The following is a 70,925-nucleotide window of genomic DNA, read 5'->3' as shown; positions in this document are numbered from 1 at the left end:
GAGTGATGTCTCAGTTAAGATGTCAGCTCAAGCCACAGTGAGCAGAATTAAGTGACAGCAGTTAAAAGGTGTCTGTCTGCATCCTGTGTGCAGGATCTCCATCATCACTACCAGCAGAAGGGATATATTTGATATAGCTGTAATGGATTTTATGTGAGTACATGAAAACAATAATCTAAGTGCAAATTCTGCCTTGTTTTTCAGAGTGTTTCATTCCATGTTTCAGGCCATGTGCACTGTACTTGACAATGCTCTGACTCTCAGTTTCAGGATTCAGATTTTCTCCTAAGCAGATTCTTGGGGCAGATGTAATGAACATTTTTACAGCGTTCATGGGGCAGAGGGGAGGAGGGCAGACAGGCCTTTATCTGAAGCTTTCCCAGCAGAGTTAGAGCACGGACAGCATCTGTTTTGGTGCTGTGAGGCTGACATCCTCTCCCAGCAGACTTGGCAGCGAGAGGAAGGACCACATGTCCAAAAAAATCTGGGGGGCCCAAACGGCTGCGGACAAAAGTACGGCAAAGAATTTAAACATCAGTGAGCGGAGTGATGCTGGAGGGCCGGCGGGGAGCGATTAGCACAGTGCTCTGGAATGCGGCGTTTCAATAGCGCTCCAGAAGGCTCTGCAGCCCCATTGACTTCTGCAGCGTCAGGAGAGAGCCCCGGCGCTGGGGTGGGGATGGGGACGTGCAGGGCTGTGTGTGCAGCATCCCAGGGCTCACCCCTCCCCTCCTCCTGCCCAGGCGGGTTTCCTTCTCTCCACAGCACTCAGGTGCACACAAGGTGCGCTGCCAGAGCCCCCCTGGCAGTCTGCACCAGAGTCAGCTGTTTGTTTGCCCCAGGGCAATGCGCTAAAAGCCACCTGTGGCCATGATCCAGCTGTTGCCAGCTGTGCAGTGGGGAGGGGTTTGCATGGGGTTTTTTTTCTCACGTTGGTCACGTTGTGGTTTTATTCCACTGGTTTTGGTGTCTTTGGGAATGCACCCAGCGGAACTAAACATTTGTCTGTGGTCGCATTCACTTGTTTAGTTTTGTTTTGTTTCAATTTTCCTTCCCCCCCCCACTTCCCACCTTTGAATTTCTAGGTATATAAATCCCAGTGTGGAATGAATTAAAAATAAAGCTGGATGGAAGGTCTGGCTGATGTGAACACATATTTTTTTTAGTTGAGGTGGGAGAAGAATGCACTCATTCAAGCCCTCATGTAGGGCAGGGAATTCCCTGGCTTTTGTCTAAATATGGCATGCGAGAGAGCGGAGCACAGGCAATGCAATGCTTCACTGGGTATTGTTTAAAAGGGAGCTTGGCACCGGCCAGCAAGTAGGATTCTTGTGAAAACATGGCACAAGGAGTTGTTTGACAGATTCTGACATAGCAAAGTCTTTACAAGAGGCAAAAAAAAAAAAAAAAAAAAAAAAAATAAAAAAAAAAAAAAAAAAAAAAAAACACAAAGAGAGAGAGAAGAAGGAAAAGAGAGAAACTGCAGAGTGCACAAAGCCAAAAGCATATTGTCTGCCTAGGAAGATTGCAGAATAAAAGATGCTTAGCACTGAGTCATACCCTGCATGCTCTGTGGGCCTGATCCTATCAGTGATCCATGGCACTGAGTTAAAAACCCACTCCTAAATGGTTGCCTCTTTCATCCAGGAGAGGATATGAAGAACATTGAGAGCTGGGGAAGAGGCTGCCATGGCTTGAACTCACCGGCCAGAGTCTCCATCCCAGACTTGCCAGGTTGGATGGACCCATCCTCTGCCACCCAGTGTTCCACCCTGCAGGCAGTGGCATTTCACCAGCAGATCTTTGGACGCAACACTCATTCCCAAGAAATCCTGTGGTCTGTGTAGGTGTCTCCTTTTTGCAAAACTTATGCTGAGTTGTGGTTTGAATCCCTGTTGCAGCAGCAGTCCCTGCCTGGAAGGAAATCCTTCTCCCTCTGCCTCTGCTGCATCTGGAGACCTTGTGAGAGCCTTGGAGCACAAAGGCCTTTGGACATCTCAGCAATGGAGAATTTTGTCTCCAAAATTCTTGGTCTGTTTTTGAAATGTGGCCATTATGTGAATGTGTTTTGAGGGAGGGAAAACTTATCTAGAACTCAACGCTTCTGGACTTCTCAGATGAGGACACGTCATTTGATGTTTCCACTACTGACAACAGCTACTGAACAGTCTGTGGAGCTCATACAGAGGAGGACTTGGCTCAGCCTTCCCTAAATTTGCCTTGAATGCAACATCCATGCTTGATCATAGCTGGAGCTTCCTCTCATCAAAGGTAAGTCTTCCTCTGGTTGGTCGTTTGGCTGGTGGCTTGCAATGTAAACTGGAATGATAGGAGTAGTCTGTAATTAACAAACACCCTCAGGCAGTTTTGTTGTTCCTGAAATGCAAGGCCTGAATTGTCCTGCTGCCATAGGCTTGGTTTGGTGAGTGCTTTAACTGCTCTGCATTTGTACTTGTGTAAGTGAAAGCTGCTCCCTAGGAGTGGCCTGGTGTGGATCAGAAACCAGGAGTGCAGATCCACTCCTGTGGGCATCTTCCAGTGAAACCAAAGGTCAATCCATCACATGTGTTGCCCATGAGATGTACTCCATGGCAAAGCAACAGAGCCCAGGAGTTTCTGTGTCATCTTAACAAAGCTCAGAGGAGAGCAAAGGCACGGGAGCATTCCCCCACTCTTTTTTGAGCATTTCAACTGATGTTGTTAATTGTAGCAGAGCTGCTGTAAATATTTCAGAAAGCAAATATTTGGTGTCCCCATCCAGCAGAAAATAAGTAGAGGAACCAAGCACCTGCCACTCACTTGGTCACCTCAACAAACCCAGGCTGGGGCTGAGGATCAATAGCAACGTCACTGGGCTTTTGTGGTGAGTTCTCTCTGAACAAGAGCTGTGCTGGGAGAGCAAACAACACCTGGAGGAGATGGGCATGGGCTGAAAGGGAGCAGGGATGGTGGGCAGAGGCTGTTTGGGCTCCAGGGTGGGGCTCTGGCATGAGCAGGAGGAGGATGCCTCCATCAGCCCCTGGTAATGTGGGAGGTGAGTGGGTGCCCTGCCCTGGCTGGATGGGCAGCATCTCCTCTGTGCCTGCCAGGAGAAAAAAACCTTCAGGGGAACTGTCCCCATCCCCTCCTGCTCTTGGCTGGGCTGTTATCACACCTCACAACAAATAACAGGGCTGTCACTGGGCACTGTTTGTGTGGCAGAGGCAGCAGATGTGGCACACCTCTGCCCAAGCTGAATTCCCTGAGGAAACCAGAGTCCCTTTGCCCTAACTGGGAAGCAGGAGGAGGATGGTGTGTTACTCTGGCTGGGCCTAAATAGCCAGTGTCCAAGTGATCTACATTTGGGTGCTGTGTTTTATTTTTCTTATTTTGTTGTTGTTTTTAGCCTTCTAAAAACAAACTCCAGATTTGTCAGCTGGAAGTGATCTCATTGCATTATGGATTCGCTTTCCTGGGAAACTAAACTCCTAAACTCTTCTGGTGTAATGATGGGAAAGTCTCACCTTCCCTTTTTTAATATTCCTTTAACCAAGGTTCTATTGAAATTAGCTTGGCAGGGCAACAACTCAGAAAAAAAGACACAAAAGAAAACCCTTTGTTACAATTAGGTTTTTTATTCTGTTTATTTTCTTACCCATCTCATAATTCTGGGGAGGTGGCAAGTCATTTTTGAATCATTATTGACACAAATCCAAATATATGGAGAAGGATACATTTTACTAATACAGGAGTCTGTTTGTCCCACTGCCAGCAAAAAAAAAAAAAATAGAGGCAAACCCCAATAATTAATTATTGCACTGTCTTTTGTAGTTTTCTTTGAACTGCAACACTGTCTACTCACTCCTACTCCTTTTTTTCTTCCTCTTACAAATTCTTTGCACAAGTGGAAGCCCAGCTCAGCGAACCCAGTGCAGTATCACTGTACTCAAGTGAGGATGGGCTTGGCTCCTCTTCAAAGGGAGCTTTTATCGAGTGTTTAGTGTGATGTGACAAAGCAGGGAAGTGTGCCATGGATGTGGTGCTTCCAAATCCCCTCCTTCTACCTTGATTAAACTCGAGGGCAATTAGCCTTGCAGGGTGAAGAGCGCTGCCAATGTGCATCTTGTTTACAGCTGTGCTCATTTTTTTAGCTTTTTTTTTTTTTTTTTTTTTTTTCCCATTTTGCACTAGGACAAAACTCTTGTGCTTTATGCCACGGATAAAATCCATTTTAAATAGCAAGTTTCTCATGTTTTGCCATGGGATTCAGTGTGCTTCAGGCTGGCACAGTTGCTCACATGTGCAAAGTGATGCCCAGGCCCCAAGAGACCTGCAAGGTCTCACTGTCAGTGCAGGGAAGATTTGGATGGGGCCAATAGAAACTAAAAAAGATTTATTATGGGACTATTTTATTGTGCTGGGGACAAGAATTTACTGTCTGGTGTGAGTGGGCTTTAGATGCTGCTGTAAATTCCAGATGAAAATTTCACAGCATTTTCCATCTCATTTTGCCCTATTATATTTTTTGAGTTTCGTTTTCATTTCTAGATTCTGCTTTATTCTGAATTCTGATAAATTTAGAAAGCCTTATTTTAAAAAACAAACAAACAATTTGGGTAAACATTTATATTTTACCAATTTCCCAATTGCTTACAGCAGTCACTTTAAAATATGGCTGCATCTAACTAATTTTACTTGAAAATATCGTGTTTCTTTTTCTATCTCTCTGGGGTTTTTTTGTTTTGTTTTTCTTTTCTTTCATTCACAGGAAACAGACTAGATTTCAGAGAAACCTTAACAGGAAAAACGCACATCAGAACTCAGAGACACTTCTGTGTTTGGTTTTGAATCTGTCAGTTTTAAGTGGAGAAAAAAAAATGTTGTGAATTTTCTAGTTCAGAGTTCTTTTCAAAGTTCAGAGACTTTGTAGTTTTGTGGTTTGAACGCAGTGAGAACAGGAGCTTTTCTGCCTGGTCATCTCTGCCTCCACCCTGTGTTTCACCCATCCATCACTCTGTGCCCTGGCAGCCTGCTGGCTTCCTCCTTTTTTTCTCTGGATAATCTTCTTCCCTCTTTTATTTATTTTTTTTTTTTTTTAATTAAAATGACATGAAAGTCAGTTTGGGTTGATTATGACACGATGCTGAACTTTCCTTTGCTGAGGACTCTCTGATTGCCTCTGAAGCCATGGGTGGACAGTGGTGGGACACCAGACCCAGCTCCTCGTTGCTGTGATTCCAGGACTGCTGTGGGATTCCACCTGGCACGTTCCTGGGAGGGTTGGCCCTGCAGGCAGAGCCAGGGTGAGGCTCCCACAGGCTGTTCCCATTCCTGCCCAGCACGGCTGCAGCAGCCCTCCTGTTCTCTGCTGTGCTGGAATATCAGCCAGAGCCTCAGCTCTGTTGTCTCAGGCTGCAAGGGGTGATTTTTAATCCCTCTATTCAGAGTGTTTTGAGGAACAGGAGGAGAAGCATACGGCATATGCTCACCTCGCCTCCCAGGAGGGGTGGGGGAGTGTCCCAGCAGCTGCTGGGGTGGTCCTTGTCCTTCTGTCCTTGTCCTTCTGTCCTTCCACAGCCACATCCTAAAGGTGTGCTCAGGGTGCCTGGGCATCACCCCATGAGCAGGTGAGCTCCATGAGCAGCTGGTGTCCCTTCCTCCCCTCTGCAGCCACCAGGGGTGTGGACAAGGGTGTCACAGGGCAGAGGGACCAGAGGAAGGTCTCCATCCTCTCCTGGATTTCCTTCAGCTGGATCAGCTCCATAGCAGGGCTGGGAGCACCTCAAAGGCACAGGTTCTCCCTTCACAGTCACAGTGGGGCTTTCAGGGTATGGGTGGCTTGGGTGCTTGGAAGTTTGATGGATTGACTCATGTTTGAGCAAAGCAGGTCTCTGGTGAGATCTGGATGCAGCTTTGGCCTCAAAGCACACGAGATATCTGCAGCAGTAGAGCATGGGGAGCAGGCTGAATGCTGAGCTCCTGCATCCTCCACCTCCCCATAGAGCCACCAATTCTCCAGCACATCCATCCCTGGTGTCCTGTCACATATTGCCTGACCCTCGTGCTGACCCAGCTGCAGCCAACAGGAGCACTGGCATAACTGGCACCTCTTCTTGTCCCTTCACTTGTCCCCTCCTGTGTCCCCTCCTGCCCACCCTGCTCTCGCTGCCTCGCCTGCTCTGGGCACCATCTGCTGAGTTTGGGGCTGTCTCATCTCACCAACTGTCGTTTGTCCTGGCTGTGGGGGAAATGTGCTCACATTTTGCATCAAAGGACCCCTCAACCCCTCTCTTTGTGGACCAGCCGGGCTGTCGGAGAGGAGCCAAGCAGTTGGCACTCAGTAAGCAACGAGCATTAATAAAAGCATTACAGGGAGGTTAAAGCCTCATTAAAGTACTGCTAACGAACCGTCTGCCTTCCAGAAGTACGAGATTTCAGCTAACACTTCCTCCTTCTAATTTTATGTATATTTAAATCTTTCTGGGCAGGCAATATTCATTTCTGCAGGCTGCTACAGCAAAAAAACAAAGCCCATTTCAGAGGAGCTGCTCTGGAAGTGCCTTTGGGTGCTGTCTCCAGTCCTGCAGGGTGCAGAATCTCTGGGCAGCCCTTCTATGTGGTCATGGCAGTGTCCTGGAGCTCACTGGACATAAACTCCAGTTTTACGGATGCACAGCATCACTGGGAGGTGTGGGATGGAGACAAGCTCTGGGCACATCACTGTCCCCAGCTCCCAGCCCTGCCCCTGCTGCTGGCACCCTTTGCCAGGTGTATTTGGGGGGACAGAGACCCCACAGCTTGTCTAGGGGAGTCTCAGTGCCCCAAGGTCTACAAGCAGCACCAGAGCTTTGCTGCTGGAGATCTCAGGGATGGGGACTGATGGAGGCTCGGCCAAACTCCCCCCAGGAGCCAGCAGGGATTTGTACAGGAGGGGCTTTGCCCTGGGTGTCCCCCAGCAGGCTCAGGGCCGGCTCCAGGTGCTGCTCCTGGCTCCCCCCGCTCCCCCCAGGCTGCTGCAGACACCCGACTGCCCGCGCCGCCCATTGTAAAGCAAATGAATTCTCCCCCCGGCCCGCCGGGGAATAGCCGCGCTCTCGGGGAGGTTTGGCAGCGGGCAGGGAGGAAAGCAGCTGCTCCGAGACTCTCACGGCCCCTTTTTATTTCGTTTGCCTGGTTTTAGCAGCGTGCGAGGGGCACGCCGGGCACATCTCGCTGGCCGGGATGCTGAGGCTGCCCTGGGTGAGCTCACAGCCTCTCCTCCTCTCACCTCCAAACAGGTTTTTATTCTCCTGCTCCCTTTGAAGCAAACCCAGCGGTTTCCAAACGGACAGTGCTTGATGGATGAATCCATCTCTTTTACCTTACAGGCTGTTTGCGACAATAAATGCCATTTTCTTGAATGGAAACAACCAGTCCAAATGGTTTCTTGCCTCCTGTCTGGAGGGTCTGCCCTGGGGAGAGGAGTTTCATCAGAGTAAACTCACTGTTACACTGCTGCTTTGTGTTGTAGAGGCTCAGAGCTCGATGCAGCTGCAGGTTTGTGCTAAAGATGTTCCCTCACTGCTTCTCGAATTTTGTGGGGTTGCACTGACACTCTTGGGTGTCCTGCCTGGGGCTGGCAGTGTCTCAGGCTGGGGGACAACCACAGCCTGGGGGAGTTAATGACTCACTGCAAAATTTCCTCTCCTTTCAGGCATTACAGCACAGGTTTTCCTCTCTCAGAGGCCTCAGCTCTGCAGACAGGCACTACCCTCACTGCAGGGAAATTAGTGGGATGTCTTGGGGCAAAGGTAAAACTAAAGTACATCAGTAAATGTTTGCAGGATCAGGACCTTATTCAGGCATAAATCAGGTAGCTCCAGCCAACAATAGAATTACCTAAGTATAAAATCCCATGTAAGCCAGTAAGATCAGCTCCAAACCTGCTATGAATTTGCTTTTTGTTTCCATGCCAAGAATATATCACTTCTAACTGCTGCAATCAGGGCTGGTCCTTTCAGGGTTTTTTTAAGTGCTTTTGGGCACGTTTATTTCCCATCCCAGCAGATCCACACCAAGCCTGACCCCCCTTTCCCTGGGGCATGTCCCAGCCTGCTTCGCCCACAATAAATCCTCGCTATCACAGAATATTTTTTTTTCTTTCCTGGCTGTTTTTCTGTTTTTGTTACTGCATTCGGTAAACAAAGGGACAGCAGTGACGATCCAAACCCATTCGTTTTTATTTGTCTGGGAACAGAGTCAACTATTTGTTGGTCTTTTGTTGCTGTTTTTTGTTCTCTTTTTAGCCAGTGACCGTTGAAACGGCTACTGGTACCTGTGGGGAGCACGTACTGGGTTTGTCACCTGGGTGGATTTGTCACTGGATTTGTGACACTGGGTCAGGGAGGGGACACTGAGGAGGACAAGGAGCTGCTGGGGGAAGGTACCAGGTCAAATCAAAGGTCCAGGACACAGCAGTCCTTTCTGTCCCTCCCAAACAATAGGAGAACAGCCTGCAGCATTTTCCTGGTGGTTGTCCCTGCCTCAGTTTCCCCAGTTCTCAGTGCACTGTTTGGAGATGGTGCCCCAAGATGACGAGTCTGGTGGTGCTTGCACCTCCCATCCCAGTTCTTGGGAATGAGCTTCTCAAAACACTTGAGAGAAGGAAGGCAGGGAGGGATGGGAGAGAGAGAAGAAAGCTGGAGGCTCTTTCAGCCTGAGGATGAACTTCTTCTGGCCTCTTCTCTGGGGTCTGTCCAGCAGTGAAGGCAGCTCAGGCAGCTCCCAGGCTGGTGTCCTCTTAGACACCAAGAGAAGCATCCTGGCTCCCACTGCCATCCCCACCTGTCCCTCCAACACACAACAGGGCTCTCCAAAATCTCAGGCAGAGCTTCCCCTTCCACATTCCACTGGGACACAGCAGCCCCTGGGACAGCAGTGCCAGGAGCAGGAATGCATTTTCCATGCTTTGGGCACCGGCGTGGGCTGGGGACACCCTGGTGCCATCAGAGCCATTTGTCACCTCAGGCCACTCTGGAACAGGGTGGGGAGGGCTGCTCTGCTGCCTCTGCCAGGCATAACTCCTGTGCTGCAAACCAAATCCTGCAGAGGAACATCCCCGGGAGCCATATGGTGTCTCTGAGGCTTTGATGGGGTTGAACAAAACCCAAAGCAGCCCAGCAGGTTGGACTGTGAGCCGTGGTGAGCCTGGGGGACCTGTCCTGCCCTGCTCAGGGCTGCCAGCGTGGGTGTTCAGGAGTGTGTTGGCTCCTCCTGCCAGTGCCCAGTGGAGCTGCTGGGACTGGGTGGGTTTGCATGTACAGGAGGGTGGTTTTGTGGCCAGGTGAGACAAGTGGAGAGAGCAGCATCTCAGAGCAGCATCTCAAACACCAGTCAGACAGGAGGTGGGTCAGAGGAGTCTGGGGACGTGTGTGTCTGCTCTGAGTCTGTGCCTGGAAAGCCACGATTCAAACTGTTCTCAGGGCTGAGGGCAGCACAGCCAAGCCACCATGGATTGCTGGAGGAAGCCCTGAGCTCTGCTCCTTCTGAGGGGGATAAAAGTGCTGCAGCACACAACAGGAGGGGTACACATGGTTCTGGCTTCATAAAGTCCACCCAAACAAGTCTCAAACCCACAGAGGGAAGAAAAATGGCTCAGGAGAATTTCTCTGGGATTTTTACCTTGCACCTCACTTTGTCATGCTCTGAGTTTGTTGCAGAAAGGCACAGCCCAGGTTGGTTGAATCTCAAAACATACATTAAAGATTTGTTGCCTGGTCTCCAGGAGCTGTGGGCAGCATTTCTCATGCTGGAAAACAGGCTGGAGGAGGGATGTGTGCCCTCCACCTGGAGCTGTGGAGGCTGCAGTGACTCACTGATATCAGGAGGCTGCCCAAAAAGGACTTGTGGATGTTTAATGTTGTTTAATGTTGCAAAGGCTTCTGGAGGTTTGCTCTATAATTACAAATATGTAAAAAAAAAAAAAAAAAAAAAAAAAAAAAAGGGAGATTTCAGAGTTACTCTAAATGAAAAAGGGAGGGATGATTGTTTCTGACTGGTCATGGATTAATTTTTTAATTGTGTACCCACAATGTGTTGTCACGCAAGAAAAACAAGAAAAATCTAACCCTGACCAAAACTCATTTCAAAATGAGTAACTGCAACATTTTTTTCAGTCATTGTCTAAGAAGGCTGTTGCAGGACTGCTAGGACTTCCCTTCTTCCCAGAATGATATTCTGGTATAATTAATGGAGCATTTGGACTCCGATAGCATTTGCTTCCATCCAGTTTCTCATGAAAACCCTCCTGATGCCTCTCAGATCTTCACGAAGGTATGTAAGCTTTACTCCCCCACTTTCTCCCTCCCAGAAGGACAATGGGAACTGGAAAATTCCTCCAATTTCTTGGCAGAGAGGCTGGGGTGATGGGGTTCTGCACAAAGCAGGTCTGGCCATGGACTCTGGCAGCAGTTTTATCTTCTTGCTGGGCTGGAAATGGTGACCTCAGCCATTGCAGCAGGTGTTCTCTGGAACACTCTGTGAGGAAAATCAGTTTAAATAGCAATAGCACAATTTATCCATCTGAACTAGCAAAGCGTTAATCTGTCTCAGGAGTGAAACAAAAATTCTGTGAAACTTTCAGGGTTTTGCTTGGTTTTTCTGCCCCCAGACAGGCTCTCAGAGCTGTGCCTTGTGCTTGTCCATCCCTGCCTGCAGAACACCCAGCACAGGGAGGCCATTTCTGCTGATAAAGGGAAAGTCAGTGTTTGTCCCTGCTGTCAACAGGTTTTAGCTTGGAGAGAAACCTCCACTAATCAGCTGCTTTGTGGCATTTTTACAGCAAGATAAAAGACGCCTGGAATTATTTTTTGGTCACCAAGCAAATGTTCTACTGGTGAAATGTTACAGAGGTTGTTTAGAGCCTTGATTGACAAAAGTGCCAAAAATTTACAACTGCCATCCCATCCCCAGATTCACGGCTGAGATGGGAGAAGGAAATTATGGAGATGATGGAAGCTGTAGATAGAAGGAGATGGAGTCACCTCGTGCAAGAGCTGCAGAGGTAACCCGGGGTTGAAATGTGGGGAGAAGCTCATTTGTTATGCAAATGTCTGCTTGAGCCTGGCGTAGACAGTGGAAAGCTCGAATTATTTTAAGCAGAGGACAAAAGTTCTCTCCATCCCCCTATCATCTTGGATCCTTGAAAAAACAAAACAAAACAGAAACCTCTGTGTGAACCATCTGACAATGATCAGCAACTTGGCTTTTCTGGCAAGAGCTGGGTGTGCACAGGCACATGGAAATAAAACAGTTAAGGGAAAGAAAATCATATTGGAAGGAGCCAGGCTTTATGTTGTCTTGATGACAGCATGAAGTGATCATCCTCCAGCCTTATCTCTTGGAGCTGCAGGGCTGGGGGCTCTCCCTGGGTCACACACAGAGGAGCTTCCTTGCTGCCTATTTTGTTGTGGCTCAGCCTGGGCTCTCTGGGCAAGGAGAGGAGTGAGGGTGGCTGTTTTGGATGCAGGAAGTCCTTTCAGGCCCAAAGTTTGATCTGGCCCATGCAGGGCAGGCACCCGTGCATGGCAGTGACCTTCCTGCACCGGCCGGTGGCTGGAGCTCCCCGGCCACCCGCCCGCAGCTTTGCATGAGCAGATGTGCATTTCACGCTGCTGAGAAAACTCTGTCAGTATTTACATAGCGTCCAGGGGCACCGAGGGGACAAAGCTGAGCCTTTCCCACTTGGGCAGCGATGCCATGCTGCCATTTCCATGGGGAGAGCCCAACCTGTGCCACATGCCATGGGCTGTGTAAGGCAGTAGTGCTGCCTGTACTCTGCCCACAGGCAGATGTGGTAAAACCCTGTTTTCCAGACAAGTTGCATCTCTCCAGAGTGGTTTTCCTCTGAGCTGAGCCCTCCCCTGTCCTCAGCATCCTTATGCCCCGGAGAAGGCCCAGTGGGGTGCTGCACTCTGCTCTACAGAGGGCTGGTTAAAGCTGGGGGTGAATCAGCTTTTTAAATGGGGCTCCATACAAGCCCTTGATGTGCACCAGAAAGATTCCTGTGGGTGTTGGGAAAGATGCATCCATGGGTTCTACAGCCCTGTGGTCAAACGGCGGGGAGTAGCCTTTCTGGCACAATTTGGCCCCTGCTGAAGGAACCTCCCTTTTTCCATGCCATCCATGTCACACAGGGTCACCTCCAATGATTCCTGCAGGGGCGTTCCTCACATCCCTGTCCCAAACACATCAGGGCTGTGAGCTGTGCTGCATCGCTGCTCCCCAAAGCACGTGGGTCCCTGGGGCTTTGCTGGTGTCTCTGAGGGAGGGCAGTGAGGCCATGGAGGCTGGGGAAAACCCTTAGCAAGTCTAAACAACCCCCCAAAAGCCCCATCCAGCCTGCAGAATCGAGTTCAAGTCACCATGGGCTCTGCTGGCTCCTCAGCTAAGGTCCTCTTGCACCCCAGGACCCCATCAGCACAGGTGACATCCCTTTGAGCTCAAGGCACAGCTGATGTGCCACAACAGCCTGTGCTGTGACTGGCTGAGACTGGAAATGACACTGAGCTGGGGAGGTTCATGAGCCCCTCCCAGGCACAAGGCAGAAAAAATGGAATGATTTTCCTTGTCATGGCTAGGAGACGCTGGCAGGACTTCCCCAGTAACCCCAACATGCCTCTGCAGGGCCACCTGCCCCCAGCCAGGTGTCAGCCAGGTGCAGTGGAAGGAGCTGTGGCTTGTGGTACAGTAACACCTGGACCACGTTTTCCCCTCTGCATAAAATGATTTGTTTCCTTACAGCCATGTCTGCACTGCAAAGTCTCCACTGTCATTCTTCAGTTGCTCTCATGGGCATTTTTGAAATGGTTTGAAAAATCTGTGTGGGCATCACAGTGTTTGTTTTCTCTGATGACTATTTTTAATCTTGTTTTTCATTAAAAAAAAATAAATCAGGATAGATATGAATTGAAGCTGCGCCTTTAAATATGATGTGATATTGGCTGCCCAAAACTAAACACAAAATAAGGGAGAGTTGGAGCATGTGTCTAAAAGCTGGGAAAGGCTAAAGCTTTGAATGCCACTCGCTTGGCAGCACTGTGAGAGCAGAGCCCAGGAACCACGGCCAGGGCACAGTGCTGGCCAGCTGGCACCAGAAGGGTTAAAGAAGCAGGTTCACCCTGCAAGGAGAGAGCTGGAAGTGGCCTTTCCAGGAGGAGATGCTGTCACCCCACTCTTCCCCTTGGCACCCAGCCTGAGAGAGCCACCAGAGCACCCCTGAAAGGCTCATGGCAGCCCAGCCGACAGCAGCCCTGGGCAGCACAAAGGCAGCAAAGGGATGCTTCACTTCTGTGCCCCGCTGGTTTCCAGTGCTGCAGAGGAGCTGTGCAGGGAGCTGCACCCTCCCCCAGCTCCCTGGCCCGTCCTGGGGCTCTCTGCTTTTGTTCCTGAGCTGGGGACTTGGCCAAGTGGTGTTTGGCTGGAGCCAAAGGCTCTGAGAGGCCGAGAGGGCACGGTGCTTCCTGCAGCAAGCCAAGGATGGGATGGGGGCCCTACAGCGGGGCCTGGGGGAGTGGGGCACCCTGAAAACAGAGGCTGAGTCTTGCCCTGCAGTGCTGGCAGTGCCATGTCACACTCAGTGCCATGTCATGTTCAGTCCCACACTGCCTGGAGACCATGATGAGACCACGATGCTCCAGGACAGGAGCAGCTCCTGAGTTGTACTTCAGGGATGTATTTCAGCCAGCCTTCCTGCAGGGATGTTCCTGGCTGAAGCCAGGGAGGGAGAGCGGCAGCATGTGGGAAATGCAGTGGCACGGACCCTGATGGATGTCATGGTGAGCTATTTTAAGATTTTATCTCGCTAGCCTCTGACAAATATGTGCTATGGAGCAGAGCTTATCATGTGCAATTTGGCACACGGGGCCAGTGAAGGGACAGTGGAGCTGATCCCTGGAGCTGGGGGAAGGTGACATGGAGCCAGTGGAACAGCAGTGGTGGGTGCTGCTGGTGCAGACGTGAGTGTGTGCCACAGGAAATGGGCATGGGCAGGGTCCAACCCAGCCAGCAAAAACCAGGTATCTGAGCCAAAATCCCAGCCCAGGTCTGAATCAGGGGAGTGCCAGCTTTGCTGTGCTCCTGGCTTCCTGGTGTCACCCAGAACATGAGGATGGACTTCAGCTGGGACCTTCCCACCTCCAGTTTCTAAACTTTGGATCTTCCTAAATGGGGTTGATCGGTCAGATGAATGATGCTGCCTCCCCTAGCCGCCTTTCCCCATGGCTGTGCCCCAGGAGCTCAAGGCATTCAGAGCAGAGGAGGTGAGTGGGTCAGGGTGTGAGCTCTTGGGTTGCCACCACCACCCGCTCCTGCTGGCTCCCCTGGCAGGGGTGAGGGGGTGCTGGGCTGGGCAACTGCAGACAAACCCTGCGAGGTGAGGAGGTGCAGCCCTGCAAACACCCAAACTGACAGCAGCACCCTGCACTGCTGGGAGCCAGGGGCTCTGGGAGTTATCACCCTCGCCCTTTTGGCTGCTGGGGCTGGAGATTAGGGAGCTACTCCTTATCAGCTCCCAGTCCTGCCCCTGTGGGGCTCCTTTTTCAGTTTTACTCACTGGGGAAATGAGTAAGCCTGTTGTAACCACCATGCTGGGACCTGTGAGGCAGCGGGGTGGAGTGGAGGTTTTTAAAGCACCTCTGCACAGTGACCTGCAGCAGCCAGGACACACTGCAGACACCCAGCAGAGCTGGGACTGGGCTGAAGCTCAGGGCCCTGCACATCCAGGGCTCACTGTGTCTGATGAGGATGGGGAGAGTTAATTTTGTGTGTGTGCAAAGGAGAGAGGGGAAATCCAAGGTCTTCACATGCCCACAATCTCCAGTGTCTCACTTGCACACAGACGCCCACACCTGCCCCCAAAACAATTGCCTGTGCATAAAACTCTTGGCCCTGCCTCTGAACTTGGGCCCAGCTCCCGTGTGTGTGTGTGTGTGTGTGTGTATCCATCCATCCATCCACCCATCCATCCATCCATCCATCCACCCACCCATCAATCCATCCATCCATCCATGTCTCACCCCTGCCTCCTCAGGGACCTCTACACAGCGACCATTTCCAGCAGTTTATTCGACAGCTACAAGAAAATATTCCTGCACTCTCCAGCTCCACGAGGCACATGCCCTGGACAGTGCCAATGGAATAAACATTTGGATTTAATTTATTATCTTTCCTGCAGCCTCTGTCTCTGCTGGCAGCTGCAGAGGGGCCGGGGCTGCTCCCTGCCTGTGGGACAGGGGCCGGGGCAGCCTGGCAGCCTTTACACAACTCCATGGGATATTTTTATTTTTTTTCCATTCAAGCCTGTGCAGAGTTCCTGGCAGGACTGGAGCTTTCGTCCAGATTGCAGATGCCCAAAATATCTGTATTCTGGGCTGAGCAGACTGAGGCTGAAGTGCCCGAGGTTGGCTGATTGAAGAGGATATAGGGGAATGTAGAAAGACAGGCAGACAGACAGGCAGACAGAGGAAAAGTCCCTGAGCATGTATGGCAAAAGGATGAGGGATGCTCCTGGGGACTGTCCCAGCTCCAGAAATGGTTTTCATACCAGCATGAGAGATTTTAACTGCTTTTCCCAGTCTGCTGAAGCCGGAGCTCAATCCAGGACATGGTTTTGCCCCAGATTAACTTGTGCTACCAGCCATTAAATTTGGTTGCATTGATGTTATGTTGTGCTTCTCATTTTAAATGATCTTCTAAACTGTGGTTCACCTGGCATCTTCAGGAGCCAGGATTTGTGAAATAAATGTAAAAATGTCAGTTGAAATAAGGTGTTTATATGTATTCTTTCACATACACACATGAATGCACACAGCTACTGATAAAAACCATGAGTTTGTTCCTACATACGTGTTTCTAATCAGATTTATTATGTATATAATAGAAATGGTTTTCTACATATAAAATTCATTGGAAACAGGAAACCAAATGAGTTTACCTTACTAAAGTGGCATGAAGTAAAGAGCAGTGTACACTGTTGAAAAGAATGCAGGATATGGTTTTTGGAGGGCTTTTCTTCCCCTGAGGGCTCATTCTACCATGTTTATGTCTAAAACCTGCTAATTTTAAAGCCAGCTCACAGGAGACTAATGGCATGACTTACTGATTTCATTTCACTTTTGTTTTGCAAAGCTCAGGGTTTGTTTAAGGTGCTCACATGTCAGCAGCTCATGCAAACACACCAGTGGATGCTACAGGGGACCACAAACAGCCCTGGGTGTCTGCACACACTGACCCCTCCTGTTTATCCATGGGCAGGAGCCACTCCATTGAAATGAGTCTCATTTTAAAAGATCTTTTCAGTGTTAAACATGTAATAAGATGCTCAGTGCTACTTTCAAACCAAGACATGTTCCTGGCTGATTTACAAAAGGCCGCAGTCTCCATTTTTATGTGGGCAAATGCTTTTAAAAATTGGCTCCTGGGATTTTGGGTGCTCATTGATTCATCCTCTGACAAACCTCCATCTCTGACCTTTCCATTACCAACTTTTCCATCTCCAACTGCTTCATCATCATCCTGAGCATGGGCACACAGCTAATAAATCTGAGTCTTTAATTGCCCTCCCACACTGTGTGGCTTTATCTGTCATCATTCCTGTCTCTGTGCCTTGTTGCATCTCTCTGCTCCCAGGTTTGTGCTGCTGGAGTCAGCAAAAGGATAAAACTGTTATTTAGGTTTGGGTTTAGGTACAAATCCCTGCAGTAACACACTCCATGGCTGCATGACCCCATACGACGTGTCTGACATGGCTGAGCTGGCTCTGCCTGGGGGAGGTACAAACCCTCTGCTCTTATCTCATGCAAGGTCCCATTTTTTTGATTCTTTATGCAGCTGAAACTAGGTAAAAAAATTGTGTAGGGAAATTAAAAAAACCCACAAACCCACCATAAATTCTCTTGCTAAAGACATCAGTAAGGGCAGAGGGTCCTGCTGGCCCAGTGGTGCCAGGACCACTAGGGTGGAAAGCCTCAAGTCTCAAGAACACTCAATGCCTCTGCTACCCAAAGGGAGATTTATTTATTCCCCCAAATTTATCCCCCTGTGGAAGTTTCCCACAGCCCTCCAGGAGTGGGTGCAGCAGTATCAGCAGGCTCAGGTCTATCAGGCTGAGCAGAAGCTTTTCCAGGAACTATCTAGTGAAACGCGTGACGGTGCCCGGCCGAAGTTAGATACGTGACAGGCATTCACCAGGTCCCCGGCCAGTCAGTTGACTTTGCTATTCAAACTATTTTAGTGATGGTTTTTAATCCCAGGCTTAAGTTTTTTTCTTTTTTTTCTATTTTTCTTTTTTTTCTCTCTCTCTCTTCTTTTTTTACTCTCTGAACAAGGGAATCTCTACGCTGGCAGGATTCAGAGAGGCACAAAGGAGGGGAAAAACAAGCTTCAGCCAGAAGAGAGAAAAAAAAAAAAAAAAAAAAGGATGCTGTTAGCATTCCCTGTATTTGAGGGGGTAAAAACATTTTGCTGTCAACTCTGTTTTAAAGGGTAAGTGCCTACAGCAGCCCAGTTACTATGCAAATAAATCCTGTGCTCAGCCTCTCCCTCTCAGTGCAGAGTTTTGGTGCTGGGGCTTGTTAGCCAGGGGAGCTGGGCTGTGGGGCCTGACAGTGCCCACCATGTCCCCAGTGCTCCCAGTCCCATCCTGGGGATGGCCACTGGCTGGGGGTGTCACTGCAAAGCTCTGGACCTTGACAGGAGCCCGTGGGGGTGCCCAAGTGTCCCCCAGATAATGTGGGACAGAGGGGGGAGCACAGCAGAAGTGTGGGCTGGGTACTCCCTGCTTCTTATCATAAGCAGATTGGGGCAGCTGCTGGCACCAGAGCTCTTGGCTGTGCCTCTGTGACAGGGGGGACACCCCAGGGAGAGGGAGTGCCTGGAAAGGACAGAAATCTCACCCAAGACATCCCCTTTCATGGCAGGCAAGTGGGGAAGGTCTGGCAGCAGCCACCCTGGGGTACAGGGCTGTCTCTCAGTCACTACTGCCAGGTGGGAAGGGAGGTGATGTCAGGACACGATGCCAGACTGGCTGGGCTCATCCAGATGATGACCAGCACCCCAGCACTGGTATTTATGGTGACACTTCCCCATCACAGCAGAGGGGCGGCACACACACAGCCCACACAAGCCAAACCTTCCCCTGACAGCCCCAGTGTGATGGTTTCCCATAAAAAAGATTTGAATTTGTCATGCAAATGACTGGGCATGTGGGCACAGCTGCTGAGAGGTGGCCTGGGCTGGGACAGCTGCCAGCATGGCCACAGGGATATGCCCAGGACAAGGTCTGGCCCCCAAAAGCTGGTCCCACCCCTGGAACCTGCCAAGCAGATGGTGCTGCCAGGGCAGTGCTGCCAAAACCACCCAGCCTTTGCTGCTCCTCCTGGTCCCTGTGGCTCACTGAAGCTTTTAAAACAAGCATTGTGACCCTCCTGCTCGTCCCCTCCCTTGGATTCTGTCTGGCTGCAGCAGAGCTGAGCTGCCCAGGATGAGCTTTCCTTGTGCTGGGACAATATAAGGAGGTGGAAGAGAATGCTCCATCAAGCAATACACTTTAAAAACAAAATTAAAAAATATACTTTTAAGCAATTTCAAAATTATTTAAGCACTTGCCCTGTATCACCCTGATCAGTTGGGAGCCAGGCAGCCACTGCTGCCTCTCACAGGGAGCCTCTCACTCCCACCCCACTGCTCACACTCTGCAGTTCATCTCTTGCCCTTCTAACACTGCAATCCTTTGAGCTTTTCCCCCTTTTCCAGCCCAGCACAGGACAGGGAAGTGCTCGGGCTCCTTTCTGGAGGCTCCCAGCCCCACCTGGCAGCACAGCCCTGCTCCCACCGGGAAGGAGGATGGCAGGCAGGGTTCATTATTCTGCCCACAATTTCACGGCTGGGTTTTCACAAACAGGAAGGCAGCAGGTTGTTGGGCTGTATTTTTGACGTGGCTGCTTCTCGAAAATGAGCCCAGAGCAAAACTGAGCGGGATCCAGGGATGGCGCTCGGTGCTGGGAGCACCCTCATTTCCTGGCGGTTTGGGCCACCTCTGAGGAAATCAGACAGCTAAATGGAAAATCATCACTCTGTTCACTTCGGGGCACACTCCACACATGGGTTTTTTTCAGCAACAAACCGATTTTCAGCAGCTTTGTTGTCCCCACTGAGGGGGGAGATGTGGGTCCTCAGCAAAGACAAAACCAGTTCAGCAGTGCCAGGCCCCACTCACTGCCTGGGGACGGGCACCTCAATGTGGCTGGGCTGGTGCTCCCAGCACCCCCACCCAAAAATCCTCCCCTCCCTTCTCCTCAGAAAGGAGTCCTGACAGGGAGAAAGAAGAATTGCTGAATAATCTCCAGCCCCGATAGCACTTCAAAGGCAGGGCCCGGGCCAGGCCGCGCTGGATGCGGCGCTCGGCTCTTTACTCCTTTGGCAGCCCCACGGCGTATCCAGAAAGTAATTACTTAAAAAGGAAATAAATGTCACCCACATGGCTGTAAGCAAAACCTCGGGCAGGATGAACAGAGCCCCTCCAGGATCTGCATTCTCACGCAACGCATGCAAAGCAGGAGAGAGAGTTGTTTCCATTCATCGAGATGGGCTGTTTACTCTGAGGGCCACTGGTGACATTAGACATGCCCACCGTGGGTATTTAAACTCCCCAGGGCAGCCACGGTGCTGAACTGCCTCTACTTTCATCCTACGGCATCCTCTTCTTCCCCCAGGATGGCTTTAGGCATCACCACCTGAACCAGCAGCAGATGCTGGTGCCAAAAATGTGGCCCTTCCTGGCACCAGGCCTTGCATGACCTCTATGGAGATGAACCAGATAACTGGCGTGATCAAACAGAGGAATTTTATTTACTTTTACGGCTTGATTATTGAAGTTTGTAACTGTCAAAACCTGAACAACCAAAGCAAGTTGGTTGGGGGAAGTCAGATGCAGCGCCAGAGCAGCAAATGAGGTTCAAGGCTGAGAGTGTCTCTGCTGCTGGCACCTGCCTGGTTCTGCTGGATCTGAGACAATCCTCAGTAAATCCCCTTAACCAGGACAGGGCTCTGGCAGATCACTCTCCATTTCAGAGAAATTAAATGTTAGAAAAATAAACCCCCAACTTACTTTAAGCAAGTACCAGGAGGAAAATGACGACCCGAAAACTCTGGCATGAGATCTGCCCCTACTGCCACTGGAGCTGCACCAGGATGGCAACACCTCCCACCCTCTGCTCCACAGTGTGAGGAGGCACTTGGTACCAGCCCACAGTGAGCTCAGAAACCCTGAGGTGCCTCAGGGACACGCAGAGCAAGGGCAGCATGTGGGACATGCTGCAGGATGGTGGCATCACCCAATTCCTGCCAGGGTCAGAGCAGGACACATTCCTGTGTCCCACAGATCACACTCCCAGCCCACCCCGGCACAGTCAAGGGTGAAGCCCAGCATGGCCAGACCAGTCGGGCTGGGAAATACTCCCTAAGGCACTGCAGCCAAGCAAACATGGTACCGTACAGCACTGAATAATTTTAAAAGTTAAAATAGTTTATTGCTGTCTTTGTAGAAATGCACTTACATCGCCTGTTCTCTTCCTTTATTTGGCTGTTGGATTACAGGCATAAAAAGGTTACATTTACCCATTTGTTCAGTGACATAACACCTTTATCTCTATTGCTCCACTCATGATATTCTCCTAAACCTTGCTGGCCAACAGCCCCAAATCTCTTTTACATAAATACTGTAAATGTCTCCATAGGTTGCAGCATTGTAACAAAAGATCTACCAAAGTAGACAAAGTGTTCAGTATTCTTGGTTGGTTTTTTGCATTTAAAAATATACCTAAATTTGAGATAATCTTAACAGAGTAACAATTACAATAAGAAAATAGTACAGTGCGTTGACTAAAGGAATATTCCGCTCTCCTTCAAGCCAATATTCCCTTTTGCATGTTGAAGTGATTCAGCAATTACTTAAGAACTTTTACCTACATACAATAATTTAGTAAAATGAGAATTAAACAAGGCAGATACTTACTACTATTCTTCTGTCTGCAATTCACAGCTCATGCGAATAAAATCGCAATAAATATTAAAAAATAGTTTTTTCTTTTGCTTTTTTTTTTTTCTGTAAGGCATCTCTGAGTATTACAAAGTTTTTGTACAACCAAAAAATAAGATTGCTTTTTTATTCCATGTTCTCCAAGTACCTCTGTACCTCACCAGTAAATAAGAGGATTGTAGGCTGGATGAGGAAGGAAGGAGGGGGGTAGAAAAGAAGACCACAGGTGATGGAAGCAGACCGCGATGTGTGCAAGAATCTGTCGTTTTTCCTGTGAAACATTTCAGCCGCTTTTAGAACATCTTCAAGACAGTATCTGTCCAGCTTGAAGAAAAAAAAAAAAAAAAAAGGAGGGGAGGGGGGGAACCTTACCAGAAGTCCACTTTTCATAAGCACAATCAAGACTGCAAGGATCCAGGGTTCGCCCTCAACACTATAAATAGCTTAGGCATCAATATGCACCTACATAAGGATGGGGGGGCAGAATAAAGGGACGGGGTGATTTTTTCTTTCTTTTATTAGTTTTTTTTTGTCGTTCCGCCGTCCTAGCCTCATCCTTGCAAGGCCAGAGATTGTCCTGTGAGGGTTGGGGCCCCTCACTGCATGCGGTCGGGCTGCAGCTGCTGGGGCTGGTACTGCACGAAGGCGGTGGCGGGTGCCGCGGGGTTGCTGGCGGTGATGGGCGGCTGCACTGTGCCCGTGTAGCCGTAGCCCACGAAGCCGGCGGCGGGGGAGGCAGCGTAGGGGTACTGGTCGTAGGCAGCTGTGGTGTACTGGGAGTAGGCTTGGCTGGCGGCGGTGTAGTCAATGTAGGGAGACGTGATGGACTGCACGGGGGTAGGGATCACCACGCTGGGCTGGATGATGGCTTGGGGGTAAACATAGTGAGGTGTTAGCCTGTGGAGGAAAAAAGGAGAGGAGTCAGGGGTTACTCCTGGCTTGCACATCCCCCTCTTCTCCCGTGCCAAATTTCATGTGCATCAGCCATGGAAAAATGGTGCTGCCCAGCAGTGCTGCCCTCGAGTGAGAGGTGCTCCCCGGGGTGGGGATGAAAAGCAAACACTCCTAGACCTGAAGGTGGGAGAAATGCCAAGTGAAGCATGAGCTGCTACTAATACACACACCCTGGTCCCCACGGCTTGTATCTCCCACTATCCAGGCTGCCAGTCACCAAAACAAGCTCCCTGGAGGGCCATGACACAGCCCCTGGCTCACCTCATTTCCTTGGCCCCCACATATCCAGCCTTTCTGCCTCCTATATTCTCCATCCACTCTTGGGTGGAGGGTCCTGAGGACCCACAGGCCCCGTGGGGCACCTCCTGGCACCAGGGACAACATGTCACTCTCCAATTGTCCCACCAGGAATGACCACAGCCCGAGGCCGTCCAGCCTGGCCGGGTGTTATCAGTTACTACACACTTACACCATGTTTCCACAACACTGGATGTTTAGGGAATGCTACAGGGTGTTTGTTGTAAAACAAGAGATATTAACGCTGCTTTCTTCCCCCCAGTAACACTGCCCAGTAGCTGGCAGGGCAGTGACACTCCTGTGTCCATGAGCTGTCACATCTGCCCCTGGCATCTCTGCTGCCCTTTCCACGAGGGTCCAAAAGTGTTGCTTCTCCCAGGCTTGCCCCTGCCCTGAGGTAGCTGTGCTGCTGAGAGGAACTTAACAATGTCACAGTCAATTAAAGTCCATAGATGGAAAAGATCCTGGAGGTGATTAATGCAGGAGTGCCTACTAATTTGCTAGAAACTGCTAATGAGGAGGAAAGGGGGGAAAAAAGGCATCAAAATGAAAGGGCTGTATTTTCCAAAGGGCCCACATCAAGTCAGGTCTCAAACAAGGGCAAAAACTGTGCAGACCTCAAGGTTTAGATACATTCACACAAACTGCCATGGGCCAGGCAAAAATGGGAATTTGCATGTGGAGTGAAGAGCGTGGCAGAGGGTCACCAAAAAGGGCACCCTGGGGAGACAGTCCCTTTGGCCACTGCTTACTGCACCACATAAGGCCACAGAATGAAGTAAAGCCATCCCCTGAAAGCTTGTGCCACCCTGTCTCCAAACCCAGCCCATTCTGGCCAATAAAAAAAATCCCCAAAGCAAAACTCTGCAGAGAGATTATGCAGATTCAAATATTTTGGGGATTTTTGTGTGGATGTGTGTGACAGCACATTTTCAAACACAACCACTTTTAAAAGCCTCCCACAGGCTCTTCACAAGGCACAGGGCTGTGCATGGCTTCTTTCATTCCACCTGTACATCTTAAATCTCAGCCACCACCTGCAGCGTGCTGGGGTCCACCTGGGGCTGCCTCTCCTACCCACCACTCACAGGGCTGTTCCCACTTGATTTACAACCAGCACTGGATGGTTTAATCTGCTCTTCAGGCAGGAGAAAGGCTTCTCACAAACAAGGGCTCATCTGAACCGAGTTTTCTCTCCTTTTCCCACTCCCATATGTGGTTTGTTTTTGCCTGAGACAATCTGCATGACAAGAGAATGACTGCTCTCCTCTCCCCACACAGCAACCCTGCCTCTGAAATCAGTCCTTCCATAAGCCCAGGGAGGATGGATGATGGTGAGCAGCACCTCAACCTTTGATTTGAGTGCAAAACCTTCTTCTAAGGCCACCAGACACCCCTGGACAGCAAGAGGGACCTCACAGTCCTTCAGTCCATAAACACACCATACCCAGCATCACCCTGTGGGTAACAAGAATGAGATGAGGCAGCAGAAATTCATTGAATCCCTTTCCCTTTTTGTTCAGCTCTGATCTAAACTGAGGCCAGCACAGCTGAATCAGAGCTGGAGCTTAGGCACCAGCTCAGCCCAAGGGTACTTCATGTCACACACTCACACCGGGCAGTGGCAGCCACCTCCTCTTGGAGGAGCAGAGCTGAGTCCCACACAGAGGTTCCTCATGCCTGTCACTGGGGGATTTTCTCTTTCATTTGGTTTTAAGTAACTCAGAGGCGCAATGCTGCTCTCTGGGCCTGCCAAGGTCTGGGGAAAAGCTCTGCAGAGGCACCCCCAGGCATACCTCTGACCCTTGGGTATGACATGAGCAGGCTCTGTCCATCCTTATTGCTCTGTCAGATCAACAGCTCAGCCAACATCCTTCATCCCAGACTGGGGATGGATGCTCTGGCTGCTCCTCACTTCTCCCTGCATGTCACACCCTGCCACTAGGCTTCCTGGTACTCAAGGACCCATCAAAGTTAAAATCACTTCACAAATGCAACAAAAAAATGCACAATCCACTAAAAACCATCCAGTGACAGGAGCAGAGGAAGGGCCTACACTTTTCCTGTCCACAGACATTTCACCTATGCTAACCAAAAGACCAGGACAGCCCGAGAGACTCCCAGCAATCCAGCCTGAGCATCACCGTGTCTGAGCAGCTCCTCCATGTCCCCTGCTGCCACCAAACTGTTCCCCAGAGCTGGCACAGCCCAGGTGGGGGACGTGGTGCCATCAGGTTGAGTGGACATTCCCAGCTCATCCCAAGAAACTCTACATTGTTGGCTTTGCTTTCATGCACAGAGCTCCTTCATCGCAGTTCCACAGTGGGTTCAGAGACAGCAAATCTACAACATCTTCCACTGCATTTTTCCTTCAGCAAGGAAAAAATCCAGCTTTTCAGTGCTACTTGGAATAAAAAGCACCATTAGCTTGGAAGGCCCATTTCCAGAAATCCATCCCACCAGCCCAGTGCACACACAAGCACACATCACTCACAATAGCTGGCTCCAAACTAAAAAATCCCACTCAGCAACTCCAGGATCTGCTTCTAAAGGGAACGTAAATGTAAAAGGGAAGGTTCTTTTGGTCTGTAGGATTTCAATACTTCAGCTAGAAATTTCAACCAAGATATTATGAAGTTTGGTCTTTCTAAATTAGGTGGACAGATGGCAATTCATCAATCAAAACAAAACACACAACCCAAAGTAAGGTCACTTTGATGACTTGCAGCTACAAACAAAACAAACCAGTGCAGTAGGATGAAGTTCTCTGCTGGCTACATTTAGCATCCACAGAAAATCTTAAAATATTTCCCCCTCTTCTATTATTTCTGAAGAGGAACTTTCAGGAGATAATAAATTAAAAAAAAAAAAAAAAAAAAAAAAAGCAAGCTGTTCTGGAGTTCTCTTTCTAGAACTCAACAAACTCTAATCTGAATTTCTACAGGATGAGTCACATCTGTGTTTTAAGATGCCTTTCCCTTCCTCCCTCCCTGCAGTTTTCCTCCAACCCCCATGATGGGCCCTGCCAGCCAGAAGAGAACTTCACCAAAAAACACACAAGGTGTGATTATAAAACACCAACCAAGTGATCAGCCGTGGCCACCACACACCAAAGTCACCCTGCGAACAGCAGATGGATGAGATGCCGCTGGCACAACACTGACCCACGGGCAAAGGCCACCAACACAAGGAGCGTGGTCAAACCTAAGCCTGGAGGCAACAGTGGCACAGGAGGGACAGCAGGAGGGACAGCAGAGACTTGGCAGGGCCCTCGTGGTGCCAGCCCACGCTCCTGACCATGTGGCACCACGCCACACTGCCCAGAATTGAACCAGAACAAAAGAGATGGTTACAGAGTCACTGGCAGAGGGGACACAGGCTCTGTCCTGCTTTGGCTGAGGGACAGAACAAAAGGGGCCCCGTTTTGGTGCAGGTCTGGGTAGAGATGTTCAAACATGTCAAGGGAGGCACCCATGGCTCCAGGCAGATGAAAAAGTCCCTTTCAAAACCTGCCCTCACCTTGGTCTCCTCAGCACAGCAGCAGGGCAGGGCTGGCTGGGGGGCAACCAGGAAAAAGGGACAAGTCAGGAGGAAATGTGTCCCACACCTCTCCCCCAAACACTGAGGAAGAGGAACAAGCTCTCATCAGCAGCTCTCCCAGCAGAGCTCATCTCAGAGACACTTCATATATTTGACTGTTTTGTATCAGATTTACACCTAAAATGTGCTTTAGCTGCATCCTCTCAGCTCTCTGTCATCCTGCAGGACTTCCTACACATGAGCCATGTGCTGTTCCTGCAAACTGCTCCTGCAAGCTGCACGAGTTTGGGAGAGCAACAGGGTGGGAGTTCCTGACCCCCTCGATCTCTGCCAGCCCTGCTGGGAGCTGGTTTTATCAGTTCTGAAGAGGTGGAGACAGCTGCACCCCTCTGTCAGGAGGGACACGGCATCACACAAGCATTTGGGAAACAAGGAGGGGCACAGGGCAATTGGCAGCCTCACAGAGATCAGCACACAAATGCCACCACCACGACCAGCCTTTTATTCCTTGAAGAATAAAAGAAACAGAGCCCTTTGTGTCTGCCAGTGAAGGCACAAATTCTGGCATTTGACCCCAGGAATTTGGCCTCCATTTCCACTAGAGCTGACCCATTGGCTGCCACAGGGACACCCACACTGCCACAGCACGTGATGGATGGCAGGAGGTGCTGGGGGTGCTGCAGAACCAGCTGAGCACAGCCCCTGGTGACGTGGCACCTCCAGCCACTGTCAGCACAGCAGATCCAAAGGTGAATTTTGAAGTGGGCTCCTGAGTTTAAAGCTGCTCTGGGAAGCACTGCCCACACTTGCACTGGCAGTGCCACAGCACCACCGCAGAGCTGGAGATGCAGGCAACACATCCTGGTGGAATTCACACTCCAAGGAATGGTTCCTGAGGGACACTCCCAAGCCAGCAAGCACTCACCTCGAGGAGACACTCAGTAAACGTGTGTGGAGTGCAGGCAGGGTTGGCCACAGGTATCATACGGGCCCCAGCCACGATGACAGGCTGTGGAAATGTGAGAAATTCAGGTGCTGTTCTCAATCCAGGCATGAGGAGGAGGCTGGAGGATGGCCGGAGGGTCCCTGCCTGCCCACCAGGACTCTCACTCCAGGAGGAGATCACAGTTTATGCACTAACACTTGGGTGCATATCAGGACATTGGCTGTGCCCTGATCACTCCGTGACCCCTCACCATCCACTGACAGGGCTGGACTTCAACCACAACATGACAAACCTCCAACTCCTGAAATGTCCCTACTAAAGCTGATTTAAACATGCACTGAAATGTCAACAGCTTCTGCCTCATCAGCCAGCTATCCCAGCCAGCTCAAAGTCACACAAGGATGAACTCTGCAGCTCCATGGGATTTATCATCACCTGCTGCAATACGACACAAACACAAAATAGCAAAGCAATCAACACAATTTTTGCTCCTCATGTAACTAATTTGCTTGTCTGTCTTCTCCTCATCCTCCTCTGTTCCTCTGAGAAGATTTACACAGCAGCCTGTGCAAACAGGTACAGGACTGAGTTCTCTGCCTCCCTGCTGGGAGCAGATGTCACCACACCAGTGGCAATCACCAAGGCATGATGTGCCACAACAGACTGTCCCAGACTGCAGTCAGTGGGAAAAAAAAAAAAAAAAAAAAAAAAAAAAAAAAAAAAAAAAAAAAAGACTGCAGAACCAAAGATGGGAGTACATCAGTACATCTCACAGAGATCTAATCCTTTTTCTCAGCTCAACCAAGAGTTTCAGATCAACATGCTGAGCTCCACCATGACTTATAGCCTGGTTCAATAGCTTTATCCTCTGCATCTTGCTTCCCCCACACCCAAAGGAAGAAGGAAAAAAAAAAAACCACCCCATGATCCCAAACAAAGGCATGCTGGGCCAGACCAAAAATAGTTTTGGAGAGAAGCAGGCTGAAAAACACTCAGGTAGCAGGAGATAACATCTGCCTGAAACAAGAGCCATCTGGCACCAAGGAAAAAGCCACATGGAAGTTTATCCGCAACCAGTCAGCTCTCCAGTGAAGGAAAAGCCCCTCCTCTTTCCAGTTATCAGCACAGCCAAACCAGAAACCAACTGACAGAAGAAACAGGGCCTGTTTCACACCAGTGCATGACAGGAACCTGAATCCTTCAACATCCTCGTGAGGAACCTGGTAGGATGGCAGGAAAAACCAGGGTCTCCAACGAATTAACCCAGTAAGCCCCAGAATTCTGCCTTTGTCTGAACTCTCCAATTTTCTTCTGCAATTTAGAGAAAAATCAATGGCAGAAACATCTCTAAAGTCTTGTGAAGTACCTGACAAGTTCTGGAATAACACACATTAGTGACTACTTTCAACTAGTTCCATTTTTAACAGACTTTATTTACAATGATCCCTTCCACTGACCTTTAATTAAAGGTCCACTCATTTAACTAAATCCACTCATTTGAGTATCAAAACCCCTTTCTTGGAGAGATGAAGTATTTTGAAGTAGAATGCTTCAGCTATGGAAGAAGCAATAAAATATCTCTTTTTGATAAAAGAAGACCTACACTGATAAAACAATAATTAAGTAATTTCTCAGTCAAGAAAGAAGTTCCATTTTAAGAGTTTGTGATCTCTGCTGCCAGTTGTGCCTTTGTGGTAGTAGAACATTTAAGACATCTCAATCTAATCCCTCCACACCTTCCTGCAAGCTGGAATCATGGGGGATGCCTGGATCCAGCATGGCTTTCCCAGCCTCTGCTGCTTTGGCCAGAGCAGCTCAACTCTGACACAGGAGAGCTAAAATGCTCAAAGCTGGTGACAGGGAAATTGCAAGTGACAGCACAGCCCTGTTTACAGCACTTGGAGACTGAGAAACAGGAGACTGAGTTTTAACTGCGAGGTCCAGGACTTTTCATCTTTTGTGATCACGAAGTATATTTAGCTCTGGTATGTAGTTTGCTCCCATCCGTGGGGAACAAGTTCTTCATAAAAGTTGTATTTAGAAATGACCCGGTGTCCTTGCTACCAAATTATCAGCACAACAACTGTCTGGTTCCCTGGCTGGTGCCCTCAGTGCCGGGGCAGGATGCCCAGGGCTGCATTCATCATTCGAATTACTGGGCATGTGCTTAATACTACGAGTTGGGGCCCATATGCCAACAGCTGCTCAAAGGAAACATGAGATCAAGCACAAGCTGGGCTGCTCTGGAAATTCAGACGTGTGCATCAATCTGCCGCTTTGGGACTCTGTGGCACCAGCCAAAGCAACACAGGTGAATTTTGGATCTGTCACTCCCCAGCTCCTGCGCCAATGGGAAAGGACTCAGGTCTCTGCTGCTTGAGGAGGCTGCTCTTGTGTTGGGGAGGACAAACAGGAAATCCACCAGAGGCAATGGAATCAGACAGAGAAGATGGCAGAACTCAAGCCATGTGCTGTAGAGACAAAGCCAGAGCCAGCTCAGGCTGTCTTTCCATCACACACAAGCCTGTGGCGCCCTGACTGCCCAGGAATGGCTCAGATCCTTCACCAAGAGCCCGTCCCTTGCAACAGGTCTGAGCTCAGCACATCATTCACACAGCCAAGTGTGAGGTCACTATATCAAACCACGCTTTTGTATTGTTTTACAGGCAGAACGTGAGCAAATTGTGCCCCAACCCAAAAAACAGGCACACCAAACCCTTGGGTCTGACACCAGCATTTACCATCTTGAGGTAGATATTCAAGTAAATTCTCAAAGCAGCCCGATCTGCTTATAAATACATATCTATGGTTAAAAAAAACACAAAATAAAATAATAAAAAAATAAGAAAGGGATTTTTTTCCAACTAGCAAGCATCTGGTCACAACAGCAGTCACCATGCATGATAACCAGCAGCTGAAGCCATTTGTAAAATGGATTTGGACATTTCTTAGGCAGTGCCCCCTTTCCCCCTTTAAGCTTTCATGTTCCTGGCACAGGGTAACACCAGGTGCTGGGTGCTCCATCCACATGAGCCTGGCAGAGAGGGATGGGATCCTGCAGCCTCCAGCTCTGGGTAAGTGGGCAGTGGGAAGGTGGAGCAGGGGGGTGCCAGCTGACAGAGGCTGGGCACAGCACGTGCCCTTTTATAAGCATAACCACAGAAAAGATGAAAGTTTGTTGCCTTTTATTTTTAACCCAATAGAGAAATTTTAAGGATAAACAGCTGCGAGGGAGGCTGGGCTGACACAAAGAGAGACTTTCTTCACTTCCTAACTGCAGCAGCATCAACGCATGAAATTTTAAACTCAAAGGGATTTAACTCTTTCTGACCTTGCCAGAGACCAAATGTGGGCTGGGGGCAGGGGGCCACCAAAACAAGTAACTACACATGGATGGGGTCTCTGGAGCAATGACATCCAATGTGCAGCTATGGAAAGAGCTGGATCCTGCCACAAGAGACAGCTTTATGTTTGCAAGAGCTCAGTCACTTACTCAGTCACTGGTAGATCTCCCACACAGATAGCTCCTCTGCTGAGGCACAGCCACAGGAATGCATCTGCCATATGCTGCCCGTGTCCAGAGCAGGAAGGAAAGAGGAGAACCAGGGAATTCTCGTTCCCTGTACAAACCTGCCTCCAGCTCCAGAGTGCCAGAGGAGGGAACCACAAGGTGGGACCAAGCAGCTCTGTCACATCAGCTGATCACATGAAGCATGGCAGCTGCAGGGACACACTGGCACTGCCAGGTGCCTCCAGGCATAGCACAGTCTGCAAGCTCCAGGCTGAGCCCCAGGCCCAATGCTGCTTCCCTAAACTCAGCAGCCAGATCCCCAAGTCATCCTGACACAGACACATCCTTTGCCTTGCATTACTGTTAAGATCTCTGGTTACAACAAGCTAGAAACTTCTTTTCCAAACAGGATTTACTACTGACTCCATGCTGTCTGCTGTGCAAGTGCCTCCCCTGCCAGGACAGCAGGAGGAAGGAGAGAGGCTCCTCGTGGTTTCTCTTTCTGTTCCGCATAGCCCTGGCAATATTTACAGCTGCATTTAGGTGTCTGGGGCTGGGGAGGGGGGAAGCCTTTAGTTTATAAATAATCCTCTCTGGTGTTTGGGTAATTTTCATAGTTTCCATTCATTTCAGGTTTCACCAAAACCTGCCTTTTGTGGTTTGATTAGCTGGGCCACGACCGGCTGCTTGCTCTCTGTTAACTGCCCAGGAGGTAACGGCTGCTCATTCATTCCTGCCCTGCCAAGCCCAGCTCGCTCACCAAGCACCCTGTGCCCCGTGACAATCATCTTCTGGAAACCACAATGCCCACACCCCTGGGCACAAACACTCTGCAGAGGCAGGAACTGCAGGAGGGAGAGCCAGGCAACATCTCACACCAGGAGCAAAGCAGCCGAGCCACTGAGCTTCCTCTGGGAAAGGTGAGGATCCACTCAGCGTGGTGCAAACAGACAACAGCAGTTCACTGACAAACCCTGATAAACTCCTCATCTACTCTCATATCCCACTGAGGGCCAAGGAAATTGTGGGTTCAAGGGAATGCAAGAGTGGAGCTTGGCAGGCTCTTAATTTTGTTGGTCTACTGAGGAGACAAAGAGGAAAGTGGCAGCCAAGCTCTGTTGCTTGACTGAGCACCTGAGGCTTTGCTCAGAAGCCACAGAGCAGCCCCAGTTGTGCTCAGGTAAAGGTGGTGCTCAGGTAAACACATTCTGTAAAACCCACATTTCCAGTGATTCTGCTGCACCAATGACTGAATTCAATGAAATTCTTGTTTACTGATGCTTGCAAATAATGATATATAATCCCCTGCCTCCAGCCCTTCATTCTCCTGGTTCCTGTCTCTTGGCAACTGATAAATAATTTATAATGTTCTCCACTGTATGTGCTAACTGCAGCTCTGCTGGTTTAATGATGAAACCAATGCCTAAGAACTGCAACAGGAACTGTCTAGATCACAAGGAACACGTAATCAGTTGATCCCACACTCCTCTGGATGCGAAACCAAAAGCAAACTGTTGGAAAAAAAAAAATTCAAGAGCTGCGGCTGCAGGGTAGGAAGGGCACCCAGAAAACTGCAGATAATCTGCAAGGTGCTCCTGCCAACAAGAGGAGTTTTAACGGGCTTCACCATTTTGCTCTCCTCTGTTCCCATGCGTGGCAGGACTTGCCAGAGGCTGCTTTTATTGGCAACTTCTCTCCTGCACTCCCATGCAGAAGTCTCTGGGTTCACATCTCAGTGCTGCTGCTGCTTTGGGGGCTGTGAAAGCTCTTGCAGCTCCCGTGCAAGGAGAGCTATTAAAAAGCAGCATTTGGTCTATGCAGCCTAATGTGGCTGCATAGATTTTTGTGGCTCTTGCCCCCCCCCCAAAAAAAGGAAAGACTCTTCATTTCATGGCAGATGTTCTCCAAGGCTTCCCAGCAGAGCTGTAACTGCTTGTTTGAACCGCACACAGCACACGTACACTGGGTGTGCACTATTGTGGCAACACAGCCCCTCACATCCATAAACTCATGGCAGTGAGATTATCCAGGCAGTTGGCAACTCCGGCCATAAGGGCAGAGGAATGAAAGTTTTATTGTTAGCAGATTTTTTTTTCCTTAAAAAAAAGAAAAAAAAAAAAAAAAGAAAAAAAAGAAACAAAACAGTCCCCCCCCCAAAAAAAAAAAATGAGTGGAGAGCAGGGAAGGGATGAAGTATTGCTGTTGACAAAGGCCAAAATCCCATCTATTTATATTAGAGTCACACAAAAACCACACCAGGGCAGTGCTCAAAAGCTTTAAAAAATGCACCTACTTTCTTAATGCTCTTAGAAAATAATAATAAAAAACCTTATCAATATTCACTTTCTGAAATGGTGTAAAAAAAGAGCTGCATCAATCATTAAACAGTTAAATGAGGGCAGTATGACAGTCACTATTGTTCTCGTGAAGCACACTTGTCTTTTGCCGAGCAGCTGCCAGATCCTATTAGATGTATAAAAAGAGGACTTTTCTAACCGAGTAGGGATGGTATAAGCTATTGAAAACAGCAGACAAAAGCTCACTTTTGCAGACTATTCAAGCCTTGTATAACATCTGTCCAAAATCAATTTTTGACCTAATGTTACTTTCATTAAGTAACAGACTTTGTTTCCAATGCAATTTGTTTTCTAGGATAAAACTGTATCCTAAGCGTTATTACGTGGGAAACGGCACAGAGGAAGCAGAGGATCTTATTTGAGAAACATGAGAACAGAATTTGCTTAATTGTTTTGACACCTTAAGTACTATAATAGAGAAACTATTTTCCATTCATTTGAATTCCTGTGAATTCTTGAAGTTGGCAAAGCAGCGAGCAATGCACTGGGTTTATTATGACTAAGATTTACTGAGGATAAAGAAGGATCTTTGGGAATTACATTAAAGCTGACAAATGCACAAAACTTCTGAAATCTCGACCAGAAATAAAGTACTCTGAACATTAACAACAGCTGTTGAAACTGTCCACTCTTGACGACGAAGGCTTTTTTTTCACACGTTTTAAATAATGAGGAAATTGGTTTGTGAATCTGATTTCAAACAGACCGTTAGGAAACATTTCCACTTACCCAAAGGGTCTCTGAATGAAGGCTGGATGTAGCTGCTGCACACCTATGGTAAAACCTGGAAAAAAAAAGGTTCAGAAAAAAAAAAGAAATATTAATGAATGGCATCCATTGTGCCATTCAACTCGCAACACACAGGCAGAATTATACCACACGTCTTTGCATTTGATCTGCTATGCATGTGAGCAAATTCAGAGCCCCATTTAGAAAGAAGTTAAATTTAACATGCATATGTGACATGCACGAGGAGCAGATGGGAATTCATGATGAAAGCCCAGTGTGAATGTGCTGTTATCGAACAGACAATGGGGTATAAAGCCTTATTTTACACACTGGGTACTGCGGCCATTAAACCCAAAGGGAGAAATGACAAAGTGGATCTCACTGTTAATTCTCACCTAACAAAGAGGTTAACGGGCAAACAGATCAGCTGTGGAAGAAAACAGCTTTAACGCAGTTACATGAACTTTGGTGGGTAACATTAGTGCAGCAGGGCTGAGTAAGAAGATACAGCAGAGAGAAAACTGGACTGTGCAGCGTCCTCGGCCAACAATCAGAACTATGGAGGGCAGATAAATGTGCATCGTCACATCAGATGGTTCCAGCCCGAGGAACTCGTTTCCTCGTCTTACAAGTTATTCTAATACAGAGAGAGATGGGATCTCCTGGATGCCTCACCAGTTTGAATACTCCTTGGTTTTGCTCCCAAATACGCCAGGTTCACATTTGCTTTCCTGCCGTCGATGATGGGGTTGGGGTCTTTGCAGGCTCTTTCAGCAGCAGCTCTGTCTGCCATGGTCACCTGGAACCGAGCACAGCCTTGTTTGTAGCAACAGCGCTTTGTAAACACTCCAGCAACAGGCACTCAGCGGAGTTTATTTACTGTTCTATTTTGACTGGGGAGCTGAACTCCCTCCGTGCAGCCTCCCCTGCTCGGCGGGCCGGGAAGGGCTGCCGGGACTCCACGGAACCCTGTTTCCCCGCTGGGCCGGTGCCAGCTGTTTTCCCCTGCCCTTCCACCTCCTCCCCGTGTCTTTTTTAAGGAGCTGGCGGAGCCTTTCCCAAAACCCCCCGGCGCAGGGGAGAGCTCGGGGCAGCTGCGGGCGGGATGCGGAGAGGGGGCAGCGCACCGGGAGGGGGCAACAGGTGCTGGAAGGAGGGGCAGGGCCTCGGCCAGGGCGGGTGGGCTCCAAACGAACCCCCAGCCCAGCTTTTATCCTGACCAGCCCCTCCTTCCCGCAGCGGGCACAGGCTGGACCAGGGGGGTCCGCCCGGCCGCTCCACACCGGGAGTTTGTCACTACAGCGGGGGTTTGTCACCGCACCGGGGGGTCTGGCCCCGCACCGGGGGGTCGCCAGCCCGGCCCCTTCCCCGGCGCCCGTCCCGAGGAGGAGCAGAGCAGAGCAGAGCGGCACTTACAAAGCCGTATCCTCGGGATTTGCCGGTCTGCCGGTCCGTGATCACCACCGCCTCCTCGATGTCCCCGAAGACCTCGAAATACTTCCTGAGGGAGGAGTCGGTGGTGTGGTAGGGCAGCCCCCCGACGAAGATCTTGGTGAAGGTGGTGTCCTTCTGCACGGTGTGCATGGTGCCGGGAGAGCGGCGGCCCGGCCGGCATCCACCCTCCCCTCCCCGCCCCTCCGCGCCCCGCCGAGCCCCCCCTCGGCCCCCCGAAGGCAGCGGGTCCGGGGGCTCTCACAGCCGCCTCATGGCCGCGCCTGGAGCCGGAGCGCGGCCCCGCGCCCGCCCGCCGGTGCCGGGGAGTAGCGGCCGCCCCGCCGCCGCCGCCGCCTTTGTAGGGCCGCGGGGCCCCGCCCTCGGCTCCGCTCCCGTCCCGTCCCGTCCCATCCCATCCGCGCAGGGGCGCTCGGGGCGCGTAGTCCGGCCCCGCCCGGGGGTCCCCGCGGCCCGCCCCGCACCGAGATCCCGCCGCCGCCCCCCTCGGACCGGCCCCGCCCGGGGGTCCCCGCTGCCCGCTCCGCACCGAGATCCCACCGCCGCCCCCCGGGCGGGAGAGGCAGCGGGAGCCCGCCAAAGAGCCCGCCCGGGCGGCGGGAGAGCCGCGCCCCCAGCCCGCTGCTGTTGCACAACCATCACAACGGCGGGGCTTTGGTGTCTGGCGGGCTCGGGCAGCGGGACAAAGCCGTGCGCAGCCCGTGTGGCACCACAGGAGGCAGGGATGGAGGAAGGGGTGGTGGTGGACTCAATCGGCAAGAGGGAACAGGCAGGGAGGGGGCACGGAGTGAATAAAGGTTCAGAAGTATCTTTGTCAAGCGGGTTCTTGAGCCTCCTGCTTCTCCGCTGGGCACCTGGCTATGTACCTGTGCAGCCCCTGGGGACAGGGATGCGCCATTCCCGTTTCCACTGGTGGTCAGTGATGGGGTTCTCCACCATCCTCCTCTTGCATTTTGTTCCATGAAAGGATGGGCAGCTTCTGCTGTGAAGTGCCACTGCCTTTGGCCTCACCTGCAGGTTTCTGCCCTGACTGTGATTCAAACCTGCGAGAATTGTTGCTGTAGCACAGCCCCCTATTTGCTGCATGTAGCCCTTGGTCCGTAACTGCAGGAAAACAAAAGCTGAAAAGCTGTTTGGTCCTTCAGAACCCACCACTGGGGAGTTCCAATGGTGGAGGGCTTGCAATGCTTTGATTCCTCCTCTCCAGCATCAGTTGGAGTTTGGAGTGTGGGAGAAGATCCCAAAAATCATCATTCATACTTCCTATCACCCAGATTCTCAAGAGCTGCCCCTGTGCTTTAGGTTTATCATTTATCAGAAAGAGATTTTTTGCAACATGATAAATGCAGAGATAACATTTTAGGAAAAAAAAAAAAAAAAAAGCCAGTGAAGTTCTAAATCATCATCCACTTTGGCTTCTATACAGCAGGTTCAGACTCTGCAGACACTTTTTTTTTTTTTTGTTACAGACCCCACAGAGAAAAGCCAGTTATTTCAAGAGAAAGGAATGCATTAATGTCTGCACTCCATAGTTATTCATTAATATTTTTCTTGCATCGCTTCCATAGTTCTAAACACCCTATGCTTCATAAAAGAGAGAGGGGAAAAAAAAAAAAAAAAAAAAAGCCAAAGAAAGCCATTAAGCTTCTCAGTCCTGAAGCACCAGACTTCAAGACTAGGGCACATTTCCTTTGATTGCTGTGGGAGAAAGATGGAGCTGGGCCAGCAACACCCAACATCACTGAAAAATTGACAGCCTTCTGCAAATGCATGGCCCATGGAGCCTTTGTGTCTTGTGAAGCCACCAGCTGTCCCTGGTCCATCCACACAAGCCTGGGATTACACCTTTGGGCTGGGGGCTGGGGCCTCTCCATCCCTGAGTCACCCCTTGTGTCTGCATGATTTCCACCACAAACTGCACATCAGCTGCTTCCTGGGCTGCCCGAGCTAATGACAACCCACTTGGCATCCAGTCACTGTCCTTTTACAGAACTTCATTCTGCTCCAAATGATGGCAGAGGTTCAAACCATCGAACCCAGACTCCGGCTCCTCTGCAGGGCAGGCAGGGCTGGAAAGTCCTCCAGAGGGACCAGCAGCATCTCTGTTCTCATTGCTTATGTTGGGCAAGTTGGGGGAAAAACACCACAGGCTTTTTTTCTTCTTTAAACATGAGCTCCACATCTCTCAAAGGGGAAATCCCAGCTCCTGTTTTTTTCCTGGAGGCAGGAAGAGGAGTTCTGTTACAGGCAGATCAGAACAAGAAGGGGGTTAGGGCACCACTAACCCACCCCCGGTAATGCTGGTGTGGCCAGGGGAGGCGGCCTCGGTGCTGCCACATCCTGGAAAGCAGGACGGGAAATGAAATCTCCTGTCTCACGGTGCAGCTATTGCAAACACGGGCTCTAATGAGCTGTTACCACAAACACAGCGGGAAAGGGAAGAGAAAGTGAGTGAGGATAACTTTATGGAAGTTAATTAATTTGCTTTTATTTTTTTTTTTTCTGCCTCGTTCTCGTGAAAAAGCATCTCAAAACACCTACAGATAAAATCCAGCCATCAGATTCAAACTGCAGGAGCTTGGCACAGCCAAGTTTGCTGACACCTCCCTGTGCTTTTACTGCAACAACAGGGGTACGTGAGAAGAGAAGAATATATTTCCACTTTCTCTGGTCAGAGATAACTCCTGCAAAGACAGGCATATCTCAAAGTACAAAGCTGCCTTGGGGAAGGCAAGACATTGCTTAGCTCAAATCCAAGAGCAGATTGCAAGCAAGAAGGAGAACACAGATCTGATATAAGCTATTGTAGGATTGCATTTAATCCTTTGTAGTTATCAAGAAATTAAACTACACAGGTCAGTCAATGAGGAGGTTGGGAGAAAAGTCACTTTTGCAGTGGGTGTACAACCATCCATATCTTTAATATACAGAATTTGTATTGCAAATTCAGAGCGTCCTATTCTCATTCAGATTGGGAAGATTAATTTGATGATAATTCAATACAGTTAAGAGGACTCACTGTGTTTTTACTTACATGTTAATACATTCCTCGAGGCTTATGCAAAATTGATTCACAAAGGCACCTTCTGGTGGACTTCAGCAGCATTACCCAAGAGGTGGAATGGAACAGCTGCAGGTCACCAAGCCAATGTGCTGGATCCCACTGAAAATCCTAGAGAAGGTGGCACTGCAAAACTATCCAGGTACAGAAGCATGTAGAATGGTCCCTGCCTAAAGAATGAAAAACAAAGTTATACCTTTGGGAGTACAAGAACAGGACAGAGGTGGGGAAAGAGCAGCCGGGAAAATGTCCCCTGTTCCTTGGCTTCTGCAAAGCCTCAAAGTCCTTTCAAGCTCTTGTCCCTCCCTTAGGAGTGAAGCTCTGTGGTGCTCTCTTTGTAGACTTGTCTGAGCATTTTCCTTTCTTCCATCAGTGTCTTTGGGAAAATTGATTTGACACACCCCAGGTCTGATCTGCAAGCCACTGAAGAACCTGCCTCATTTATTAGCAAACTGATGGGTTTTATTTTTAAAATGGAGTAGGGCTACTGTGGAGCTCTGACCTTTTCCAGTTCCTGCTGCTGCTCAGCCAAGACTTCATTGCTGTAGGGCAGTGCCCTTGGGTTTTGCCATGGATACCCACTTATTGCAACAACAGCAGATGAAACATCCCCCTTAGAAGCTCCACAGTTAAATAACTTAACTGGAGAGAGAGGGACTCACTGTGGGAACTGTTTGGTTTGTTGGTTTTACTAATGCTCAGTCTGGATGCTGGCCACCAGCGAGGCTGTGAACAGGGAGATCTTGAGGGGAGCTGCATCCAGTGGCATTTGGTTTAGGTTATTGCAGGAAATTCTGCATCTGGGCCCTCTGTCTCAGATTTTCTGGTTTGGTGCCCTGAGCACACCATAACCATTGCTTAACCCAGAGCTGCTGCTGCAACAACAATTGAAAAATGAAAATCATTCTTCTTTGGGCCACTTGTAACTTGAGCAGAGGAGGTTCCCAATCAGGGCTGCTTTTTGGCTTTGGTTTCTGTAGGAATCTTCCAATAGGACTCTTTCCTCTTCTGAATATTCCAGAACTGGAGATTCTCTGTCAGCTCTGTTTCCTTTTGCTGGCTACACTGGTTACACACAAGCAGACCATCAGCTCTAGTGGACATCTAGAGTGATCTGGTTTAATGTTCCAGTAACCTGCATTAAAAGAAAAACACACATGGATATGGATGTTGGCAACTCTGAGACTGAGAGAACAACAAATGGGATACCTCACTCAATTCTGCTGGACCACAAGCATGTGTTAGAGTGTGGCAAAAGGAAATGTCATTAAAAATCTAATTCTACTTCCCCAAACTTTCCTGCCCTCCCATTTGATGTCCCTTCACAAAATGAAAACCGCACATCTGTGCCATGACAAGGGACAAATAGAATCATGGTAATTGCAGACAAGATTCCTGAAAAAGAAGAGGCTTGGAGAGACATTGCAGAGCTCATAACTGCTGGGAGGGTCTTGCCCCAGGAGGTGCACTGCAAGCCTTGGATATAAGTCCAGATGAAAATAAAGGCATAAAATATGGCCAAGGAAACTAAGAGGCTGTGCCATCACATTGCTCATACCTCTGCAACTGCCAGCTGGGAGAATGTCTCATATTCAGGGATCTTGTGCTTTGCTCTTTGTGCCACCATCACCATTTCCCAGGGGTTTCTCAGAGCACAGCTTGGCACTTTTCCTTCCACGTGCCCTTGTGCCAGCCACGTGTGTCAGGGGAAGGATGAAGCACCTGTTTGGGACCAGGAAGGACAAGATCAGCAAGGAAAGGTGACCCTTCAGTGGTGAAGAAGTGCTGCAGCCACCCTGAGTGGTCACACCTACATTTCTTGGTGCTTTTTACCCTGTCCTTGGGGAATTTCTCCTCCACCATGTCCAGATCACTGTTTATCCAGGTAGAGCTCCTGGGAGCTGTGTGTCCAGACTCTCCCCAGCCCTGGCAAAGCACTCTGGGGAGCTGGAATGACACTGGGCTGGGGATGCAGCCCGGGCCTGCCAGCTGGGGATTGTCACAGTGTGACAGCAGGGAGCTGGGCTGGCTTTCTGAGCAATCAAAATACTGCCCTTGATTAGGATGGTGGCTTGTTTTCTGGCATTGTTGGCATCTCTGCCAAATAGTTTTGTCATCGTCAGTATTGTAATGTCCTGGCCTAGAGCAGTGGTAACCCTTGCCTTGCCTGTGAGCCTGGGGATGATCTCTCTTTGTCTTAGTGAATGACTAATGAAAAGTGCAGATGTTCATAATGCAACTAAATCATGCAGGGAATCCAGGAAATCCTTCACCAGCTGATCTTAGTTTCTTCTTTACTTCATAGAGGGCAGGAAAGGGATGGTAAAGGGTTAGGAGCAGAAAAGGAACAAAGCAAACAGCTCATGGTGGTTTCTGGGACACAAGATTCTCTCCAGATTTTCTACCACAACTCCTCCATTGGCAGTAAGCACTGGGGCACAGGAGCTGTGAGATGGATCCAGAAAACACTTTCCTGCTGTGACAGCATCTACAGCTCAGCAGAATGTTAAATGTGTAGAGCAAAATACTGCCCATTTCTGTAAATTTGCCTTTGGTGATGTCACAGAGGGAGAGTCTCTTCGGGAACTGGCTCAGGTATCCCCAAATCTGGGAGAAGGGAGAGAAGGATAAGGAGATGAAACCACTTGTTATCAACTGCTAAACACAACCTCCAATAAAGACACTGCTCCTTTCCTGAATTCCTGCACAGAAACTCTGTCTCTAATAAAAATATTGCCTCATCTCTCTCAGGCTGGGATTTAATTATCAGAAGGGTTTTCCTCTCTCAAGAAGTTTTTTAGAAAAAAACATTCCATTTGAGTCAAACATGCAAACTACATCTCAAAATAGTTAAACAAATATTTTTGCTATTTCAATTTTATGTTGTACTTTGGGAAAATATTAATTGTAACTTCATACTTTTGAAGTTTGAAAACCATAAAACTACATTTTAAAATGAGCAAGAAGTCATTTAATATTCTTTAAAGAAAGGGAGCAGAAAAAGTAAGGACTTCTGAAATAGCATTAATAATTATATATTTTTTCAAATATTTATGGAGTTATGTTAAAACTAAAGTGGTATTTTCTGATTTAAAAAAAGAAAATGCCAGAAGGCTTCTAACAATCTCTGCCAAAGCTGCCAGGGCCACATCTCATGACCTTTTCATGGGAGTGCACGTGGTAGGCACAAACTGAGCAGGGACTGTCCACCCACTCCAACCAGGGAAGAGTCAGGACACAGAGGAACATTAAACAAGATGTCTCAGCTCTGGGATGTAGAGCACAGCTGTATGGACACAACAGATATCCTTAACAGCAACAGACAAGTGACTGCAGAGCTGGAACACATCCACAGCATTGGGGCAGACCCAATTTCTATTCCCCCCTTCCCACAGGTGAGCACGCCCAGGTCTCACCCATGGATCTCCTCATGGTCCTTTTCTCCAGGTTGCTGTATTTTAGTCCTCACTAACCCAGACTCTTCTATCACATCACATCCAATGAGATAAACAATCCATCTACTCTGATAGCTGCTTTTCCAGTTGTGGTACTTTTAGAAGGTATTTAATGCCCACAATGAACCTGGCCAGGTGCAGAAGAACATACACAAAAAGAAAGAAAAAAAAATTAGCATGGCAGTTAACCTTCCTTAAATGTTTTGTTTGAAACTCTTTAGAGCCTTCTAGTTACCATGTCTACTCTATTTAAACACAAGGCAGCAAAGGTTCGTTGCAGGGGCTCTGACCAGGATATAAACACAATTGGAATGTCAAGACAACAAACCAACCTATCAGCACTGGATACAGAAGCTTTATCCATGGAGCCTGGAAAGGTATTTAAACAGAAAAACAGAGTTACCTGCACTGAAATCTGGGCAGGATGATTCAGCTTCTACATGATCTCAAAAAGTCCCAAATGGGCCTTTGACAAAAAGAATCAGTTGTGATGGTGCCACAGCAGGGCAGCACAATCCCTGACTGGAAGGGTCAGAGCTCACTTCGGGCAATTCCATCCGGCTCCTGACAGCCCAACATCCACATCCAGTCTGCTGGAGCAGTGGTTCCTGATGAGGAAAAGCCATCAACAGCCCAACAGGCAGCAACACGATGTCCCCAACATTGCAACAGGACAATGACATCAGCTGAATATGACAAGTGAAACAAAGCCAGGCCACTTCCTGCTGAATCACACGGCCCAGTTAGTGCCCATCATGCCTTTAGTTAGTGGGGAAGCACACAGAGAAAGGTGCAAGACAATAAAGAGGAAGGGTTTAGATGTCTTCTCAGGAGGACACAAAGACTGGCAGATCAGCTGCTCTGTATTTTGAAGTCAAGCTCGTGAATGAAGTGCATGGATCTGCACTAAACCAGGAAATCCATTCTGCTGCTTGGGGTATGGTTTTCCTTTTACCAGCCCTGGGGTGCCAGGGCCAGTCTCACCTCAAAGGACATTTTCATCAGCCTAAGAGGAGAAAAAACCCACTCTTCTGTTTCCTTTCCAGAAGTGTGGCTGTGACAGCACCATCCATAAGGAAGCCTGTTAAGCAAGCAGATCACTGGTGGGGGATGTTACCCTGGGCCAAGCCACATTCGGAATAGTTTGGAGAGTTTAATCATCCTCTCTCTCCTCTCCCTGCTGCTGTTTGCAGGACCACCAAAGAAAGGTGCTCAGATGGTGAACTGGATGAGCTCAGCCAGTGTGACAGACACAGGTCAGCACTGCAGAATGACTCCAACTGCATCACGCAGGGAATGGCTGAACAAAAGCTACACAGGTTGAATGACAAGGTTTTGCTAAGCTGTTCTCTTTGAATAGACATTTGCCATCTTTCTGTGGGGTTTTTTTGAAAAGCTGTTTCAGCCCAGTGAAAGTGTTTCTGAAGTGCTGCATACTCATGTTTGAACTCTTACAATGTTCCACAAATGTAGATGTTCTTCTTCACAATTATATGGATGCTGCTCCATAAATTAAAAATGAATGCCTAAACGACCAACTGCTGTCTGAAACCCTGCTGCTACAGACCAGGAATGAACATCACTTAGGAAAGGGAGACCTCCAAGGAAAAGAGTCAGGTATCTGCAATTACCTGTCAGTAAGTGATACCTGACTCCATATAAATCCCACTGTTCCAGCAGGAGCATGGCAGGCAGCTGTCCTTCCAAAGCAAAAAAGGTTGTGAGGATTTATTTGAACTCCAGTTTAGTTACCTGAGAGTAGTTTGTGCTCCTGCGTTATCTCTGCCCTTTATTGAGTGCAATAATCAGGGCATATTCTAAACAAAATGGATCTGCCTTTGATGTAGATCAGTAGCAAAGCTGCATTTTATAGGCAAGGGAAGGAAGGTGGCTGAACCAGTTGGCAGTGGGTCAGAAAAGGATATTTGAGCTTTCACCTTTCTGGGAAATGGCATGACTGTGAGGAAATACCTTGGGAAGTGTTGAAGAAAATCCATTATTTGAGTTTATTTCATAGTGTTCCCAGGAACAGAACATTATCCCTTTCCTTGTCTGGTCCAGCAAATCAACAATCTGCATTTAAGAAACATTAATGACAGCAAACATTCCCTGTCAAACTACAAAGCATTTGTTAACACCCCCCCAAGGACAGTCCTAGCTGACCTGGGTGTTTAACATGCAGTTTGCAGCATTTCTCTATTCCTACAACAAACTCACTGTTGGCTCTCAGCATATCCACACCTGACACGTATAAAGCAGTTACTGCCTGCAAAAGACACCCTGGGCAGCAAAGGGTAAACTTTCCCCATGCCCAAGGAAGAGCATTACCTCAATTTCTTATCTAGGGCTGCTCTCAGTGGCACCTGATACAGGAGCTATACCAAACACTTCCTTGAATACGTAAACCAGGGGTTGGGTTACACACAACTCAAGATCTGTGCCACCACTAAGACAAAAGCTCCTGTATTACCTGGCACATGCCTGCTAAATTATTGAAGTGTCCCTTCAAACTGAATATATTCACTGGATAATTAGTCAACAGAAGAAAACGGTCTCTCTTTACAAAGCTAATGCTGGCAGGTATTGTATCTTTTATGCACTGTAACAAAAAGCATTTGCAGAACTGATGCAACACCAACATTTGGAATTGCTCTGTCCATGCACGAGTGTTCCCAAGGCACACGGTCCCCTTTTGTGGCGCCGCCTCAGCCTCATATTACCTTACAACCTAAAAATGTGAATTACTTTAACCAAGTGGTAGCACCATCCCTATTTTCAGAAGCAGGTAAATGCTGCAAACATCTGGAAGTTTGCTTTGCCCATGAGGAAGAAGTGAGATCAAACTGGCACAGGTACCAGCCTGCCTGGGGCTGTGCAGTCACTGCCACTCTCAGCTCACACTGCTGATGTCCCACTCCGGGGGCTCTGCTCTCCTGGGCTTGTTCCCTGTGCAGATCCTTGGGAGCACAGGCTGCTGCTCCATGTGCACACAGAGCACCCTGGCAGTCCCAGCACGTCTGCTGAAAGCAGCACAGCCACCCAGCTGGTGTTGCTCCCTTTATTCTGACCTGGCAAGGGAAGAACAGCAGCAGTTTCCTCTCCTGGAATGGCTGTCCTGTGTCTGAGAGCAGGATGGGCCCTGCAGTGCTAAGCTTACCTGGAAATGCAAATAGATGGTTTCCAGCTTTTGAAAACCAGGATGAAATACAGTTCTACCAACTCCAACTCACAGCCTGAGGTGTGCAAAGACAATATTCTATCAGTACAAATATTATTGGGTTTTTTTTTCCTTTTGAATTACATCTGTTACACTTGACACTAAGGGGACAGATGGGTTCTTTTAGGAGTCTTTGGCAGAATAAAGACAGCACTAAATTGTAGTTACAATCAAGGTTTTCTCAGCAGGATATTCTGATTACCACAAAACAGAATTTATGATTGGTATGGCACAAGATTTCTACAAGTATCATCAATATGGTACAATCTGTAAACAGCACAATACAGAATTTATAATTTCTTAATACTCTGGACCCTCTGCAAGTTTGAGGATCTTAACACACGGTTTAGTGTATCAGTGTAACAATCATAGAGAAATCCTGCCAGAGTGAGTCACTCAGTCCTGAGGAAGCAGAGGACAGTGGGGGCACCTGTGGCCATGAGGGGTCACAGGTCACTGTCCAGCAGCAGTTTTGGGTTCCAGCTCCCCACTGAGGATTTCTAACTCCATAATTTTACAGAGCCCTGGGTGCTGTTACATTTCCCTGTGAGTGATGGGCTCAGCAGCAGCACCTCAGGAGCCTGGGACCTTCAAGGCCAGCAAGGAAGGGAGGAGTCAGCCTGGAGTCCAGGAATTGTGAGGCCAGCAGCCAGGGGAAGGAGAAACATGTTTGGTTGACTTGGGTCAGAGGAATTTCAGGGTCTGGCAGTGAGAGAAGGGGAACAAATACATCACCTGCTTGGTCAGATGTCTCACTGAGCAGCTAAAAGAGCATTGCACAGTTAAAACTTGGTTTATGTTTATGGCTACCAGGTATACTTCTGAAAAACTCAAAAATAGCAATTATTTCCATCTTCTTCTGTTCCCTGAGTATTTTGGGATAACTTGCTTTTCCAAATAGCTGTACCTTGGATTCCAGCAGCACTCCAGCCCCGTGCACAACCCCAGGCGTGCTCCCCAGGCTGTGCTCAGAGCCATCAGCACTGCCATCGCCTGGCACCACGGCAGAGCTACAGCAACTCCTGCAAACGGCAGCGTCCTGTGCATCCTGCAGCTGCCGGGCTACACAAAGTTACTGCGGGATTGTTCCCGTTCTGAATTTGTCCCAGTCATTTTTGTGTGCTGCAGGTCCAGATGAGCATCATCACCTGGCTGGTAAAGCTGGATAACCCAGGGGAAATGCTTTACATGGTGAATCTGCATCAAAGCTTTTTGAAATAAATCAGTTTTACCCAAATGACTGCAAATGGCACTTAGTTAGTCAATCTGGAGACTTAAAAATTAACAGCTATTTCATTTTGCTCAGGTTTATCTCTGCAAAAAGCAAACAAATTGGAAATCAGTGGTTTCTATAATTTCAAAGGCCAGATAGTGTAGAACCTCATGATAGTGATCTGACACAATTCCTTATCGTGGGCAGCTGCCCAGACACCTCATCTGCAAACAGCATTTCTTCACCAACAAACTGAGCCAGGCCAAAACAAGAGTTTTATTGAAATATCCCACATAAACTTAATCCCACCTCGACCTCAAATCCACACCTCTCTGCAGAACAACTCAATGTTTCTGGCCTAGGAGCTGAACTGGAGCACTCACCAATTCAGGATTTTGCCTTTCCTGTGGCAGATGGTAAATCAATACTCTGCCTGCCTGCCATTGTGCAAACATGTCTTGTTTCACCCGTGAAAGGCTTTAGCAGACAAACTTTGCCAATTATTTAGTTTTCTGAAATACATTTCATTAAACCAATTGAAAATGCACTGACACGTGAGAGCAGCAGCAGGAAACTCATCTGAAAATGTTGTAAAATGTTCACATTTCGAGGGGTTTAACTGGGCTCTTTATGCCAAAGATTATTTTTATGCAATAAAACACACCAACAGCAAACTTTGAGAAAACTAAAGAAGTTATTTTATAAATCAAGCATTCCTATGGTTAGCTTTGGGTACATGTTAGAATCTTATATTCTTCACTCACTTTTTTTTTGGACAGGTAGCTGTCACAGAATAGCAAGTTAAAACATTTCCAGAAATGCACTAACACTTTAAAGGGTGTGAATAAACTCTAATTTTTGATGCTTGAAGGGATAACAGCTGTGTGTACTTTACAGCAGAACCTCACAATAGTTCCAAAATTGCCAGTGTGTTCTCTTAACTTGGGTAATGGAAAACAATTCAGTTCAAAGCCTGACTCTCCTCCCAGCTGAACACATCTAATGTGCACAGCAACATAATGGAAACTATGTCCTTCTAAAATTAGTCTGAACAAGTAGCAAGCGATGACTAAATAATTCTGAAGCCTCACTGACAAAGAAATACAGTCCAGCAGAGTGAGTACTCAACATATTAACACATAATGTGTTATGAAACAAGACGCACCAGTGCTGGCCTCAGTGGCCACTGAAGTAGGTGCAGCTCCAATGGACCCCCAAAGAAATGTACCTGCTGAATTCATCTATTTTCTCTCACTCTTTCACGTTGTTAGGTATTTAAACAAAATTTTAGAGTTTTTTTGGTTTTTTTTAAAGCAAGAAACAATGACACATTCCTTTCTTCCCTGTTTGCAGCAGTGGGAGTTCTGCACACTTCAGTGATCACATACACCTGATCTTGAGCCTGCAGCTGCTTGGTGGCATTCAGTTGACTGGGAAGTCTGGAAAAATATGTTAACCACCAAAGATTGCTGCATAACAATCACAACCTTGGGAAAAAAGATCAACAGAAACCAAAGAAATGTCTGAGCAAATGACCAGGTACTGATGTGAGTGCTGGGAACTCTTTCCTACCTTAAAGAAAACAAATTGTGCGTGAATGTGAAATCTAAAACTATGTAAGAGAGGAAGCAGGAAAAAACAAAACAAAACTATCTTGAGAAATAGAACAGAAAAAGATAATCCTTTAACAAAGCAGAGGTGAGTGCATTTAAAGGCTTTTTCTCTATACCTGGAATACCCATCCATACTGTGTTCATCCTGATGAACACAGGGAAGAGTCTGGAGTGAAAAGAACTGCTGGAGTTTGAAGAGTCTGTGATTAATTTGTACTCACACTGTCAGGTGTTTGGCTGCTGAAATAGCAATGAACTTGATTCATCTCACAAAACAAAAGGCCTTTCATATTGGTTCTCCCAATTCTTTAAGGCAAACCCACAGGAATCATTCATAGTGAAACAGAAGTTGGAAAATGGATTATTTTGCAACAGTTCAAATGTCCCTGAATTGGTAGACTTGAATACAGTGAAAGGCCAAGGAGCTGCTTTTAAAGGTGAAGCACATTGCATTGCTCACATTATTTTAACAGAACTTCTGAATATAAAAAAGCATTTAGTAAAAAAATTTATTTGAAATGTAGCATGAATCCATAACCATCAGCATTAAACCATAACAGTTTTACAGAGAATTTGTACAATAGGCCATGTAATTCTATACATGCTCCCCCCAACCCCCTTTTTATTCAGTCCTTATCAAACAAACAATAGTTAGACAGGAATAATAAGCATTCACTTCCAAAAAAGAAAACTTTGGCATGTATACAACTGGCTAGTTAAAAGTAAACAGTGGGAGATTCAAGTCAGCAAAAGACCCACTCATTTTGTTTCACAGCATTTTTTTGATCAGGATGAAGCTCCCCAGCCCTACTTTCTAGTTAAAACAAAAATGAGTATTTTTTTCAGTCCTGAACACCCTGTTACAGGACAAAACCATGTCAAGAGAGATGTAAAATACTCAACTTATAAGTCTAAAAGGTGTCAGCTTCAAAGGGATTTTGCACACATCAGTTTGGTTATGAATAAAACCTTTAATGGTCTGGTCATGTTCCTGAACTCTGAGCTATTTCACCACTTGGCACCACTGCAACTTCTCCTCTGGACTAGAGAAAGCAGTTTGCTCAGAAGTCAAGTCCACTGCAGGAGTTTCACAAACATCTGAAGTTTGCACTGGGCCCATCTTCTGTCTTGAGTTTCTGTCACTGCTCTTGGCCCCTTACACACCTTCTTAGTCATCTAAAAAAGGAGGGAAAACTATTTGCAAGGCATTTCTTCCCAGCATAGAGCAGACAATGCTTCCATTTCAAAAACCAGAAAGCAATGAAAGAACCCCTGAATTATTAATAATAAAAAAACAAGCTTCCTTTGAGAAGAATCACTGGTGTTTCTCCAAGTACTTACAAAAAATAAGTATTTATACAACTTCTCCAGAACTATTATAATTAACCTATTTTAATGCAATACTAACAAAATAAATCCAGAGATACAAATGGTTGCACTTCAGAGCAGGACTATTTACCCCAGATGTTGATTTTGCTCTAATTTCATTATTGCTGTGGAACACAGAGTGGTTAAGTCATGTCAATACGAGCCTCTCTTTTCTTATACACATCAGAGTTTCTAATTTGGAAAATGTTCTCCAGCAAGTCAGAACACATTCTGTGTCATTTTTACACTTCCTGCTAAATGTCTGTGATCCAAAGTTGACTGAACCATGGTGCAGCAGGGCACAAATGGCAGGAGAGCAGAGGCAGGAAGGGCAGGACAAGTAGAGGAGCTCAAGTCAGACTCACTACTTCTTATTCCTGGGCTTCAGCTCTTCTGCTGCGTTTCGCAGGAAAATGTAGTTTTTCTTCTGTGGATTATAGAATTCGTGACCCTGAAGACAAAAATAATCTACATTTACTCTCCTCAAAGAAAAAATACCAGCATTACTTAAAAAGGAAGAATATGAATATTCAATTTGGTTTATTAAGATTTAATCTTGAAGTTTTTAAGAGCAGACATTGCACCACACTGGTGGATTAGGAACAGCTTACTTGAACAAGCAATTACAAGAACTACATGTATGAAGTAAAATTTAAGAGACTTTTATCCATTTTTAAAGTATAAAATATTTTTAATTAAAAAATAACCACGTATCACTAAGTTCTACTTCACAGATGCAATCTAAGAATTCAACATGATGATTTCTTTTAAATGTCATTAAAGACAAAGAAAACCTAAACCTTTAATTGCCACCCAGCTCCACTTTATATTTTCTATATTTTAAATGACAAAAGATCACATTTTTTCAAAGTGAAGCCCAAGTTCTACAGGCAACTGCAGAGTTTTCTGTTCCCCAGCTGCAGATGCAAATGTCCTGTTTTGCATATCATTTGCATACACATGACCAAATTAATACCCAAGTATCCAAATCAGGGAGAGTAAACACTAATAAAGCTACTCAAGTCCAACATGCAAGTTGGAAATTACCAACGCCAGGGACAAGAAATGGATCTGGGAAGGAAGGTTAGTACTTAGCACCAGCTGATTTTACTAATTAATACTAGTTTACAGATCTGAAAGGTGCCAAGCATCAGAACTGAGAAATTCATTTGCACTGGCACCAGCAATTATTTTAATGTGGGCAGAAGACTAAATACAATGCAGTGAATTAAAATTTATCTCTCTGTGGAACGCAGCTGAGTTAACCAATGTGATTTCTGCATTCATTTCACTCAAAAAAACCACAAGGAACATTATTCTCTCCAAGCACCATGAAAATTAGTTACATTTCAAGCTTGCTGTCTTCCCTCCTTAAACTATTAAGAAGTATTGACTTTCTACAGATTATGGTTTGCTGTGGTTCTGCTGCATCTGCATTGTTAAGTGTGGAATAGAAATACATAAACAAGCACCATCAAAAGCCCCACTAAGTGGCAGTGATAATTTAATACAGAGCATTCAAACAACTGGGTAAGTGTTTATAATCACAGCCACAGCTTTTTTTCCCTGCACAAGCAGCAGAGATGTGCATTTGACAGGCTCTGTGGGAAGCTGTGAGGGTGTCACACTGCCCTGTGACACTGCCCACGGCACGATGAGTGTGAGCAACCATGGCAACCTCTGAATCAGGGAATTTACATTTGGATCATCCACATATTTGTAAACCAGCATCGTTTGCCAATCTTGTCCAGATGAAGCTGAAACACCAGAAATTCACAGCTTCAAGTGTTAAATTTCATCAGGTGGCCAAAATTTTAAGTTCTCTCAGAAATCAGAAAGATTCACCTGGTACTTATAAAAAACCTCACAAAGAAGAAGAGTCTTAGCTGTCAACTGAAAGTATGAACGAGTCTAAACCCTTCTTACCTTTGACCAATCATAGCTGGAGGCATAAGCAAATATATTGCCATTGTGATTGAAACAACAGGCGGATATTGGCTGGTCCAGCTGCTCTGAGGTTTTTAGCTTTGTCCGTGCATCTTTATCCCAAAAGCTGAATCTCCCATCAGACCCCACTGTGGCCAGAGTGCCATGGACAGGGTGGAATGCAATCCCATTAACCTGCAGAGCCATAAAGAGAACCATGTGAAACACCACACACACAGCAACAGGTGAGGGGAACACTCACAGAGGATGTGCTGAAGTCTACAAGAGTAAATACAGATACAGCTCTTAATTTTTTACAAAATTTTCTGGAGAAAAAAAATATCCCAAAAACATCCAAAGAAAAAACACCAAAGCAACAAGAAAAGCATCATCTTTTTGGCCTAGTACCTAATAATTCAATGCATAATGTCATTACACAACTATTGTTTCAATATCTGCAAAATTAACAAGTGTCAACTCTACTTGTTGACAAGCAGATTCAATGAAAGGCTGATCTAGTGCTTGTTTTATGGGAAGGATAAAAATTTGTCTTTCCTCTTAAAGAATGACTGTGACAGGTCTTTAAAAATGTCTAAGACAGCCTAAGGCAGGATAAAAGGTCAAGGAGAACAAACAATTCAGAGCCAATTTTACACTGGGAGTGTACAGGATGATAAATGTTGGATACTCACAGCATAGATGTCCTGAGGTGCTGATGTGTTTGTTCCATTGGAGCGATGGCATTTAAAAGTGAAATTATCTTTTGCACTGGAAAGAAAATGAAAAAAAAATTAAAAATTAAAAAAGCTTTTTCTTTTCATCACTGTGAAATAATAAAAAATTATTTATTAAGAGCCATAAAGAGAGGATTTTTACTCAATACTTACGGGTTTGGGGGGTTGATATAATGAATAGCTACTCTGCCTTCAATACTTCCAAGGGCAAACCCAGTTGGTTTGTTCACTTTGTCTTTGAAAATGGCAACACAACGATGCTGAAATTGAGAAAGACACAAAGGAGTTTTAGACAAGAGACATCTTTTCCACAGGGACACAAAACTTCAAAGTCATCACTGCAAGGTAAAGCAAAACCACTACCAAACTCAAGAGATAGCTCAAATTCTGTTGAGAATTTGGGCAATAGTAATTAAATATCTAAATCCTTGTGAAGATCAGCAACAGATCAATGGCAAACCAGGTCACTGTCCACGCTAAGATAACTTGGTTTTGAAACACTGCATGTTTTTACAAAAAATGTCAAGCCCAGAACATCAACGATCTGTATAAATACAAATATTATTATTTACCTGGTGTTTCAGAGGAGATTCTATTCTTCTAAATTCAGAAGGTTGGTTCTCTAACTGATAAACTATCAAACCCCTTTCTGCAGTGGCCACAGCTGCCATAGGATGAACCTGGACAAGGTTGCAAAACAGGTTGGAAGAGAGACACTTGTGTTAATTGCATGGCAGAACACCCTGAAGAACTTCAAGGAATAAAAGGGAGGGAAATAGGAAGCAGATAAAGAAAAAAGTTCATTTATTCACATATCTTCAAACACAACAAGTCAGTTTTTTCCCGCCACTGAGAAATTAAAATACACCAAAATCTTCTAATTATGAGCTCATTCTTCCAGTGTGAAGTGCAATGGTGGTTTACAAACTTGTCCAAAACTAAGGGTAGGTCAGTCCTCACACTGATTTTTGTGATGTTAAAAGGACACCAAGTGTATTTGGTATGATGAAAATCCCTATTTTCCAGGGCCTGATCAAGAAGATGTTCCAGTACTACAATCACACAGACATCAAACACTAACAGTATTCAAGTCCTTTTCTACAGAAGCCCCCAAAACTTATTCCTGCTCCCAGTTATCCAGCTGGCACCAGTTTACCACATCCTGACTCACCACATCTGCGCAGTAACATCTCTCAGGGAGCTGCAGTGTCATCATAGGTGTGGGTGAACGGGTATCCCAGAACTGAGGGGAACAGAGAAATGAACAAACTTACACTTGGAGCTCAGGATACACTTAAAATTATTACAGGAGAGAGAATGTAACAGCTTCATTCTTGTAATAGTCAGAATAGTGCAACTCTTTGTGAAGTGAGGCTATTCTGATAATTATTAGAGCTTAATAAAATATTTTCACTGCACATAAATATTAATAAAATACTTCCCTGCAGATAAATATTTTTATACACAAATTACTAGCACACTTTGTGTCCACTTGTTCAGGTAAGAATCATACCTTCAAAGTTTTATCCCAGCTTCCTGTCATCACACAGCTGTAATTTGGTGCTTTAATCCAATGGATAGTTTTCACAGGAGCATCATGCTGAAGGAAGAAAGGACAAACACACATGCAAGAAGCAATCATTAAAGGGACCAACTCTTCTTGAATTATAACTGGTAATTAATTTTAGTCACCATAATTACATATTCTGCAGACAGACATTAACTTATACATTTGAGAATGTAAATTGTAATTCTGTTATTGTTGCAGTAGAAAGCTGGTATTTGTGAACTGAATGACTTTCAAACATTTTCCCCCCCTAATGCAGCAGAGTGACTTAGATCACTGCAGCAGTGGAAAGAGCTCTCTTAAGTAAAACAGAGAAAACAGGTGCACAGGGCTTTTAAATCACTTTGATCACCTGTTTGGGTGCACTTCACTATCTCAAAAATACAAAAATTAGAAAGGTAGCTTTTAATAAAATCATTTAATACTTTGGGCTTTACTTACTTGTGCAATCTGAATTGCTTGGTTACTGTTGAGATCCCACATTTTGGCAGTTTTATCACAGGAAGCAGTGAATACCTTACTCCCATCCTAAAAAGAACCAAGAATCAAACTAAGAGATTAACAGGCTCTGTGGGAAAACTTTCCAAATCTTATTCTCTTCTAGTAACAGTGTAACATCAATGTAACATGTACAGGGATTGCAAGACAAAGAAGAAACATAAACCCAAATTTATTTATGACTGTGGCATAAAAGAACAAATAGTGCTAGTTTTATCTAGCTTTTAATATACTCTTAACTTTTAAACTCACTTTTAGCCTTCTTACATCCCAATAGGACACACTTAGCACACATTTACAGCAATTTAAATCTATGCAAAAACCACGGGCTGCTTTTGGTTAAAAATATGCATTTGTTTTTAAATAACAACGTACATCACTCCAGCAGGCATCCAGTACAGGCCCTGTGTGCATCTGCTGAGCCTTGGGAATTGTCTGTCCATTATCCTGAACTTCCCAGCAGCGAACCTGCAACAGGAGAAGCAAATGCAGATAAAACATATCAACAGGAACTTGAAAAGACTTGTCTTGAAGACCCCTTGAAGCTTTAGTTTATCCACCAAAATGTATGGTTATAAATATCAAAGTCTGGGTTTTTTTCAGTACTAGTGAAACTTTATTTATTCTGCTTATGTTCCTTTCACCTGTAGAGCCAAAATTCAACCCCACAACTTCAATTCCACCTCAAGAGTGCCTTGCAAACCTGTAACCCCTCACCACCCTGTCCTGGAGAACCCTGAACCCTCAGCTGGGCAGAATACACAACAGTTAGAAAACATGCACACATTTTATCTTCCCTCCCTGTGTGAGCCAGCTGGGATCTCATCCTCCAAACCAAAAAAAAACTGTTATGATAACTTAATCAATAACTTAATCTTTCTGGGGTTTGTGTGGTCAAAATGGATGATTTATCAACTATGTTAAACTTAATGCACTGGTACCAGACATAAATTTTGCAGTTCTTCACCAAGCTGGGTTTCCAGGTGCCCTGCATAAGCTGTTAGGACCCCATTTTGAAGTTTAAGCACTTTATTCATTTGCATATCTAATTGAGAACACTTACATCATTTGCCCATGATCCTGCAATGAGGAAATTACCCGGCAGCGTTGGTGGACTAAAAGCCAAACAAGATATGCTGTCATCAGGTGGAGATGTCACTTCAATATCCTATAAACGACAGGAGACAGAGAACAACTTTTGCAAACTGTGAACTGAGCTCTTACCACTCCTATAGAATGAGTCACCGGGTCCTGCTGTGACAAATCCACACACACAGCAGCACAGGGGGCTGGCACACGTTACCTTCATGGGGTTGTGGTTATCTGCCGTGGTGCTGCCGAACATGCTGGTACCGCCGGTACCGAACCCCGACGTGGATCCGAACAGACTCATCCTCGCCCTGTGAAGGAGTGAAAGGCTGAGCCCTGAGAGGCCCTCAGGCGTGCCTGGGGCGTCTCCCCGCAGCCCCCGCACCAGCACGGCCCTGGGAGGCACCCAGGGATATACAAATATACCAAATAAATATAGTATAATTAACTGTTTAATTAATTAATTTAAAAGGCACTTCTCGCCGCTGTTGGATCCCCCACACCTCTCGGCTGCCCACCCTGCCTCGGATCCCCCTCGGGCCGTGTCCTGGCGGAGCCAACCCCGCCATGCCCCGGGTAACCCAACCAGAGTCGGGCCGGGGGTGCTGCCCGCCCGCCGCAAACCCCACCCGGGGCTCCCCGCCCACCCCCGAGGCCGCCGCTCCGCGGGGCTCCCTCCCCACGGCCGGCGGCAGGCGGGACGGCCCCTGGCGCGCTGCCGGGGGCGCTGCGGGGCCGCGGGCCGGGGCCGCCCTCACGCACCGGTGCGGGGCCCGCTCCGGCCCGGAACCTGCGACACGGCCGGCGACGAGCGCGGGACGGGCCGCGCCTCCTGCGCAGGCGCCGCGGGGCGGGGCCGCGGCTGCGCCCTGGGCGGGCGGGGCGGGAGGTTCCGGCCCCGGGCCCGCCCCGGTCCCGCCCTGGTGGAGCTGGACGGTGAACGGGTCCCGTGTTATTCCCTGGAATTGCTGAGGACGTCGCGATTTGGGGGATTTTTGGGGCTGTCTCTGAGCTGCAGGTGACCTGACACTCCTGTGGTACAGCGGCTGTGATCCCAGAGAATCTCTGGGATTACTGTACTTGTTGTAATTCTGCCACTGTACTGTAAATAAAAAGGACGTATTCAAGTTTAATAGTGGCAGAACAACCGTAAAAAAACCCCAAGATAAATCTACTAAAAACTAAATAAATGGAAAATATCATCTGTAAGATCCATGCTGTGATCTCCAGACTGTGGAGTATTTTGGAAGTATTTTCTATGCAGTCAGTGTGACCCCCTCACGTAATAATTAATGTACACTTTAATCACCACAGTTTTCTGCTTCTCTTTACTGTTTTACAGCCAACTAAATAAATGAAATGGACAAGGGATTCTGTTATGATGTGCATTATTAACAGAATTGTTTATTAAATACTTAATCAGAAACATCTGCTTTTTTATTTGTTCATTGAAGACAAATAGTAATTTGATTGTTGGAAGGTTTATAGCTGCTTGAGATACACAGTAAGGAATTATTTCTGGCTTTTAGGTCTGAATTTACAGTGAACACAAAGCCCCACAATGCTGTACCTAAAATAATTTCCAAAAAGAGACACGTACAATAAATTCTTAAGTGAGTCTTTCACTCCCTTCAAATATAAAAAGCTTGATACAGCATCAGACTGTGCTTTAAGGCAGAAGGCAAAACAATTCCTGGATACATTTTTGAACTTCACATTTTTCTGGCCAGAAAGAACATATTTCATTATCTTTTTTTATGTGTGCTATTGCATTTGGCACTATTTCACAGCAGAAACCACAGAAGGGAAGTAGCAGTATTCTGCAAAAATCATAATTACCCTTATAGTTTGAACAAAGAAAAAGAGAATTTTACACTCTAGGTACAGGTAAAGAAACTGAACAAGAAACTGAGAGATACTCCTTTGTCTCTGCACTTGTTTTCTTAAGTGCAGTCACATTAAATCAATATTTAGAAAATATTTCATTTGCAGAGCAGAGTTCATAGCCATCCACCAAACTGCAGTTTGTTTGGTAAATAGACTCTGGACAGGAAATCTGATGACAGAGAAGTTAAAGCTTGAATTTCAGCCTTCAGTTTAGATGCTGCCATAATTTCCAGCTAAAAGAGGAAGAAAAAAAAAAAAAAAAAAAAAAAGAGGAAAAATTAATGTGTGTAGGAAGTTTAATAAGAAAATTTCATCCACTCATTGTATGTGCATGTAGAGCTGTAAAGTGGTTCAGAGAGACATCCCAGGCTTTGTCAATCTTGCTTTCTTTTAGGGCTACAAAACCTGGCTGGTTCTGCTATTCTAAGAGCTTGTCAGATATAGGATTTGTCCTCTGGGGAGCTAGAAATAGGAAACAGTAGGTTTATATGTTTATACAAACCTCTTTTTTCCACAGTGGCTGAGAAGCAATGTAAGGTCTCTTTAGAATACTTGCCAACTTATTTTCATCTTGCTTTGTGAATGGAATCAAGGCATCTTTGCATATGTTTAACCTACAAAAAAAAATCTTAAATTTTCTCACACACTTAAAAATATATTTGGCCATCTTATTTCCTTATATTAAGCCAAAATAATGCATGAAAAGAGTAATGGATTTAAATGGATTTTTGTGCAGTAAGTCAGACTGCTTTTTCTGTCTGTGAAGCAGGATACCTCCTTTTTCTTCTGAGGAAATAACTCACCTCTCGAGATCAGATGGAAGGAGACCAAGCCACTTGACAGAGGGAACGGTGAGATGATGGGCCTCAAAGGACATTGACTAAAATAAGAAAGGTCAGCTATAACATTCAGTGATCTTTAGTTCAACTTGGGATGTTCTTTTTCCATTTCTCTACTGAGCAGTTCACCCATCTGCTCCTGCCCTCTGCCTTCACCTGTATCTGCCTGCCTTCCATGCTGTGTTTCCATACCTTGTCTGAAACCTGATAATACTTTCTTGTTCCTCTCAACTCTTCTTCCATAATGTTCCACACTAACAGAAGTATCCCTAGGCAAATTCTCATGCCAGAATAAAACCTTTACCAATATAACATTATTTTGTGGAGAATCACCCATCTCACAACCAGGTTCTCCTCCTCCCGAGGTCCCTCCAGCCTTAGTTCCTCTTCTAAGGCAGAAACAAACCTAAATGGTGAACCCTTTTCTATATGGAATGTCTGAAAACTGCCTGTGCAGCAGAGAAAAACTGTGAAATATGGTTAAATGAAACACCTGGCATTACTATCCAATTTCTTCTTGTTGCAGGAAGAAGCTGCTTCTGCAGACACACAAGGCCTAAAAATCACCTCTTTGTATTGAAACAAAATGGTAAAAGGCAGCACCCATTCTGACAAAGGCTGTAGCATTTCATGCATTCCAGCTTCCAGGCTGGGCTACAAAACAAAGTATCTGAAGGGGAAAAGATATACTCACCACAGATCCGTATTTGTAGACACACATTATTTCTACACCTGGGTTGCAAAATAGCAAAAGTCAAGTGTCTGTTTGTCTGCAGAATGTGCATGTTTAAGGAGACTGTTTAAAAAAATCAGTTTTATAGCACAACAGTTATGGCTTTATGATAAGTGAGATTCTTATGGTTTACATATTTTTTAGATTATGTCAAAACAATCAGAATCTCAGCATGTCACCTTCATGTAGTTAAATGTTTCATGTTCTCTGTGTACAGTCAATTCAAACTCAAGGATTATCAGCTCTTTTACACATTGTCCAGCATCTCTTATTAAAAGTGTCTTTATCCTGTGTAATTAATATCTCTTAATACTATTTCTTTGAGCAGCTGCAGTAATCTTCTCACTTTGCAGTAATCTCCCTAATTTCAGGTGAGATCAAGGCATATACATCACCTTCTGATTGTGTTGGATTTCTGAGCTCTCAGAACCTTCCCGTAAGAGTGAGAGAGGACATTCTAAACAAATTTTGCTTTCTTTTTATGCCTTTGAACCTCTACAGATTTACCATGTGGATCTGCATCCATAAGGGTGAAAATAGGAATTTGAAAAGAATCCCACAACTTCCTGACCAAAAGTCGAGTATTAAGATCTGGTACGCCTCTTCCCTAAAGAAATAAAAGGAAAACAGACAGTTTTAAATTAATTGAAACAACATCTGGCTACATATGTGTTTACCCTTGACTTTTAAAAGCAAGCAAACAAATAAAATGCTGGCAGAAGTATTTCTCCAGCAGCTGTTTTGCAGGGAAAGTTCTACGCTCCTCTTTTGGCTTTGTGCAGAGGGAGGGCCAGGCTGGGAGCAGCTGGGCAGGTGCTCTGGGTTATGGGCACTGCAGAGGCATCAGACATTGTTCAAGGAGTTAATTTGTAAGGTCTGGGAGTTGATATATAAATATATATTAATATATGGTTGATATGTACCCTGGTGTCTGCATAGGCTGGTGTAAGAAGGCCACTTTTTTTTAGCTTAAAAAAATATTTCTGGCAGTAGTGGAACAATTTAAAACAAGTTCTTGCTATGACTGACTGAAGCTGGACCGTTTGTGGCATAGCATAGAAGAAGTGCTTATCTCTGTTAGGAAAATGTTTTTTCCTCATTGTATGCATATTTCATTTACACATTCCTGTTAATTCCCCTGGCTCCACAGCTCTTTCAGTACAATCCAAAATCAACCAGTTCTGTTTCATTTGGGTTTGCAAAACCTCAGGTCCTGAAGGACAAAAGGTCACTCAACAGCTGAGCCTTTCTGAGCCTGAGCAGCAGCTTTGCAGCAGCACAGGAAGCTGATAAGCTACCAAGCTCTAAAGAGATGTTTGGAGGAAATAAGCCTTTAGAATGTGTATTTCATATTTCTATGAGGATAATTAAATTTTAAACATTATTGTTAAATATGTTTCATATTAATTTTATTATGGCCTTTTGCCCAAGTTGGAGCAGCTCTACAATGCTAAAGTATTCCTTAAATTAGGAGGATATGAGGATATGAAACACAAAGTACATACCGTGATCATGATACATGGGGACACTTTACTGAAGAAGTCATCATCCAGGAGTCTCTGGAAAGTTGCATCTTTTTCTACAATTAATATAAATTTGGCATGTGAGGTTAAATCTTTGTGTTAAGGCCAGCTGCGTGTAAAATGATCCATCACACCAATCAATTAAAACCAACTGCTCTAAAATACCTGTTCTGGAGCCAAGAGCAGTGATCATGACTCAATTTCAGAGCCAACAAGGAAAGCAAAAACTACCAGAACGTTGTTTAACTTGGAATATTCCTTGTTTTTACTTTCTTTTTTTCTGTCTATGATTAGAGTTCTTGCTCAAAGGATACTTTTAATTCCTTGAACATTAGATGGCACAGTGACTGCCTAAAACAACAAAAATGAGATTAATCATTTTAAATAGAGAAAATGATATATTTTAAAATAACAACATTAGGTAATGAAGGACACGATTTCATCCTGAAACCACCATTCCTCCTCTATATGCAAGATCAGTTCTGACATTTTCACCTCTTTACAAGTGTATTCAACCATTCATATGCATAGTTGTGTAGTGGTCTAGGAGTCCTCCTGTCATAATAAGATGCTTTTCAAAAGTATTTATGTCACTGTTGCAGAAAACTGTTCATCCTATGGGCATGATGGAGATAATAATACCCTGATTAATGTTTTATCTGTCTTAGCCAGAAAAAAATCTGCTTGGTGTGAAGATTGCAAATATAATACAGACTTAAAACATTGAAACTTTTTTTTTTTTTTTTTTTTTTTTTTTTTTTTTTTTTTTTGTAAGACCATTAAATTCCTTCTTTTATTGACCTCTAACCTGATTTTATGAGTATTTTGGAGCGACAACTTGAAGACATGGTGATGTTTACTTTACCTCTTCAATCAGGATTGGCTGAATCTGGCAAGCATATGGATGAGAAAACAGGAACTGGGGGAAGAACTTGGTCAAAGGGAATGTATATATGGAAGTGTGTGGTCTGTTTTAACTCCTGACTGTAAATCACCCCCAGTGCCAGGGTGGAACAACTCAGCAAATAAAAATATGGGGATCAGTAACAGGGGACTTAATGCTTACAAAGAAAGTGTAATGGGCAGCTAAGGTGACTTTTCAATTTTGAAATGACCAAATAAGTCTTATAATGAAAACATTTTCCAGAAAAATATGACAGTAGTCAGCAAGTCTGAGTTTTATCTCTGCTTTCATACTCTGCACTGCTGTAGAAAATCTTTCAGGACTAGGCCAGTTGAATCTCATCCCCTTAAGCCTTAATTTTGACTTTCCTCTCTCTGCCAGAATTCAATCTGCTGTGACAGGGATACCCTATGTTCAGAGTGCCCAGGATTCTTTGCTTCAAGAGCACTCATTTGATGGAACACTGTAATATAAAGCCTATGATATACAATATATATATGTTCCTCTACAAGGATCCCATGGCAGAAAATAGTGCCAAAGATTTATCCAAAGATTTATTCCTGGTGAGTCTAGAGCTAGGCTTCAGAATGACAATACAGTTAGGCAATATTTTCATCTGTTTTATCACCCAGGTTGTAATTTGCCACAAGCAGAGGTCTGTGTAATAAATGAACACCATAACCTGAGCTACAAGGAGTGCAGGGTATCTTTATATACAGGCAGATGCTATGGATTATGTTTGTGGTTTATCATACATACTGTTGCACTGCAGGTACAATTCACTTTTGTACCATCTTCCTCAGTGTAACACAAATTACCAGCAACAAAACCTTTAGTTGTAGACAGCTGGAAAAAAAAGGTAAGTTATACAAAGTGAATGGGAAGTTGCACAGACAAAGCAAGAAATCTCTGAAAAGAATTCCAACTGGTACTAAGCAGTGATTCACTGCCACCAGCCTTTTAAACACTGAGCAGTGTTTTATCCTCATGGACATAAGGACTTGGTTACAATAAATAATTTTAGGTACAAAGGAACCCTTGTAAGACATGAGATGTGAGTCAATTTGACAGTTACATTTCTGATGTAGTTTAAGTTTTGATTTAACCCCCAAATTATCAATTCATCTGAGTAGAAATTTGTAAACAGGTGTCTTGCACTCTGAAGTTTAAGCACTGCCTTCACTAGATGATAAGAAAGGCCCCTGAGATTTTAGCTGGCAGTTTGTCCCGGAAAAAGCATATTCTATGAATTTTCTGTGAAGAAAAAACCCTTTTGAATACCACAATTAACCATAACTAGATTTCATTAGCACCAATGAGACTTTTAATTTTAACTATTTAATTCTAGCTGATGACTTTTTGTGGTATTTCCCCTCTCAGTTTAATCAGTTCAATAAGATTTGGGAATAATGACTAAAATAGTGATAAGAAGCCACTTACTACATGTAGACTTCTCCGAGGTATCTTAAGCATGCAAGAAATGTCATTGATTATTTGGTCCACAGCACTCTGGCTACCAAACAGTAGAGTATCTGAGTAATATATGTCTCTATCAAGATAAAATATTGTATTTGTAATTATAATACTGAAACAGCTGCAGGCTCATGAGAATTTTATAAAGAACATGGTTAACCAGATAAACATAAAGCATTCTATGTACGAGAATCCTGCAGGTTTGCATCCTACAGGTTGATTTTTCACAAAAACTTACTTAAAACACAGCTTTATTTGAAATTGAAAAAATTGACTCCATTACCTTTTAGTTGCATAAGTGTTGCTCTGCACCATCTTATAGATCATTGATAATATTTTGAGCATCAGAGCTGAAAGAAAAAAAGACATTTTACAAAATATTCTATCCATTTTCAGAAATGTGCATACAATAATTTGTCTTTGTGCAAGACCATATTTGTGTCCCATAAATGAAAGTTTGAAATGTGCTGTGAAAATACAGAGAGATTGTACTATTCAATTGACTCATTAATTTCTAACATAATGACAAAAAATACGAGGGAGTTAAGTGAGGGAATGTATGGACTAATGTCCAGGCCAAGAAATTAAATGAATGACTGAGTTAGAAAAAGAAATGAGCTTATTGTCTGTATTCCAAGATTCTTTTCCTGGCCAACTTTTTGAAGAAGGGTGATGTTTTTACAACAAGACTTATTGAATATGCCTTAAGTTGATATCCATTAAGGCAAGGGAGAAACTCTAAGAATATTGTATTAATTTCACTGTCACTCACTATAATTTAATAGAGGAAAAAAGAGAAAAAGCTGAAAGGCTGATTGTAGTATGGGGTTATATCAGCCACACACTTCCAAACTGTAGTGTGTAATATTTTAATTTTTGGATATTAAAAAAAAAAAAAAAAAAAAAAAAAAAAAAAAAAAAGTCCAAGGACTCTGGAATTTGGATTTTTATTTTTTATTTTTTTTTTTAACTTACCAAATCTTCTTGCTGATTGAGGGCAGTCACTTCTTATTCGTTTTGTAGTAGAACCTGGTATCATCTGTAGACCTACAGAATCTTTAAATCTGACAAAATGCAAACAAACACAATTAACTGCAGGTAAATTGTTCTCTGCAAGGTAACTCAGAAACCCCTTTCCTATGATCAAATACAGCAGTGCTGTTTTCAGACTCAGAACAGAAACCATCAGCTTGGGTGGGCTTGGGGTGGCCAAAGGAAAAAGGCAGCAAAGGGTTTCTCAAGAAGATGCTTCAAGACTGAATTAAAGTATAAAGTAGATAATTTTACAGACAAAAATAGAGGCAAGAAAAATATTTTATACACGTTTAGTACTGTTAATGTATCAGCATTAAGAATTACTTAGCATGAAAACAAAGGAATAAATGAGAAGAAAAAAATCTGAATCGTTATTAGAATAAAAATTGTCTGACACAAGTGACTTCCTGATTTAGACTGTATGAAAAAATGTTACTATTTCATAATACAATAATATTATCTAATTTCTGTCCTTAAATTATTACTTAATTGTATTCTTAATTGTAACTTAATTGTATAAGGTAACTTAATAACTTAATTGTATTCAGGTTTTAAGTGTTGGGGAAAAAAATTGGGGTGCATCCTGCTCTCTAAACAGTTGTTTTACCTACATGAGCTTCACTATTCCATGCTTCACCATTTCACATCTGAAGGTGCAGATTTCACTAAAAGAATCAGTTATTTTCTTAAGGACACTTTATTATTTTTACTTAAGATTAATTTAGTGCCTTATGATTTAAAGCATCCTTTTTCATTTCAGAGTTTCGTGTGTACGATTAAAAAGCGCCGGTGGTTTAATGGCTATAATTTTATCCCAAACCACATAATGTTTCCAAATTCGTTGCTCCGAGGTTTTGCTCCGCGCGTCCTTTGGGTGGCAGAGCGCGCACGCCGCACAAACCTACAGGGAGAGCCCGACGGAGCGTCCGCCTGCCCGCTTTAAAGTAACTTTATTGCCTTTGTGTTGCAACATTTTAAAGTTATTTGTGCTTTTCACCCGTCTGCTCCCAACATTGTAACTGAAAAGGAGGAAAACTGTAATCAAGACTCCGCTGAATTACTCTCAAGTTGAATCTGGATCACTCCTGTTCTTCCCAGGGCTGTGCTTACCCCAACAGAGCAGTTTTCTGTAACACATATCTGAGATTACACTTCTGCACCAGAAATAATGGTTCTGCTCTTTTGGATGTGATTGATGACTCTTATTTTTAACTTACTGTGATCTTAGCTCGTTTTAATTTGAACATTTTCCCCCTCATATGTGTTCGGATGATAACTAACAGCTCACATTTGTTTTTTCTAGCACGGAATTCCATTTCCCCAAAGACTGCCAAAAATTGCAAAACTTTGTTAGAGTATTTTGATTTTACAGACATCTGAGTGAAACATTTTTTTTGTCAAACTATCAAGGCACAGACCATTAAATTCCCTGGAACCTACAAGATTTTCAGTTAACTGATTACCTTCAGGCCCCTCATGTTTTTTTTGATTGGCAGAAGTTTATTGTTCTCGCTAAATGAGTATTTCTCCAGAGTGTTACGCCTGGAAAGTTTGCTGTGCTTCCTCAACCTTAAATGTTTGTAATGTGTCCATTTACAACCTCTGCAATCGTATCAATCTGAATATCCTTTAACCTGCTGATGTCTAAAGCTCTTAGAAGTCAGATTTGTGTCTTCCTTTATTCTTTTGCTTAGGTATTGTAGAAATCAGCTCATTTCTCAGGTTTGATGATTTTCAGTTTAAATGACCTCCTTGGAGAAATACTGTTGCACAAGCAATTTGTACAAATCAGAGAATGTGCTATAAAGGAGGACAGGTTTCTTTTTCCCTGATCCTGTCCAGGTCAGCTGGCAGAAGATCTGAAATTTGGATTCAGAAACGTACTGGAAACTGGGTTTGCTTTATTTTGCTGGTAATGAACTTAAAACAGGACACAGGTAAGAAACACGGCAGGGAGAGGTGAGATGCATCTTCTCTGAAGAATAAAAAGATTGTAGATTGTTTATCACTATCATTTTAAGAAATATGATACCAGGAGAGAAAAAAAAAAAAAAAAAAAAAAAAAAAAAAAAAAAAAAAAAAAAAAAAAAAAAAAAAAAAAGGAATCACTCAAAGGGTTTGAAGGACAGAATTGCCTGTAATTTCTTCCAGCTCAAACCAGGTTTTTTCGCCCTAACACAACCTATCATTTCTGGTTTCTACTGCTTCCAGAAAAGGATTGTTTATAGGACCTCCCTTTCCTTTCGAACCCCTATTACAGTAGTTTTACATTTCCCTTTGTGCTGTGGGCTGCTATTACTTAATACATGATGCCTGTTCACAGTGGTTACTAAGCATTACTTTTTATTTGTCCATCACTTTTTAAAATTATTTCTTGATTCTAATGCTTATAGAATGATTATGTATGGTTAACTATTCTGAAAGTTACATAATCAAATTCATATTAATGATATTTATATTAATAGAAGGCAGGACTTTTAAATATTTACTACTTACTCTATGTTCCTCCAGTCTGTTCTGTTAGCCAGTGTGAGAACAGGTGCTTTTTTTTGGGCCAGACTTTGAAATACACCTTGGACAACATTTTCTATGGCTTCAAGAACCTCAGAACTGAAACAAAAAGAATTAATGACACAGTTCATATGATAAAATCTAGTTCTACTTTAAGTTTTATCAGCTATCCCACTCTTAGAAAAATCATGTGAGCCAAAACTGCTTACAACACACTTTAGTTCCAGAAATGTGGAGGAACACTTTAATTTTTAAATTTTGTTTTGCTCAGTTTCCCTAAAACCTTTGCCTTTCCATTGCGAATGTATGACTAGAGGACACAACTTAAAGTATATTTCTATTCAATCCTGTAACCATCAAATTTTTCACCAGCTGAACTTCTAGACCAACTGGCTGGCTTGTGACTAATGATTAATGTTTTACTATAAATGAGGTAATATTGGGTTTGGCCATGATTTTGGCAAAGTTGTTTTTAAATGCTATAAATTTTAAAAGTGCTCAAGACTACAAATACTTCCTGTTGTACCATTGCACATTAACCTTTTGATCTGCTGCCCTGAACAAACTGCTGAGGATTTTAATTACATGAAGGCTCAGTCTCAACAGACACACCATGGAAAGAATCAAATCTGTATCTTTCACCTAAAAAGACAAAGTAGCCTTGCAGCAGATCCCTTGCAGCAGAACTCCAGGCTGGTTTGACTGTTATGACAGATGCTTCTTATTTTCATAAGCAATCTGACTCCAGCATTTCAGCTGTCCTTAAAATTGCCAGCCTACTCTGCACTATCCTAAGTCTAGGTAAGAATTAAAGAATTCATGGAACTTATTTTAGCTCAAAGTTTTATCAGCAGAGTCCAATTCTGTCATTAAACAATATGCAGAAAAAGATGAGTCAATACCAGAGCATGCTACACAAAAGGAATTATCTCAAATCAGCAAGAATGATTTTTAAAATTAAGCAGAGTCTCCTCAAACAACAATTAGCTGTCATTAAAGCTCCATTCTATCAGCTGAATATGTTTCTTCCATTTTATTGCTCAGCTTCCACACTCTCTCCACTTTGCTGAAACTAGATTATAATTTTTTTAGAGCAATTTGAAGTTTGAGCAGAACAAAAATTAGTATTGAAGACAACAAAAATCTGTATGGGTAGATGGATGAAAGAACAGATAGGTAGGAATTCTAAATCACATCATTACTTTGATACTCATAAATATTTTACTTATTCATTTTGTCCTGTCTAGTTTAAAAGTTTGCTGCAGAATTTGCTAATCCAGGTTTCTGTTCCAATCCCAACTTCCCCACTTGTTAGCCAACAGAAATTGGAAATGTAATGTGTAAAATGCAAAACAGGAGGAAGAGGACAGGAAGTCTTCGTATACCCCCTGCTGATATTCTGTCTCTTTTTGCAGAGATTATCTGAATTTTAATAAGCAAACATATGACACTGGCCAAGAATGCCTAGTTAAAATTCACTGTGGTTTAGTTAACAGTGGCATCTGAGCAGAGAAAGGGAAGGTGCTGCACAGCTCGCAGGGTTTGTCTGATCATTTCTGATCATTTCTAACAGGTTGCAGCAGAATAGACACTTGTTTCCATACAGAAGGAGAACTGACCTTCAACACAAATGGCACAAAATATTAATATTATAGCACCTTTAGCAAGCTAATAAGATACACAAAAGAAACAGTTGCAAATGAAAATCTGCAATGTAAGAAACTAACACACTCGAAAACTTAGACCTGTGTGTTGCTGAAGTCATGAGCCAGAGACCAAGAAATCTCCAAATAATAATGTTAATAATATCTTTTTCTTTTTAAAATACCTTCACAATGCTCCCAGAGACCAAGAAATCTCCAAATAATAATGTTAATAATATCCTTTTCTTTTTAAAATACCTTCACTAGGTGCTGAGGCTGATATACTGTGTGCAGAAAAACTCTTTAAAAACCAATGAGGGTTTTTTTTGTTGGTGTAATTCTGTATACTCGCTTTGTCAGAGTTTTCTGCATTTCTGTAGCCACAGACATTTTGGAGAAGTCTGAAGGAATGAAGATGCTGTTTGCAATCAGAGACCCCATTTGTTTTTGCATTGGATTATGTTTTTGCTTCAGCATGAGCCTGTTTGGTGCAGTAGTGTCTTACCTACTTAACCATTACCACAGAAAGAGGGTAGAGGTGCTATTTTTTTACATTTTACCTGGGGACGTCCTGACCAGACAGACTCGTTTCCCTGGAGCTGGCCTTGTTCCCAGCTGGAGTTTCAGTGGAACACAAACTATGCTCCTCCATTAAGGCTGGTGCAGGTCAGTCCAGCTTCTCTGGGCAGGGAAGAAACCCTGTTAAAAAGAGACAAAAAGAGGTTATCACAGAAATTGGAAATGGCTCTTCAGCTTGCTGGATGTAAAACTCATGACCTGAGCTCAAACCACAGGGCCAAAGAGAAAAGGTGGAAATTTGCTGTAGAAACCAAAGTCAAGGTTTCCCCTCCCCTTCCTGACCGAACAACTGGAAGCTTCTCCCACCCTTCCAGACAAACCAAGGACTTTTCCTGCTCTTCCTGACCAACCAAGGGATTCTCCCACTCTTTTTAACTGACCAAGGAATTTTCCTGCCATTCCAGAATGACCAATGGCTTTTTCTGGCCTTTCTGACCGACTGAGGGTTTTTCCCGCCCTTCCTGACCAGCTGACGCTTTTCCCGCCTTTCTGACCAGCTGATGTTTTTCCCACCCTTTCTGACCAACTAAGGGCTTTCCCTATCCTGACTGACCAACTGATAGATTTTCCCACTCCTCTTTAACCAGCCAAGACAAGATTTTCCCACTCTTCCTGACCAGATGAGGCTTTTCCCTCCTGTTCTGACTGACCGAGGTCTGCTCCGGCTGGTTTGGGCATCTGAGGGCTTTTCCCGCCTTTTTCTGACGGACAGGTGGTGGCCCCGCCCACCCTGAGGGGACATTGCCCCTCAGGCCCGGCCATGGCGCTGATGTCTGACCACAAACTCCATTTATTCTGGGATAATCCCAATTATTCTGGGATAAACCCAATTATTCTGAGATAAACCCATTTATTCTGGGATAAATCCAATTATTCTGGGAAAAACCCAACCAAGGCTGGCTAAAAAGCGGCCAAACAGCTCTTCAGTATTTCTCCATCCAGCCATTTTTCTCTTCCCATGATCTCAAATGTCCGTTCCTGGCCGGCGGGAAGCTGAGGGAGATGGAACTCCTCCAGCTGTCGAAAAAATCCACGTCCTTCCCCAAAATGGAATTCAGCTTCTACTGAGATTAAAGATTCAGCGCTACTTTTTTTATCGTTTGCCCTCAGCGTTCTGAAAGTTTACGACAGTCTTGCGATATGTTGTCAAGTCTTTCTCAATGCGCTGTTAAAGTTTTCTGTTCTGAACAAACAATAAACCCCAGTTCTAAGAGTCATGAATCACTGGCTTCCAGAGAAGCCTGAACTTTAAGAAAAGAATGGTAAATTTTGTAAGGGTTATGGCTGGGTTGGGATTGTTGTTGTCTATGTGGTGTCCCTGGCACTGCACAGACACTGAATTTGGGAATAAACCCTGCACATTATGAGTGTTTTGGTGCATTTCATCTTTAGATGTTCAGCTTTTCCAAAAAAAAAAAAAAAAAAAAAAAAAAAAAAAAAAAAAAATCCAGTCTTTCACTTCATAATGTTTAAATTCGTGGTGATTGCAAAGAGAAAATGCAGCACTCCAGGGAGCAGCAGCCCCTGGTACCCCTTGGCACTCTGTAGTGTTTTCATGTGCAGAGATCAGGGCTCCTGCACCGTCACCTCTTTGGCAAAAAACCCTGAATGTTACAAACTTAAACTCCTCTCACCTTTGCACTTATCGTATGCCAAGGTGTGTTTTCGACTCCTAACTATGTCATCATAACTGATTCCTCATTAAAGGTCTCTTCTGAGAGTGCTGGAAGTTACTTGGAGATAAATATCTCAAGGCTTGTCCTTTCTAGGGAAGAGTTTTCAAAGCTCGCTGTTGATAACATCGTGTTTAGTGCACAGCACTCAGCAGTATTGGAAGCTGTGCTAAATCCAGCTCACAGCCAGCAGCATTTCAAACATGGTGATGCTTGGACTTGTTAGCAAGTTAGATGATGTAGTTTTTAAAGTGTTGCTCCATTAGCTGCTGCCACTGAACCTTTTTTCCTTTGGTACTCATATGAGTGAGCAATCCAAATCCAGCCTGGGTAGGTAATTATACAATTCATACATTGATTTATTCAAGGAAGACCTCAGGCTATGATGATATGATCACAAGGTGCTTCAATTAACAGAGGAAAGCCAAAGAAAGGGGATTTAAAAATCGAATTTTTCAGATCTTTCATCTCAAGTCTTTGGCCTTTAGGTATCTTGAGATCACTCCGGAAATATTTACGTAAAATCTCTGTAGCTCTTTCCAACAACTCAACATCAAAATCCACAGATTTTTGTTTGATATGGAACTGTCAAAATTACACTATGCCCCCAGCAACAGATTGCAGGCAAAACTAAATACATCAACCTATGAGAAGCCAATTTAATGACTTACGTCTTCTTTACAGCATCAAACAGTAGTAATAAGAAACTCCAACTAAAATACTTAGTGTTTATATCTGAGTTAACAAAAACAAGTAGCAATAACAAAAATTCCCATGCTTCCAACTTAATATTGCACACATATATGTGAATATAAATATATCTAACCAGATAAATGTGTATCCAGAATATGATAAGTAAATGAACTAAAATCAATAAATGGACTATCAGATAAATGAACTAAAATCAATAAATGGACTATCAGATTATTTTCCTAGATTCCTCTTTCTTTATTTATTTTCCCTTTTAAAAATCTTCTTGTCAAAAACCTGCCAAAATTAAATTCCAGATATCAACTGCAAATGTTAAAAAGAATATAGAAATATGCATATATAAATTTAGAGATAAATGTGAATAAGTACAGACTCTAATACCTATTTATATACATTTATATACGCATAAGAAGGAAAATACTTGGAAAGTAAATGAGGAACCATTTTTAAATGTTAAAATGAGGAAGAAGAAGTGAAGGCAGCAGTGGAAGGATGCATTTCTCTCGTCCTGCCTCTACCAAGCTGTGCAGTAGATGGCACCACAGGTGCCAGAGAAAATGTTACCACTCAGAAACTGTTAAATTTAACACTCTGATGAAACACAAGCAGCATCTATCACCTCCCAATTGTATGAAAATTACTGATCTATTTCTAATGAGCAAAGGCCAGAGAAGTAGGAGATGAAACGTCATTCACTGCTAACAGCTCACAACTTCAAATGGGATATAGTAGTTAAAAATAATATTAATAGTTAAAACTAACAACCCCAAAATAATGCATGTGTGTAGTGTACCTGGCTCCAGAGTGAGAAACACCTGCAAAATATTTATTCTGT

The 70,925-nt window shown here is 45.2% G+C and overlaps 3 protein-coding genes across 3 annotated transcripts; all 3 read right to left on the bottom strand.

Moving 5' to 3' along the window:
* Positions 1 to 20,518: 20,518 nt before the first annotated feature.
* On the bottom strand, positions 20,519 to 35,049 carry RBM38 (RNA binding motif protein 38). Its single transcript, XM_083873234.1, has 4 exons — positions 34,803 to 35,049; positions 34,062 to 34,185; positions 33,387 to 33,441; positions 20,519 to 21,949 (listed from the first exon to the last, which is right to left on the bottom strand). The coding sequence occupies exons 1-4, from the start codon at positions 34,968 to 34,970 to the stop codon at positions 21,649 to 21,651; spliced, it is 648 nt and encodes a 215-aa protein (XP_083729360.1). The 5' UTR covers positions 34,971 to 35,049; the 3' UTR covers positions 20,519 to 21,648.
* A 12,853-nt stretch (positions 35,050 to 47,902) lies between these two features.
* RAE1 (ribonucleic acid export 1) lies at positions 47,903 to 55,430 on the bottom strand. The gene is made up of 12 exons (XM_083873084.1): positions 55,342 to 55,430; positions 54,794 to 54,890; positions 54,554 to 54,658; positions 53,866 to 53,958; positions 53,434 to 53,520; positions 52,939 to 53,025; positions 52,597 to 52,668; positions 51,998 to 52,105; positions 51,579 to 51,685; positions 51,384 to 51,459; positions 50,692 to 50,886; positions 47,903 to 49,216 (listed from the first exon to the last, which is right to left on the bottom strand). The coding sequence occupies exons 2-12, from the start codon at positions 54,881 to 54,883 to the stop codon at positions 49,130 to 49,132; spliced, it is 1,107 nt and encodes a 368-aa protein (XP_083729210.1). The 5' UTR covers positions 54,884 to 54,890; positions 55,342 to 55,430; the 3' UTR covers positions 47,903 to 49,129.
* Positions 55,431 to 56,427: 997 nt separating this feature from the next.
* On the bottom strand, positions 56,428 to 67,779 carry SPO11 (SPO11 initiator of meiotic double strand breaks; the record flags this gene model as incomplete). The annotated part of the gene is made up of 13 exons (XM_083873374.1): positions 56,428 to 56,699; positions 56,969 to 57,080; positions 57,270 to 57,346; positions 58,000 to 58,037; positions 58,546 to 58,645; positions 59,544 to 59,653; positions 59,876 to 59,912; positions 61,225 to 61,311; positions 61,906 to 62,014; positions 62,222 to 62,288; positions 62,914 to 63,002; positions 65,470 to 65,625; positions 67,688 to 67,779. The coding sequence occupies 13 exons, from the start codon at positions 67,777 to 67,779 to the stop codon at positions 56,580 to 56,582; spliced, it is 1,194 nt and encodes a 397-aa protein (XP_083729500.1). The 3' UTR covers positions 56,428 to 56,579.
* Positions 67,780 to 70,925: the final 3,146 nt, after the last annotated feature.

This window comes from Zosterops lateralis (assembly GCF_965231275.1).
Source record: "Zosterops lateralis genome assembly, chromosome: 16".
NCBI lineage: Eukaryota > Metazoa > Chordata > Aves > Passeriformes > Zosteropidae > Zosterops > Zosterops lateralis.
Note: the sequence above shows the minus strand (reverse complement) of the source record. Positions and strands in the feature narration are given on the sequence as shown.

Bases quoted from the DNA above. Each gene is read 5' to 3' on its own strand.
- RBM38 (XM_083873234.1), bottom strand. From the start codon at position 34,970: ATGCACACCGTGCAGAAGGACACCACCTTCACCAAGATCTTCGTCGGG. The intron at 33,442-34,061 runs GTGAGGCATCCA...TTTTTTTTCCAG, and splicing joins ACCAAGGAGTATTCAAACTG to GTTTTACCATAGGTGTGCAG. The intron at 21,950-33,386 runs GTAAGTGGAAAT...TTTCCTCCACAG, and splicing joins TTCATTCAGAGACCCTTTGG to GCTAACACCTCACTATGTTT.
- RAE1 (XM_083873084.1), bottom strand. From the start codon at position 54,883: ATGAGTCTGTTCGGATCCACGTCGGGGTTCGGTACCGGCGGTACCAGC. The intron at 52,106-52,596 runs GTGAGTCAGGAT...AACCTTGTCCAG, and splicing joins GATGTTACTGCGCAGATGTG to GTTCATCCTATGGCAGCTGT. The intron at 51,460-51,578 runs GTAAGTATTGAG...TTTTCTTTCCAG, and splicing joins TATATCAACCCCCCAAACCC to TGCAAAAGATAATTTCACTT.